The 72,089-nt window shown below is 35.2% G+C and overlaps 4 protein-coding genes across 7 annotated transcripts in view; all 4 read right to left on the reverse strand.

Moving 5' to 3' along the window:
* LOC141689339 (pentatricopeptide repeat-containing protein At2g22410, mitochondrial) overlaps positions 1-1,772 on the reverse strand; it is a 7,234-nt gene extending 5,462 nt beyond the window's left edge. For both annotated transcript variants that reach the window (XM_074493610.1, XM_074493609.1), the window contains exon 1: positions 1-1,772. This exon is cut by the window's left edge and continues 591 nt beyond it. In XM_074493610.1, the coding sequence (XP_074349711.1) occupies positions 1-1,493 (1,493 nt within the window). In that variant the 5' untranslated portion in view covers positions 1,494-1,772.
* A 118-nt stretch (positions 1,773-1,890) lies between these two features.
* On the reverse strand, positions 1,891-4,808 carry LOC141689340 (ADP,ATP carrier protein 1, mitochondrial-like). 2 transcript variants are annotated; one of them, XM_074493612.1, is made up of 4 exons: positions 4,606-4,808; positions 3,228-3,724; positions 2,774-3,145; positions 1,891-2,457 (listed from the first exon to the last, which is right to left on the reverse strand). In XM_074493612.1, the coding sequence occupies exons 2-4, from the start codon at positions 3,702-3,704 to the stop codon at positions 2,161-2,163; spliced, it is 1,146 nt and encodes a 381-aa protein (XP_074349713.1). In that variant the 5' UTR covers positions 3,705-3,724; positions 4,606-4,808; the 3' UTR covers positions 1,891-2,160. The 2 variants fall into 2 exon arrangements, with proteins under 2 accessions (XP_074349713.1, XP_074349712.1); XM_074493611.1 differs by having other exon boundaries at positions 4,650-4,807.
* Positions 4,809-17,588: 12,780 nt separating this feature from the next.
* On the reverse strand, positions 17,589-19,033 carry LOC141690285 (uncharacterized). Its single transcript, XM_074494991.1, has one exon. The coding sequence runs from the start codon at positions 18,947-18,949 to the stop codon at positions 17,804-17,806; it is 1,146 nt and encodes a 381-aa protein (XP_074351092.1). The 5' UTR covers positions 18,950-19,033; the 3' UTR covers positions 17,589-17,803.
* An 882-nt stretch (positions 19,034-19,915) lies between these two features.
* On the reverse strand, positions 19,916-29,210 carry LOC141693322 (1-acyl-sn-glycerol-3-phosphate acyltransferase 2-like). Of its 2 annotated transcripts, none has more exons than XM_074498385.1 (11): positions 29,045-29,210; positions 28,281-28,403; positions 25,860-25,899; positions 25,674-25,747; positions 25,306-25,365; positions 24,198-24,275; positions 23,948-24,106; positions 23,191-23,316; positions 21,390-21,482; positions 20,445-20,531; positions 19,916-20,367 (listed from the first exon to the last, which is right to left on the reverse strand). In XM_074498385.1, the coding sequence occupies exons 1-11, from the start codon at positions 29,117-29,119 to the stop codon at positions 20,152-20,154; spliced, it is 1,131 nt and encodes a 376-aa protein (XP_074354486.1). In that variant the 5' UTR covers positions 29,120-29,210; the 3' UTR covers positions 19,916-20,151. The 2 variants fall into 2 exon arrangements, with proteins under 2 accessions (XP_074354486.1, XP_074354487.1); XM_074498386.1 differs by having other exon boundaries at positions 20,260-20,372.
* Between the last annotated feature and the right edge of the window lie 42,879 nt (positions 29,211-72,089).

Here is a 72,089-nt window from a genome sequence, read left to right on the forward strand (position 1 = left end):
GACAAGAGCCCTAAAAAGGTGATTGCATCTGGCTCCAAGCCACAGTCAATCATCTGCAGGAAATAAGATATCGCATCATGTGCCTTACCATGATTTGCGAATCCACCAATAATAGAAGTCCAAGTCAAAGAGTTTTTATCAGGCATCTCACTGAAAACCTGGAGTGCCCTTTCCATATCACCACATTTTACATACATGTCAACTAAAGCTGTGCCTAAAGTAACATTAACACAAAGTTTTTGTTTTGCAATGTAATGCTGAATCCAAATTCCAACCTCAAGAGCTCCTAGTTGTGAGCATGCAGATAAACAGTTTACCATAGTCACCTCATCCGGCTTAAAATTCCTGGCTTGCATATCGTGAAACAAGTCCAACGCCTCTTTGCTACGATTAGCTTGAACGTAACCACCTATCATCGCATTCCACGGAACAACATCTTTCTCCGGCATTTCTTCAAAAATTCTCTTAGCTGTATCAAGAAAACCAAATTTAACATAACCCATAACCATAGTAGTCCAAGACACTACACTTCTCTTTTCCATCTTATCAAATACAACCTCCGCAGCACCAAGATCCCCACACTTCACATACATGTCCACTAGCGCATTAGCAAGTGGAACCGTCAACTTCACTTTCTTTTCCTCAATAACCCTATGAAACTCCATCCCACCGTTCAAATCCCCCAATTGAGCACACGACGAAACCACCCCAAGCATCGTAACATCATCAGGTTGAACGCCCAACAGCTCCATTTCCCTATAAATCCTCAACGCCTCACCACCCTTCCCATTCCTAACAAACCCATTAATCATCGAATTCCACGAAACCAAATCCCTCACACAACTCTCATCAAACACTTTACGCGCAACACCCAACTCCCCACACGAAACCAAAACATGAATCGCCGCATTCCTCACAAACAAATCCGACTCAAACCCTAACCTCAAAACCTGGCCCAAAACCCCGTAACCCAACCTCACCCAACCCAACCGCGCACAACACTTAAACAACAAAGGAAACGTATAATTATCCGGCCTCAACCCACTACATTGCATCAACTCCTTATACAACAACAACCCTTTTTCCACATTAGCCTTCTCTAAGTACCCTCTAATAGCCACATTCCAAGAAAAGACTTTCGATTGAGGCGTAAACAACAACAATTTCCGACAATAATCAAGACACCCATGATCAGAAATTGCGCAAAACGCAACTAAACGACTTGCAGCTAAGCCATCTGAGATCAAGCCAGTGATGATGATTTGGGCCTGGATAACTTTGAAATGGGGCATAGAATTGCATTTTTCTAAGCGGGAGAGTAAAGGGGTGGAGTGGATGAAAGAGTGGGTTGTGTTCCAGTAGGTGGGGTTTTCTTTGTGGGGTAAAAGTGAGCGAGAGCGTTGAGTGAATGAAGAGTAGAAGAGATAGAGATAGAGATTGTGTGAGTATTTTTTGTGAAGGGGTTTGAGATTGAGGTGCGAAAGTGTGGTCATTGAATTGGGTTATGGCGGGATCAAGTTTGAAGATGGGTTAGAGATTTTAGAGTGGTTTAACAAGGATGCTTAAAATGAGCTCATTTCGAGGGAAATTATATTTGATTAAGGCAATCGCTCTGCTCCCAATTTTATTTATTTCAAACAAACACCACATCTCTCATTATTGACTGAATAAATTTAATTTTCATAAAAAATACGTTATATTATTATTTTGTTGGCAGAAATGCATTATATTACATAGCTTACATACAATTTCTTTTAGTTGTACCAAATTATATTGTGCATTATATATGCATATTTGATGCTCTTATTCATCCCCGCCAATGATACAATTATGCAAAAGGATGCAGGGATAACTAGAAATAGAATTAATAAAAACATAAATAAGAAAAACTTACAAAAGATCAAGAAAAATGGCTTTCAAACTAGTATAAGATTTTGTGACAGATCCGTAGATCGAAATAGCTTCCGGAATTATCAGTTAATGAAACTAAAATGTCCTTTCAAAAAAGGCAACGTTTGAAACTAAACGCCAAATCTGGTTATTTAAATGCTAAATGCTCTGTTTGCATATTCTTAATTCAGACTATCAAAAGAAATAGATTTTCATCACCATCTAGGGCTATAAAATAAATTGAGAGAAAGAAGGCCTTCATCTCCTTGTTTAAGCTCCTCCAGAGCCAAATTTCTTTCCGAATACTATCACCTGAAGCTTGTCGTAACCTGCAAGCACACCAGCACCAGCAACTGCACGGAGGATGTTAGCACCAGCACCCTTGAACAGAGATTTAGCACCCTCATTCTTCAATATCTGAGTAAATGCATCTAGGGAACTCTTGTACTTCACAGCTTCTCCGGATGTCATCATCATTCTTCTGCGGACAGTGTCAATGGGGTAGGATGCAAGGCCAGCACCATTGGTGATTACCCACCCTAGTGCAAAACTAGCAAAGAAACTATCCTGAATTGTACACATAAGAACCAAAAGAGCATGTTAGCAACTAAAAAAAGTAAATGTCAGCATCGCACATGTACGTACCCATATCTCAGGAGTATTAAATATTTTAAATACTAGTGAAAACATAAATTTATAAATGTTCAGAATTCTTAAAAATACACATCAGCTAACTCAGTCGGGCAGGCAAGTTACTAGATGTTGCTATTTAGCAGTCAACTGGAATTTCTCTTTAGAAATAAGTAGACATCGAATAGATATACAAAGAACTTGTTACAAGATCATGCGGGCAAGCCAAGCATTTTCAACAAAATTTACTGACCTGCAACTTTCCAGTGAGGAGAACTGGTTTCAATGAGTCGTACATTCCGAAGTACAATCCACGGTACACAATGATGCCAACACATGAAATGTTGAATCCACGATATAGACCAGCAAGACCATCGGTAGCAAGAGTTTTCTTGTAAACATCAACCAATCCATTAAACTGCCTCTCTCCACCCTTCTTTGCAGCCTTAGCATCATTTGCAAGACGAGTTCGAGCATAATCCAAGGAGTAAACAAAGAGTAGCGAAGAGGCACCAGCAGCACCACCTGATCCCAGGTTACCAGCAAACCATTTCCAGTAACCATCACGGTCCTTCTTAAAGTTGAACAAGCTCTTAAAGTAATCCTTAAAAGCAAAGTTCAAAGCCTGTTTCCAGAACAAATATTAGTAAAGTAAATATTGTGGATCAAAATGTTTCAGTACATCAACTAAATATTAAATGACAAACCTGAGTGGGGAAGTAACGAATAACATTCGCGGTGTTTCCTCTCCATAAAGAACCAAAACCTTCGTCTTTGACAGTTCTACTGAAACATTCACCAATCCCTTTGTACGGTTCAGAAAGACGACCAGACTTGAGCATTTCATCTTGGTTTTGAATCAAAAGTTTTACACGCTCAATAGGAGCAGCAGCAGTCTTGGACACAGCGGCTGAGACACCACCCATAAGAAAATCAATGGCAAAGCCTGTAAATCCTTTTTCAGCAGGAGCTTGGACAAAAATAGGCGAAATGTTGGCCTGGGGTACAAATGTGTGTGGCATAGGATAGTTAAATCCGGCATTAGTGTAATTTCCATAGCCAAACTGGGTACGTTGTGTAGGGCCTCCATAGCGGCTCCGAATATCTTGCGAGAGACTTGAACTAATGTGGAACTGATCAGCAAAATTTTGAGCTACGGTTGGGAGCTGCTTCTGATCAGCCATCACTTAAAGCAAATAAATTCCTGCATTTAACAAACAAAATTACCCATAACAAGATTGACTGATTATGAAATCATTCACGCATCAGAAACGGAAAATTAAATTCTTCAATATAAACAAAAAATGGAAGGCACACCAACATTGCACAAAGTAACAAAGATTATGGACTAACGAAAATTAATGCGGTACGCTATGTAAACAGCAGCGCTGTAGGTATCTTAATTTGAATATGCATGTTCAATAAAAGTATATCTTATAATTAAAGAAAAAAGACAAGCAATATTCCTTTGAAAATGTATGGACGTAATTTTGCTTCGGAAAAGCTAGTGACAGGACAAAGGAATGAAGCATAAACTTAAAAGCTACTTGAGAGTTCTCACTAATTGATTCAGTTCACATACTTGAAAAAATATATACGCATTCCACTTGGAAAACTACGATAAATTATAAGGTGAAAGAAAAGCATCACATATCTAAAACAAACTACGAAGCCATTTGGATCATCGAATTCCAGGCCGGTTTTTAGGAATGAAATTTTTATACAAATATTTATTGAAATCTCATTCTAATTCCCATTAACCTGACTGAATCAGGCGATCCAACAGTAACCTATACGAATACTACAAACTAATGAGTAATAATTTCAACTTATTATGATTCAGATCTACTTAAAAACTACAATTAACTTTGACAGCTTAAACAGGCCATCAAGTATACAACACAGTAAAAATTCATACAACACAGTAAAAAAACTAAAAGATTTGTAAAAATCACTGAACAAAACAGTAAAAAAAAAACGATCAGTACGCATCATCACAATCATACTAGTATAAACAGATCTATTGAAACAGATTAAAAAACAAGGAAATGAAATGAGTAGAAAAACACAAAATTATATACATACATGCATAAAAATTATGAAATTGTTAGATAGAGTGATGTATGAACCTTTTTCACAGCCGAATGAAATGAGGGTTTTGAGAGGCAAATGTTTTGTGTGGGTTTTTAATATAATAATAATAATAGTCGTATATAATTGGGGGCGAGATTTTAGGGATATTTTATACACGCACGCGGCAGGGGAGGGGATGATTCATTGTTTTGTGGACTACTGTTATTTCTTCGAAGTTTCTTTTCTTTTGTGTACGATTTGAATTCTAATGGAATGTTCTTTTAAAAAAGAAAATTCAAATTAAATGGATTGTTTTGAATATAGAATTTTGTTTATACGAACAGCAACCTGGTGTGAGATCTAGAGGGAGAATGACATTTTGACTTAAATTTGGTCAAAATTTAATTTTGTATATTTATTCTCGGATATTACAGTTTGTATCTACCATTTTTGAAATCCCATTCAAATTATAACTTTTTGCCAAATTTTTAATTCTTGTCTTCAATGACATATTTAATCTATTCTTGAAGACAAAAGATGAGATATATTGTCGACACAACAATTATGATTAAATAATTAGGTAAAAATGGTGCATTTACAGATTTCAAATTAGGGGATGCGAACTGCAATTTCTGAAAGTATGTATACAAAATTGAGTTTTAGCCAAATTTAAGGGGTAAAAAGTGCAATTATCGAAAATTTTTATTATTAAAAAAGAACAATACTACTTTCCCCAAATGACATGACATGACACATAACAAATTTTAATTTGGAACACATATTTACACACGCGGGATCTTATTATTATTAAAAAATATTACTAAATATATATTAACACATCATCATTTGAAAAATTAATTTGGGATACTTAGCAATTCTCTTAAGAAAATATACTTAAGATTTATTTAAAAAGTTGAGAATCATTAATTGTGAAATATAATAAATTTTCTAAAATTTGTTTATAATACCTTTTTAATAATTAAATTTATATACCTTATAAATAAATTTATTATAATAATTTTAAAACAAACGTACCTAGATAAGATAATCCTGCTTAGCAATGTCCGATGGATATCTCCGGCTTAGTTCACAATAAAATAGTGTGTGATAAAAATAAATAATACTCGTCCCATTTTATGTGACATTTTAATTTTTTAACGCATTTTGATGTGCTTGGAAGAGAAATTTTTACAAAAATATCAACCTTATATTTTTTGACAATATAAAAAAAATCAAAAATATATTATGTAGAAGTATTTCTTTCGAACGCATCGAAATGCGTGAAAAAAATCAAAAGTCCGCATAAAGTGAAACGGAGGGTGTAGCAAATATGATAAAATATTGATACAAATAAAAGTTTGAAAAATAGAATAGACAAACCTGAGCCCAGGTTTTTATTTGATAGCTTTAGAGATATGATGCGAACGTAAAATTTTATTACAATCAATTTAGAATTTATAATACATGTCTGAACTTGTATAAAAAATCAATATAAACTAAATATCGAAAAAATCTAATATATATTATAATATATATATATATATATAACATCCCCGCTCAAACTCACGATACTGCAACAATGAGTATAGAGAGTTTGTCAGACAAGAAACAAAATCGCGAAATAGAGTGAGTATTTGTAAAAATATCAGCAATTTAAAGCGAAGAAGAAACAAAAGATAATGATATAGTGCCTTGCAGCAGATGATGGCGAGTAAGATGACAATTAATCTCAATATGTTTAGTGCCCTCATGAAATACTGAATTACGTGCAATATGAATTGCACTCCCTTATACCTCCTGTCAGTATTTAAAATAGCTTGGGACCTTAGAACAGGTCTTTCAGCTTCAGTTTGACCGAGTTCTTTGATCACTACTCCTTTGGTTGGTCTTTGTCCCGGAATATCAGCATATGGTGAGACAACTTCAGTATTTATTGGTCTCAAAGATTTGAATTCTTCCTCCATTAACCTCGGTTGCTCAAGATTAACTCTGGGATTTCTTTTTCAAAAATCCTTCTACTCACCTCAGAATCTGTTGTGCAAGACATGCCTGTATCATAACAAGACTAAGTCATATTGACAACCCTAAGATTAGTTGTATTGTAACCTTAATCTGTAATTCATACTTGTAACACTTAATGTCTATAAAATGTAAATGGAGCAGACTGGAGCATTTTTCCCTAAACAGTGTCAAGCCTAAGAATTCTATCCGGAAGAAGATCAAGAAGGTCATGCCTCAGAAGAATTATGAAGAAGCTTGGAGTTGAATAATTCTGTTTGGTGAAAAACATTCTAAGTCAAGATCTCTACAAGTCACATAATTAGTGTTATAGAGAAATCATTCGAGAACTCCAGAATGACTTATCGAGAAGTCATTTAAACTCCAGAGAGCACCGACGGATGAATAATATCTACTCGACGGATGAGCAATGTCTACCTGATGGATAAACAATGTCTACTCGACGGATAAGCCATCACTACTCGACGGATAAGAAACATCCACCGGGTGTAGAGAACTCATGAATTGTCTGTCGAGAACTCAGAGATATCGACAAGTACACATTCATTAGAGAACTCTGAGTTATCGATAAGTCAAAGTCCATTAGAGAACTCTGAGTTATCGATAAACCAAAATTCACTAGAGAACTCAGAGTTGTCGATAAGTCTAGGAAACAATGAAGTTTCAGAGATATCGACAAGGCAACATGCCTATCGAGATGTCGAGTTCTCTACAGCTTAACTGGAGATCTCGAAGTGAAGAAATTTCTCTAAGTACAGAATTGCAGAACAGTTTAATATCCAAGGTTGCAAATTAACAAACAATTCACATAGCTGGATTGACAAGTCTACAAAAAATAGCTTGAGAGATGTGCAAGATCAATGACAAAGATTAACTGACAGAGGAGATTAAAGTAATCACGGGATGCTAAAGATATGCTAAGCCAGAAATGGAAGATTTGCTATTCTATAAATAGAAATGACAAGTGACAGTTTAGAAAAGCTAATAGCATGTTTATTATCCACTGTGTAAACCAGCAGTTAACTGAGTTAGAAAGTTAACACTGAACATCTAGTTAAGTAGAACAATTTAGATAGAAAATTGTGTGTTCTCTCTCAAGAAAGAAGCTAAGTTCTAAAACAAGAACTTAGAGATTTTGTAGCAAAATACTGTTTGATTTTTAATATAAAATTAAGTGAGTTTTGAAAATCTTTGTTTTACATATTTGCACAGTTATTTATGTTTAACATCTATTCTACTAAATCTTTGATAACAACCAACTGCTAAAGCTTAAGTCGATCAAAAATCAAACATTTAAGCCAAAACACATTCACCCCCCCCCCTCTGTGTTGTATTCATACCTAACAGAATCAAAAGTTATAATTTTGAGATTCTTATAGAATAGAGTTGTCTTTCTTCCTTCATACTTTAGTGTTTGTAAACAACCTGAATGTCATAATAACCACGCATTCACTTCAATCCGCTTCGTTCCTTTATTAATAATTGAGGTCGTTAGTCAACAATAATCAACTATACATGATGTGTAAAATAACTGCAAGTGCACAGCGGTTGATTGTAGAAAATACAGATCGATCCACAGAGACTATGAATTTTCAAAACCCTAACAATTTAAATCAGGCGAACTAGACAATAAGATTTGAGAGGAGTTTGAATTAACCTAATTAGCAAATAGATCAAATAATATGGAAAACCTAGAAATCTGAATCATTAATCAATCACAATTAATATCAACTCGTCCTAAAATCAATTCTCTTTTCTTCAAAAAAAAATTAATTAACGAGACAAGCATATACTATGAAACTTATTATCTAACAATAACCCATCTAAACTTCATGGAGCAAGTATAGGCTATGAAAAATAAATCTGGTAACAATAATATATCAAAATCAATTTGTCAATTAAACAATTAAGCACCAAGAAAAATCATGGAAATCAAATAATAGGAACGCTAAGATATCAAAGCAATTAAATTAACTTCATCTTCATCCTACGGAACAAATTTAGCTACACATGATAAAAAGATGAACAAAACAAATAACTAATTGGGTGTTTTGGATGTGTTTTGGGTGTTGGATTTCTAAAATATAAGAGGAGGACTCATATATATAGGAAAAATATGAGGGTTTGGGTCTTGAAATACAAGTAGGTATCTTAAAGTATATCATTCTTCTTCTTCAATAAGTATTCTACTTATCTTCCAATTCCCCTGACTTCTGGAATAGTCCACCGCCTTCCTTATTTGCACCTTTTCCAACTCAAATTATGATTTTATTTATTTTCCTATAAAATAAAGTAAAACAATTTATTTATTAATAAAATTATGAAAACAGACATAAAATAGATATTAATAATATGCAATAACATAGACCTATCAAATGCCCCCATACCTATCTTTTGCTCGTCTTCGAGAAAAATCAAAAAGAAAAATATGCTAACTAAGAAAAGTCATATGCTCCTTTTCGTAGGCATGATGGGAAATTTTAGGTTTACCAACCCGTTAAACTCATATAAGATCTCTACAAGAGGAGTGTTGTCTCCTAAGGGTTTACAGAAGATATACCCATAAAATCTGTGAAATACTTTAGTAAGTGTCCAAACTCTATCAACAATAACATTCATCGGTGTCAACACAAGATTTTTTAGGAAAAATACATGCCTTTAAGACTCTTCTAATTATATGCAAGATGTAAGTATCAATAATTCACTTATATCGACTCTGAACGTTTACAAAAAATCCCAAGGTGTGTCGTGAAAATAGGTCTATGAAGAATCAATTGAGTTAGTACATTTCCTCTTTTTCAACCAATATTGAACGAACCCAATCTCTATCAAAACAAGTATCTAGCCAAAATTCATAATTTTTTTTTCTTTTTTTTAACTGACTTTGCAATGTTCGTTTACTTAGGCTTTTTATGTTACCCATGTAGCGAGCTTTGGGCCAATGACTCCCAAACCAGATGCTCTTAGGACACTAGGTTTTGAAATACCCCTACAGACTTAATTACTTGAGTAACAAATGCCACAAAACAAGACTAGTCAATTATACTACTTGTGCCCATCATCTCAAAAAAAATTTCTCTTTTTTTTATTTGTGAGGAATATTGGGTATTGAAGTATTTTATTCAAGCATCTCTTTTTTTTGCTTTTGCTTTTCTTTTTTTTTCCCCGCAAAAAATTGATTCGACATTGTTTCAACATGTGGGCTCCGTCTCAGATATCGAAAACTTCCCTAAACAATCTTTCCTACAAAGACCTTGTGCAAATGTGTCGTCTTGGACTCTTAAGCAAAAATTCATTCGACACAAGTTTCATGAAGACAACCTTACTCAACTACGTTCAAATCATTTCAAGGCATTATATATATATATAAGTTTTGAAAAACTGCTAACACCAACTAGTATTAAAGTACAAGAGTGGACTGGACAACTTAGCTAAAATATCTCTGAGTTTTTTTTTGGATTTTTTCATTTTTTAATTTTTTTTGGATTTTATATATATATAATTACTATTAAACCCCTCCCCCATAACTAAATCATGCATTGTCCTCAATGTATGCAAATGATAGAAAAATGATAAAGTAAAAGGACGAGAATACCTGATTAGGGCATGACGGAAAATCATAACTACTTATAACACACACACACATACATAATTACTCCCCCATACCTACACTTTATTATGGGAGACACACATAAAAAATATTTGTTAACCAATATCAGAGCATGGGAAAACTACCTTCGTAACATAATCAACACATGTGAAACTCACCCATAAGAACAACATTATCCACTAGAGAGATAAGATCATGGATCAAAATAAAACTCATAGCACTAACATCTTCCATAAACCAATTAGACGCTATTTTATGTTGTTTAAGCAAATTAATGACTTGAAATTCTTGGTTATGAACTTTGTTACTAGGAATAACAACATAATGAGTTTTATTATTTACTACCAAGGATTGTTCAAGAGTGGAAAACGAATGAACAGGATCGAGTGTGGGTGGCTCACTAACAGAAGTCTTAACAACAGTCTTAGGATCAAAATAACTATTCTCAAGTTGGGTTTCATGATTAGAACAAATGACATTCAACTCCTCTAACATCTCAGCACAAGTGAAATTCTTATATAACTCATGAAGTTCTCTATTGCTCTCGTACTCACACGAAACATCTTTCTCAAGAAGAGACTCAATTGCACTATCCTCAAGATTCGACCAAGACACAAACTTATTTATCAAGTTAACTCTTACAGGTTGTTCAAAAAGCTCATTAGATTGATTTCCTACATTAAAGATATTCAGATCTATCGTTATGTTTCCAAATGTGAGTTTCATCGAACAATTTCTATAGTTAATCAAAACATTAGAGGTGGCAAGAAAATGCCTTCCTAAAATGATGGGATTTGATTTTTGAGATTTTTGGCCGGTTCAGTTTCTAGAACAACGAAATTAACGGGAAAGACAAAATCACCAATTTTTATCAAAACATTTTTAACTATACCCTTTGGAGTTTTGACAGAACGGTCAGCTAACTGAAGAGTGATACTAGTCTTTTTAGGTTTACCTAAACCCAATGCTTGATTGATAGATAATGGAAGAAGATTCACACTAGCTCCTAAATCGAGTAAAGCTTTATCAATGAAGGAATTACCTATGACGCAAGAGATGGTAGGACAACCAGGATCCTTATACTTCACAGGGATTTGATTTGATAATATAGAACTAACATGAGAGGTTACGAAAGATTTCTTAGGAACATGAGTGGTTCTTTTATGAGTACACAAATCTTTTAGACACTTAGCATAAGAGGGAACTTGTTGAATTGCATCTAAAAGAGGAATGTTGATCTTGACTTGCTTAAAAACTTCTAAAAATCTTATCTAACTGAGCAGATTGTTTGTTTGAGATAAGTCTTTGAGGAAACGGAGCTTTTGGCTTAAAGACTTTTTCACTAGACGCGTCAGAGTGGGGTTTTGAAGGTGGTTCTTTGGATGGTGATGACTCATTAGATTCAGAAGTTTCAGGATTTGAAGATTGTGGAAGACTAGGATTCAAGAGTAGAGGATTTCGTTCAGATGTTAGTTTATCTTCCTGATGGGTATTAATAACAGCATGATTATTGAACTGATTGCCAGACTTAGAGAGATGACAGAGTTCACATTCTCATGAGACCTTTGGTTTGGATGAAATTTAGGATTAGCCTCGGGTTGACTAGGAAAACGATTTCTCTCTCTCTCTCTCACTGATTGTATTTTCCAATTGACTAACTTGGACCTCTAGCTTTGAAATGGCTTATGTGTTTGAATTTAACAACTTCCTATCTTGGGTCAGAGTTTGCATGAAAGATTGTTGAGATTGAGTTAGTTTAGCTTGAGATTTCAATAACGCCTCAATACTCTTCTTTAAGGAATTAAAACGCTTATCAGGTTCACTAAAACCAGAAGGATTCAAGAGGACTGAGTTAGGATAATGACCAAGGGTTTGAGGAGGATATGAATTGGGATTTTGAGCTGGGTGCTTTTGAAAAGCAGGTTAAGAATTTTGATTAAACTGATTGTATTGACCTTGGTTCCATGAAAAATTTGGGTGATTCTTCCAACCAGGATTGTATGTGGGTGCATATGGATCATTCATAACTCTAGGTTGAAACATGGCATTGACTTGTTCAATTTCAGGGCAATTGTCTGTCACATGATTAGGAGAACTACAGTTTGCACAAATAGAAAATTGAGAAGACAAATTGTTGGTTTCTAAGGATCCTAAACGTTTAGTGAGTGTAGCTAACTTAGCTTTGGTTGCAATAGAATTACCAATTACGTGTAAGCCCTTAGATCTTTCAGGTTCTGGATTAGGTTCCCTAGTTGACTCCCACAACATTATTTTTTTGGCTAACTCCTCAAAGAAATGCCAAGCTTCTTCCTCATTTTTATCCATAAATTTACCCTGGCACATAGACTCTAACAAAGCAGTAGTTTGACTGTCTAAGGCTTTATAAAGAATTTTACAAAGTCTCCATTTTTCTGTACCATGTTGAGGACACTTAGATAAAAACTTTTTAAATCTATCAAAATACTTATAAAAAGACTCATTTTGATTTTTTGAAATTGGTTGATTTCATTCCTAAGTCTGTTTGCCTTATGGATTGAAAAATATTTTTTAAGAAAGATAGACACAAATCCCCCCACGTGGAAATAGAATTAACGGGTAGACTATACAACCATTGTTTAGCCTCTTCTTTTAAAGCAAAGTTAATAAGTCTGAGCCTAATGGAGTCTTCACTAAGTTGTTGGAGTTTTTGTAAAGCACATACTTCCTCAAATTCTCTAATAAAAAGATATGGATCCTCTCCCTCTACCCCAGAAAATCTAGGTAACATGCTAATGTGGTGATGTTTAATTTCAAAATTATTCGCGGTTACTTCAGGTAGGACTATGCATGAGGTTCAGCGAAACGAGCTGGATAACAACGGTCTTTGAGTGAGACAACCATGACTACAGGTGGAATTTCTACTTCTTCTTTTGACTCAATTTTTGTGGGTGGATAGAAGTCGAGTTGCCTTACTACTTTAGGAGATGAAAGATTAGAGTGTCTTATTAATCTAGATGGATGGTCTCAAACCCAATTACTTTGCATATAAGACAAGTAATCACGTAGCAGACAAAAGCTATAAGTAAACATCCAAAAAATTGGAAAATCAAAAAGAAAATCTTATATCTATGGGTAATCTCAAAAAAAACTAGACAGCTCCTAACTTTTGGACCACCAAAAAGTCTATAAATCTAGATTTATTCAAACTAATTGGCCAGGTAAGCGGGGGCACTTCCTTGTAAACAAGGCGCCGAATTAGAGAACCACTTGCCTAGTCACCAATCCAAATTGGCCAGGTAAGTGATACACTTGCCTTGTCACCAAAAGTTCAAATAATTCCAAATTTACCTCCTCTTTTAGGTACCTTCCTAAGTGAGCTCGAAATCCTAGGGGCTGACATCTACTTAATTTTATTATGGTAGGTGAATGCAAGATGAATGAATTAGTGATGTGGGCCAAGGAAAGGGTGATGAAATCCCTCACCTTACCTTGTAATAGGGTGGCGCCCTTAAGATTGTTTAGATGATTCAGCACACAAAGAACGAGATAATAAACACTTATTGATGCATTACACTACGTGTATTATTCTAAATTGTATGTACCTCTTTCCTCCAACAATCACCACAATTGTATAAGATGGAAAGCAATAAATACAAAAAGAAAATCTAGATGATGCGATCCTATATGAAAGAATGAATGATGCAACAAATTGGTTTTTAACAATTAACTAACTAATATTTTTGGCATTTTCAAATATTTATTTTTTTTGGATTTTTCAATAATTAAAGTGAGAAAAAAATAGAGAGGTGATACGGAATACCGAAAAGCGCTTTCAAAAATTCCAAAAGAGACGGTGAGGCCTTCTAGCGGTCTTCTTGTCCAAGCTTTCTTCCGTTTTGCGATTCCTTATAAAACAAAGAGAGAACAAAAAAACTAGCCCGAAGAATTAAATATGAAGGATTGAAAATTAACAATAGTCCCCAACAGCGGCGCCAAAAACTTGATGTGTAAAATAACTGCAAGTGCATAACGGTTAATTGTAGCAAATACAGGTCGATCCACAGAGACTATGAATTTTCAAAACCCTAACAATTTAAATCAGGCGAACTAGACAATAAGATTTGAGAGGAGTTTGAATTAACCTAATTATCAAATAGATCAAATAATATGGAAAATTTAGGAATCCGGATCGTTAATTAATCACAATTAATATTAACTCGCCCTAAAATCAATTCTCTTTTATTCACAAATAAATTTTAATTAACGAGACAAGTATATACTATGAAACTTGTTATCGAACAGAAACCTATCAAAACTTCATGGAGCAAGTATAGATAGGAAAAATAAATCCGGTAATAATAATATATCAAAATCACCTTGTCAATTAAACAAATAATAGGAACGGAAGATATCAAAGCAATTAAAATAACTCCATTTTCATCCTAGGGAACAAATTTGGCTACACATGATAAAAAGATGAACAAAACAAATAACTAATTGGGTGTCTTGGATGTGTTTTGGGTGTTGGATGTCTAAAATACAAGAGGGGAAACCTACATATATAGGGAAAATATGAGGGCTTGGGATACAAGTAGGATTCTTAAAGTAAATCCTTCTTCTTCTCCGATAAGTATTCTATTTATCTTCCAATTCCCTTGACTTCTAGAATAGTCCACCTCCTTCCTTATATAGGGAAGTTTTGGGGTTCACCTTGGGAACCCGAGCAGCAATAAGATGAACATATTTTAATTCATGAGTGCATTCGAGATATGTTGTATAACTTCTGGGCATTCATATTGTTTGGAGGAAAAACACACACAAATATATGAGATTCAATTTACCAATACGAAGTACACATACAACATATATGACACGGAAAACCCGCGTCCCAACTTGTACTATTAATCTAAACAAATATCAATAATACATCATTACATAACACTTCAATGGTGTCCCAAAATGATACCTGATCCAACTAATGCTCAAGCATTTTCCAAACGATAACTAAAAGGACTACATCTCTTAAGCGTACATATATTGAAACATAATATGACTATGTGCATATAGTAATCACAAAACTTAGCTACGAAGATATAACTAATCTGATTATAATAATAATTATCTAACCATACAATTATTACACAATTCAATTATTATAATTGTCTACCCATACAATTATTATCTTGTCCATTTATGTCTTGTATTACTAAGCCCGTACCGCATATTGGGTTAAAACCCAACAATCCTCCCATTCAACCCAATACTTCATCAGATTGAACCATAACCATCAAAACATCAACGCCCGTTTGTTGATACCTCCCCTCGAACAAGAATCCCTTAATCTCGTTCTTTCAACTGTTAAGAATCACTAAACCCGTATAGTGACCTCCAAACTATCGTTATTTATCATAATGACATATCGATCCACATAATCACGTGCATCAACCATGAATCCTCCTTTCATCATTGAGTCAACCGATCCTTACTTTCACAATCCTTTGGCCTCTAGAGGAACATCATTAGTATCATCGAAAAGATTCACCTGGTTGATCAAGCCATTGAAACAATTGCGATGATCTCTTCCATCTTCTTCCATCTCAAATCCGAACAAATTGATCCATGTTGCAAGTCCACCGCCATACTGCATGTAACTTTGCCTATTCCCACGTTAGTAGGCTTCAAATCATCATCGTACTTCACCGTACTAATTGAATCTCGAACTTGTCTCCAATCCAATTGACCAGGAACCCGAAGCTAGACTCTCTATATCACTTGTTAGAAGGAACACCCACACATAGATACGAGATTTCATCTATTAATACGGAGTACACACATAACATATATGACACGAAAAACCCACGTTGTAATTTATATTATTAATCCAAACAATTATTTAATAATACATCAATACATAATTGAGTTTTCTATTAAATATCTACCAAACAATACCTAAAGCATACAATTTTTAGACAATTAAATTATGATAATAATAATTTACCCGATACAAATATTACTTGTATCACCAAGGTCGTAAATCAACAATGATGGGTACCAGCAGCTGCAGAATTGAACTTACAATGAACAGTTCAGTTCTAGATCTGTAAATGTAGCTCTTATATGTGTGTCTCTGGTAATTTACGGACACTCTGCTGCAGATGTATCCCATGTACCTTTTATCAATAAATTCAATTTTACTTGCCCTTAGATTTGGTCCTAAGAAAGTGAAGCATGTAAAGTGATCAATGAATTAAATTTTATAGTAGTTGGTTAAAGTTTATTCCTCATTTCAGCAATAAAATATATTATTATTAAGCACAAGTGGCATTGATCAAAGCTGACTATATACAACCTTCAATTCACCACACCGGCATAAATGTGAGCAACATTTTTGCATACAAGCCAGTCTCGGAGCAGAGATTGTAATTGCACGAGTTGTGCAATTCTGTACTGACTCAGGATCAAGCTTGGTGTTAACTTCAAGGACATGAGAACGTACACACTTCTTCAAGACGCAGAGGTCACTCCCATGGATGCTTAAAAGTGTGCTCCTGCAGATTAGTTCTCAGATTTGTGGCTGCATACTAACACAGGAACTGTATCACTCAGAGGGGATGTCTAGCTTCATTTCAAATGCAAACTGTGAACTAATCTCTAAAATAACAATCTTCAAATACATATATAGCTACCTACACATTACCTTTGATGATTATGTAAGAGTAAATGACTCCTTTTCATCCAACAGCAACGATAAGTATTGATATCATTACTTTCATCCATCAAGTTTCGAACGTTCCTGAATTTTCTTATCAATATCATATGCAAAGAGATCAAGGAAAAGGAGCGAGTATCTCTTTTCTTCTCTTTTGTTACATTACCTTAGTGTTCAATATACATTTCCTTAACCTTTGGGATCCTTGGGTATTTAAATGAGATTGAGAAAGTCTAGTACTTTATAATATATAAACATGGTTTAATATTTAGCAATTTTTATTGTATCACTAATTTTATCAATCAAAATGTCAGCGGGCTTCTGGAGAATACGAGCATTGAAGATATTCTTACAACAAGAAGTTCTATGATCATTATCCAGAAAGTCTGCAGCAGCAGAATCAAGTTTCCCCAACAAGAACGCCCCATGTAATTACCCTAGTAGAAGCCGCAAACAGAGTTGAAGACACAGAATTTGGTAAGTGTTAAAAGGTCTTCAGCGAATTAAAATGTACCTATCAACTCTATGTTATATTCAGGTGGGATGATTTACCCTTAGGCCTTATAATTTCAATATATAGCCTTTTGTTACATTCACATTTTTCTCTTCTTCTGGAGTTCTATACTTGGAAGTTGTGTGCATAAGTCATATTTAAACAACTGTGACATAATTCTACCATAATTAAGGCTCCGTTCAATGATTGTCATAAACTGACTTGATTAAGAAAAATAAATTTTTGGAAAATGATTTCGGGGAAATTTTAAGCAACATAATGGAATGTTAATCTCGTACATTTGTTGTGTCATGTCATAACAAGATTAAACTGTTTAGGCATCATGACTCCGTGTTGCAGAATTGTTCTTCAACCCAGTGGCAGTACTTAAGGTTTAGAGTTAAAGCGCGTTAGAAGGTATGGTGTAAAGGTGTGGAACAGAAGAAGATGGTGGCGGTGGTGATGCATATGAATAAGCTTTAGGAGGAGAAGGACATGGTGCATGAGGGTGATGCTGATGGTGGCGACGGTGATGTCTGTGGCGGTGATGGTGGCCATGGTGGTGGTTGTGATGGTGGGGCGGTGACGAAGGTGATGGAACTGAAGGAGGTGGTGGGGATGTGAAGGTGTAAGGGGCATTAGTTGGAGAAGGTGATGATGGCGTTGGGCATGAAATGACAGGAGGTGGTGGTGGTGGTGGTGTAAGGCATGCATTACTTGGAGGTGAAGCTGCTTGAGAAGGTGTTGGCGATGGAGAAGTTGATGGAGGGGACTTATAGATGGGAGGAGATGGAGGGGATGTCATGGGAGAGTTAGATGGTGAAGGTTGTGGCGAAGGAGAGGTGTTCATATGATGAGGCGGAGTAGGTGATGGAGAAGCTGATGGTGGAGAATTGTACACGTACGGGGAGGGAGAAGGAGATGGAGAAGCTGATGGTGGAGAATTGTACACGTACGGGGAAGGAGAAGGAGATGGAGAAGACGATGGAGGGGTTGGAGTATGTGGTGGAGGTGGTGATACATATGAATAAGGAGTTGGTGATGGTAAGTTATAAGGTGGAGGAGCACGTATTGGCAATTTTTTAGCAGGTGGTGGTGGAAAAGGGAATGGCAGAGGGGGTGAATATAGAGGAGGTGAAGGTGGTGGTGATAGTGGTGGAACCAAAGGTTGAGGAGCGAAAGGTGGAAATGAAAGTGTAGGTGGAGGGGGTACATATAATGGGGGAACACGAGCTCCTATTGGCGTTCCTGGCAATTCTTTAGTAGGAGGTGGTGAAAGAGATGGTGGCAGAGGAGGTAAGTATAATGGTGGACCGCCTATTGGTGATTCTTTAGTAGGTGGCGGTGAAAGAGGTGATACAGGAGGGGGGAAATATAATGGTGGTAGTAGTGGTGGAGGTGGTGTAGGTACGTAGTAGTAGGGTGGAGGAGATGCTGGTGGTGGTGGAGATACATAACCATAAGCTGGGGGAGCTGCAGCTGCATAACTAGATAACAGACATCCTGCAACTGCATAACATAGCAGAATTGCCCAAAATGTGGCCATTTTCTACTAGCTGTGTATGGTTTTCCTGTGTCAGAATTCACCAATTATATAGTGCTTATGGGTTAGGTGTGCACTAGTGCTACATCCCCGTAATATCAACCTAATGATTGTGAAAATACCCTAAAGAAATTAAACTCGAAATGCTTAAAACTTGTCAATCAATGATATCTGTTCCTTAAAATAAAATGCAGGTTCTGTAAATCTCCTATTAAGGCTTTTTTAATTTGTTTAACATGGATTTGAAATAGGTTGACATGAAACCAACAAACAAGTTTGTGGCCACAACTTTCCTTAGCACTCCAAATGGGAAATCATATCAATGGTGAGAAACCAGTCAAGAACTTGCATTTTCCAGGTTTTTATTGCCTTGTTAGGGTCCATTATCCAGTACGTTAAACACCAAATTACATATCATTTTAGAGGGATTACATGTGCTCTCAGAAAAGAAAATATCTATTTCAGCTGTGCATGTTTTCCCCCCTTTATAGCCAGCGCTGTGAGCAGAATCCAAAGTGACAAACATTAAGGAGGCGCTTGGATGCACCATGGGAATATGAATCGGGAATGAGAATGGAGGGTATGGGAATGGGAATCAAATGGAAACCAAGGGGTATGGTGGCTTTGATTTACCCACCAAGAGAAAATGGAGTTCCCATTCCCCACCACTAAATTGGTAATCCAAACACTATCATTTGGGTTTAAGGTTCCGATTCCCGATAACCGGACACATTAACCATCAACCAAACACCCCTAAAACCATTTTCAACCCAGCTTCGAAAATGTACCTCTGCACTAATTTATTTTGATGTGGAAGTTACCTAAAGATTTTGTAATCGATTGGAATTGCTCTTAAAAATCAACATTCTATTGCTTGCTGTTAAAATGTATGGTTTTCGGCATAGAGGTGGCGTATAAGTTCTAAAAGAATCTAATAAGTCAAGCATAAGTAACTTGAATGAATTAAGCATTGTACAGTACAATTTACTTGTTTGCCTTCTGGATCGACATTTTCTTTCATATTTTCACACATGTCATGGAAAATTAATTCTCTCCTTGTTCAAAACTTGAAATGTTTCTGATTTTTACAAAGGAAATAATCACTTGTGTCCGTGTCGTGCATTTCAAGGATCCTATAGATAAATTCTTTTGCCAATGGAATAATTTTTGAAGTTCTTGATTCCACTTAGCACCAGCAGAATGGCTCACTTGGGAAGAAGTGAAACTTTTAAAGAATTCGCTTGATTTACCATAGGAGGCGCAGAATATTCTGACCTGGTAGAATGAATGAGGATCTGCACTGAGAGCATAACGAGCGCTATAAAACCTACTAATAGTGCCAGTACTCCCCAAGAAAATGTACAGCATTGTACAAGTTTGACAGCACCAAATGTGAGAAGACAATACCAGAATATCACAACCTGTTCTTTACCTCAAGCGATTAGTGACATAGGGGCAAAACACAAGCTCACATAAATCATGACGTAAAAAAACTTACTAGCAAAGACTTTATTGGTCGGCCAATTTGTTGACGATCTTTGCCATTGAATGTATCCCTTCTAAGGTGTAGCTCCAATAAAGCATCCTGATAATTTGAAGAAAGTAAAAAAATGCAAATATTATGCTCAGTACCTGAATCAATCTTGCTGTAAGTTTACACTCATTCGCTGATGCAATGCTTAAATGACAAACTGAATCCAGCGTTTACACTCTCGAAGATAAGAAATCCAAAACATTCAATCTTTTACTTTTTTAAACATTAATCTATTTACCAATTTAAACTCTTAAACTGCCACCACTAAATCCCCCTCTTATTGAGTATTTAGCGACACAGCTTTATAATTTTCAATTTTGTAGAAATTTATTGGGTGAAAAACAACTGTCTAAATGTTGGATTCAATGTTTTATGCACATGTAGCATCTGGATCTAAAATGTAGCTTAGCCAAGGAAACAATTCAAGAAAACTTTCATATGCATGCATAATAATACTTGATTAACTATAATACGCAAAGCTCAAGTAATTTTGATATCTAATTTGTATTATATTACTTGATTAACTATATTTATATGCAAAGATTAAGGAATTTGGATATCAGTTTGTATTATTATGCTCAAGAATTTTTTTTTCACCTCCACCGTCTTCAATAAGCAAATAAAAGAATCGGGTTATGCACACTGTCCACAATTACATGCTACTCACTTTTTTAGGATAAAAGACCGTCCTATGGCCGTCATAACAGATCAGAAGGATTATAGTGAGGAGGAACTATCCTAATGAGCCATACTAGTCCTAGATCTACTCCAAATTACATCACTTACTTAAGAGTTGACCATGGCATCTATTTCATTCCTTGTTATATGTTAGAATATTTATCTGTTTTCAGTTTTAAGACATTAAAGCAAACAAAGGCTGTCCACAAATTAATGTTTAGTTGTTTGTACCTTTTCTACAAACATATCTTTGCACCATTGTGAAATGCCACCGTCAGTTACAGGTAATTCATCCATCAAATGTCGCTTAATGTGCACATGTACCTTAGAGCATCTTAAACACGTTAGAGTTAACGATCTAATTAAAAAGATAACCAAGTAGACATACACGTACAAATATAAACAAAAACCAAGTAGAGACTTGCAATAGTTTCCAGATATGCTGGTAGTCAAAAGGATAGGCAAAACATACTCATACAAATATTAAACAAAAAGAAACCAAGTAGCGTCTTGCAATAGTTTCCAGTTAGTAGCATGGTTTTACAAATAATCTTCTACACAAAACTATAAACTTATAAGCTTACTACTGGTGGCAGATTTTGTAGTAGGGCGCTTCATAAAAAGATCAGAATTTTTTCTAAATACACGTATATTTAAAAATTTTAAACAAAAATCATGATCTATAGATTGTAAAGTTTGAATAAAAAAATCATGATTTACTTTAAATAAGAGTTATCACCATTTCGACCCTCAAAATTTTCCCAAAAATACACGACAGCCCTCAGAGTAAACAAAATGTACTTCCACACCCTTAAAATTTGGCACTTGTACATTTCGATCCTTTTTCTTCTTTTTTTTCAATTTTTTTCCAAATTTTACCCTCGTACTTCCAATTTTGACCCTCAAAGTTTGCATGAAAATACTCATCAGCCTTCAAAATATTGTGTACTTATACATCAAGACCCTTATATCGATTTTTTCTCGTAGTGCTCACAAATTCAATTTGCCGATCTTTTGGATTAATATTAGATAATTAATACCAGAAAGGTAGTTATAGGTGGATGCATAATATTAATATAAAAAAAAATCATAGGACCACCACTGCAACAATCAATCAAGTAAATGAAGATATTTTCAAAACTCGTTATGCACTTGTCACCAAGGTAACCACTTCGAAATCGTACCCTAGATAATGGAGTCCATTACTGGTGCAAGCAGAGAAGAAAACAAAATTGAATCAAGTTCTTAATCATGTATTACAAACTTAGAGGTAAAATGGGGAAAAATATCTTGAAAGATAATGTCAAGGGTTGGGATGTACAACAGCCAAATTTTTGGGGCGTGGAAGTTTGTTTTTCTTACTTTGAGGGCTGATATGTATATTTGGAGAAATTTTGAGGGTTGAAATGTTAACCCTTTTAATAATCACAAAAATATAAATTTTAGATTTAGTTGAGTAATTTATAAATGATGTGCAACACTCTCTGCCAGTATTACCAAAGAGAATGTATCTTTGTACAGAAAACTATAGAACAAGCTGGATAGCATAGAGAATATTGCATCCTATCTAACAAAACAGGATGAAGAAATTTGATCTTGTTATGTTGATAATGCTTGCATAGATTTGTCATAGTAAAACAGCAGTTGTTTATGATTTATATTTTTTTTCAAGTTTCTGATAAAGGACAAAGGGAGCTTTTCGCTGGTCTGAGAAAGGACAAAGGGAGCTTTTCCACTGGTACACGTTATAGGAATTCGACTTCTACGGTTTATTATAGTTCATTTATGCATGCACCGACATGGAAATATAAAAAGGGCAAAGAACACAAAAAACTGAAGGTCAATTTGATGCTAGTACAAGAAAACCAAATTTATTGTGTCCAACAAACAGTACGCAAGTTATTGATTTAGCTGTGTGTGGGACATGGAGAAAGGAGCGCGGGGGGCAGGGGGGACGAAGAACCTTAAAATGTGAATTGCTAAGCTAAACGCAAATGCAGTGGCCAGTCACAAATATGTATTACTGGCTTACCACAAAAGATTGCCCACTAATAATTCTTGACATTGTAGGGCGTGGATCTCTTCTTGGAACAGCTATAGTGATATTATAAATTGCTGGGACAAATGAACGCAGGTTCTTCACTGCAGAGACAAAACCCTGAAATCAATACCACAATCAAAGTAAATATAGTAATGCTTAAACTGATGACAAAAACATGGCATTAGTATCAATTAGATAAATCTACTAATAGCATAAAATATGCTACTCCGAATCAATTGGAATGTACCAACCAAGTTTATTTCTAGTTGAATAAGGGAACACATGCCTTTTTAGGTCGAACAGAAAAGGTAAACTCCAGTTCTCAAGCATACTCCCTAAGAAAGCACTCTCTAGTTCACTTGGTCTTTTTAGTTTTAGAATTACAAAGAAGATGTAAAATTATGGTTTTAAAATTTACATTTAATGGTTAGTCAAGAAGTAAAGATCAGCAGTGCATGTCTCAGCACCCTTGTCTAAGACAAAAGCAAGCATAGGGATTCAAGTAAAAGTTATTGCGACTTCCAACTGGGGTATACTTTTTAAAAGGCAATCTTCATGAAGAACTTTAATTACCAAGTGAAGATATTTATTTAGAGCTAATAATGGCAGATATTGTAGCATACATAGAAATATCCCTCTAGTTTTAAAATAACCAGATTGAAACAAATTTAATAAATGCCCGTCTCTTTTTCTCTATAAATGCAAACAGATGCATGCAAGCAGAAAAGGTACACTTTAGGCAAACAACCTTTGTTCGAGGAATCAAAACATTCCTAGGTATAGGCAACCCTGCTGCAGAAGCATACTCTTGTGAGGCTTCAAGTTTGGCCTGTGTAAAGCGGGTTCCCTCAGGAAGAAGAGCCAGCCAAAAAGGCCTAGGAAAATGACGTAGTTGCCGGAGTCCTGACTGCAGTATGATAACCCCAAAAGAATATGATGTTTACCAATCAGTAAGTTCCATTCTACTTTTATGTAGGACAAGGGTTTTAACAGAACACCTTTAATATGTTCTCGTCACTGGCCCAATTTCTTTCCAGGAAAATATATTCAGAGAAGTACATTGACCAGCCCATAACCTGCATCACCGATACTAAATTATTCCCCTCTAAAATAAAATTTAAAAGCCCTCTTAACCCTATATATAACTAGGCGTGACTTTTAGTTTTTATTGAATGTACTAGTTTTGGAATAAGATAGTCCTCTATACTAAAATTTAAAGCCAGTAGAACCATGCACTATGACAGGCTGTTTTTGTGATTCAAACAATCTACACGAGTACAAGGGATATATATCTTTGATCCCGAATAAATCTGTTGGTGGATGTTAAAATTTTTCAAAACTTGGGGGGATCAGAAAATAGAACCACCAAAAACTCTATGTACACTGTACACAAACTAACTTTTCATAGCAAACAACCATTTTCTGAATTCTGAGTAATTTAACTTCATTTGGTATTCTTCTCATGATTAGGCCTTCGAGTACAATGATATTTGATACATTATCAAATTTCAATCGGACAGCATTACAACAACCAAAGTGAAAATTCAGTCAAAAAATTTAACTAAATACCATTTTTTACCGTTTCTTGTATTCATCCTTACCTAATGCTTGGACACTCATGAGGGATTTGGCTTTTTTTTAGTTTTTCACACACTTGACATGTAATTAACTACGTCAATGCAACCCTATATAGAATCATTTCTAGTTTCTTAAAATGAAATGCAAACACGTCACTTGGACTTCATATGGTAACAATTTGTACAAACATTTATATAGGGTTGGTGTAGCTATGTCCCCAACTCTGACATCATCCCTGGATATTGGGGGTAGATACTATAATTTACTCTTCCATCCCCTTCAAATCAAATGTATTTAGGCCTAAACTATTCAGTCATTAGTTAGTCCTTCGAAATAGTATATGGTTGCACGACAACATCAAAGAGTGTAAGAATATAATGTTACCAAAACTGAGAGATATATTACAGAAACTACATTTATATCTGGCTGTAGCTTCCTGTGATATTTCTCCTTTTTCTATTTTATTGATAATGATAAAAAAAATGTTGTTCAACTATCCTGATTAATTTTGAGAAAAGGGAAACTCACCGGGAGGTATTTTGATGATTTCTTGGCTACAGCCAATGCACTACCTAGGCAACCTGACCGCTGTCAGAAAAATCAGTATAAGTTTGTGAAGAAAGTATATATGAACAAGAAACACATTCACCGAAACTCTGATACTAAACTATCGATGCTGTAAATTTTTGCAATTCAGTATAAATTATCAACCAACTCGGGGAGAAGCAAGTCAGGTGATAATCAAACAGTTCACACGTAGCACCTCTTTTTGTTTTATGTTAGGGTAATGTCAAAGCATTTAAATTGAGCCTCATCTACACCACAATATTTTATTGCAATTTTCAAGTCCTAATTCACACAAACATAATGAAAACAATATCAAGAAAGATGTGCACCTGAGCTAGAATCCATCCAACCAGCCAGTCAATGTCGCTCCTATGATTAGAAATAACAAGTGCATGTTCTTTACCTAAAGATAATAATTATAAGTTCATATGAAAAATGATGTAGCAAGGTAATGCAATAAAATAAATATTTAAGTTCTTAATTAACCAACTAGAAAAACAACTAGGCATGCTCACCCATAAATTGTAAAGATTCAGAGTCCATAAACAGCTCAACCTGCAAGTTATAAGATATAGTTAGAAAGATGAACATTAGTCCAATAAAATTCCAATTCAGTAGGATCACAAGTCATCTATAGATCTCTAACATCTGTATTTCCAATCAAATGCGTTAGAAAGATTAAAAGTTGACACAACATTAAACCGTCAGATATCTTCTCTTTTAATAATAGTGGGACAAATCAACCCCTTTTTATTCTTCTTCATTTAAACTTCCCATGAAGTTTATTTTTCCATCAAATTTATTGTTCCTAGAACTACATCAGTATTTTAAATTAAAAAGTATCAGGATGAGAGCCTTCATATAAATCGAAGTATCAATTATCAATGGTTGGCCTCCCAATAATAGCCTGAACAATAAGCAATTGCTATTTGCATGATTTGGATTTTTCTGCTTGCAATCAGATCATTAGGTTTTATCAAATGAAGCAGCTGGTTGGAAAGAGATTCTAGTCTTGTGTGGTCTCTTCTTAAACACTGGTTAGGATGTATTTAAGTCCTAGAGCCCCCTATTTTCCTACTATTTGGTTTAGCATGAGCTCAGAAACAGCAAGCTTAGTCATATACTTTATTAATCTAATAAAAGCTTTAGTATTCTGGGAATTTATTAGTTCTGTCTTGTAATTTTTTTTGGCAACTTATCAAATATAACAAGCTAAAAGTGGTGATATAGTTTATATAGTTTATTTAATATCTTGGTGCAAACCGATAGAGGGGCAATGTAGCCATTCACACCGTATAGAATGTTGCTATAAACCCGTAACAACAAAACAGATATATAATCCTGCCAACTAAACACAAGCTAAAACTGACAGATAATGTAGGAGAACTAAAGACTGTCTTTTACTTTGACACTGTTTTATTATTATGTGAAAGAGAGGAGGTCCCAAAAAGCTGTGTTATATTAGTTTAAGGTTCTCGAATGAAATTCATGGTTTCGGTACTAACCTTTTAGCACTTATAACTTGCTAAAGTGTAGAATGCTAAATTATTCAATCATAAAGAGGTCGCCACTTTATGCAGAACCTTACAAGTGCTTGCTGGTCTTTTGCGTCCCTTCAGACATCAATGGTTTTCTTCTGATTCAGGTATATTTTGGAGTTACTTTCCTTTATTGAAAGGGATTTCCTGTCATGTAAGCCTCAAACCTTCTAACAGAAGGAACAAAATGATGCTTAAAAGCTGAAATCTGTTACATAAGTTCCCAATTGTTAAACCCTCACTCACAAATCCTTGCCTATATACCAATATGCCATTCAAAAATGTATAGTTATATACAAGCTATTCGCTGATTCCTGAAAATGTGAAGAATTCTCAAATATTGCCCCTACAACTGTGAAGTAAAAAAAACTCTATGGTTTTCCTGAGCGTAAATTTCAGCCAACCTAGGAAAAAGATTTTCCTTTAGGACAGCATAGCATTTCTTCTCAATTTCAAGAAACCAGGAATCCTAATAAACTGGTTTCTGTTATTATAACCAACAATCCCCTTTACTTTTACATTCAATAGTAACATAACATCTTTCACATACTACCTTACTATTGATATCATTAATATACAGGATCATGCACTTGACTTAGATCAACAAGCATTCCTTATAAATAACCCTAAGAATGGACTTAGTTGGATAAAATGATATAAGAGACAATGGAAGTGCACACTGTACTGAATACAGGTATTAAACCTAAAGCAAGAGAGTAACAACATCTGTTGGCAGCTTGGAGTATCCTTTAGCCTGAATCTTATATATGTATATGAAACATCTAAATATTACTACTGTTGAGGTAATCATATCCAGTAGGCAGTAACAGGGGTTTCAACAAAAGCAGGACATAAAGTATTCTCGGGCACAAGTAACTAAACATTGGATGCTGAGCAGATTGGATTACTGAAGCAGGGAACAAGGAAGTTCTGGTCCTTCATGTGTAGTAACAAGCAAGTACTTGTTCTAATAAAGAAGTTAAATTTTAACTTCATCACTGCTAGAATCTATCTACATATTAAACCAAGTCAAATCTGTTTTAAAAGATGTCCAAACACTCCACCATTTGTGTATCAGACAGTCATCAAGGGCCATAAAGCAGCCATTGGACCATAGACATAATTTTTAAATTTTCTACAACAATATCATTATTTGCTGAAAGACAATCCAAACGTTAAAAAAGTTATAAGTCCATTCTCTTCAGACCATTATTATGGAGCAAATAATATAAATTGAGTGCTGGAATTTCGAATGTGTTTGAAAAATCTTCAACTTCAAAGAAGAATGCAGAAAGACCATATGCATTGTGAAGCAACTTCCTTTAAATTGAGTGCCGATGTTTGCAATTTGTTTACAAATTTGATTCAATACAGATAGTGAAGCTAATAAACCAATACCTTCACATTTGCCCACCAGTCTGCAAGCCATATGACTTCCAACCACAACATCTCTGTGACGTATCTGTTCATTACTCTGTACAATCTCGTTGAGAATGGTCGAACAAGAATGAAGAATACTGCCTGAAAGGAAAAGTAAAGATACACACACATTAGTATGTTAACCAACTTAAGTACATGATCAAAAGTGCATCTGTCACTACCTCAATTAAGTTTAGAGTTATTTTAATGATCTAAGAAATCAATCTATAGGTCCTGAAAATATGATGTGTTCGAATTGTTCATCATAGCAAATCAAAAAGACATTACCAACTATATAATAACCTGTAAAGGTTAGTATATCAATATTTATAAATGGCAGACCGCTTGCAACATGTTAAATTGTTCTCCGACCGTCCCTATACCATTTACGATTTTAACTTGCGCAACAATTCATACATATACATTTATCGATCATTGTTTAATTCAACAAGTACATTATCCTGTTATCAAAACAATACCAACGAAATTTTTACAACTTGTCACTATTTTTTGTTTGACAACATCAATATAAAAAATTAGACTAGTTTTGTTGTTTTGAAGGTATATATTCTCCTGTTATTGGATTCTCAAAATCAAGAGTCTTTCGGAAATAGCCTAGTGTAACGAAACCAACAAAAACAAAAAGTAACTTTGTACAACATGAAAGACAATCACAAATTAAAGATATCGAATGGTGCATGTAATTTTAAACGAAAACAACATGAAAAACGACATGTGAATACCTGGATTAAGTTAACAATGAGGCCGGAAATAAGGAGCAGAAGTCCGAGAGGAAGAGCCATAAGAACGGGGGCCATAATCTATTTACACAAAATGATTGTGTAGAAAAAGATTTGTGAAGAAGAAGAAGAAAAAGAAGAAGAAGAGAAACTTAAATCATTGGAACAATATAAGTAGATTCATTTTTGTATATGAAATATTGAAATGTAAATAAAGTTATTTTTTATAAACTTGCCGCGCTTTGTGGTGGTTTGAGTTGGCGATTGGTTTTTGAGAAATATGTGGAAACCTATAGCTTTGAAGAAAATTATCTAGATTAGCACGTGCCCGGTTATATTATATTTTTTATATAAAAATATATTTTAAAATAGTTTAATCTCAATATATATTATATTTATATCATGTTATGATGCTGAGAAATAGAATAAAATTATAAATATAAACGCTTAAAAAAAGTATGACAAAAATAATACTCCCCTCGTCCCTTTCGATGGTTTACATTTTTTAGAGAGTATCCGACACACATTTTAAGGTGCATATAAAGTATAGTTCTGTAATTTTTTTTACAATTTTATTTTTATGTATAACAATTAAAACATTCGATTTTTATTCAAAAAAGAAAGTTGAAAAAATAAGTTACATAACTATATTTTTTATACAACTTAAAATGCGTGATGGACACTTTCTCAGAAATGTAAACAATTGAAAGAGACTGAGGGAGTAATATTTTTTATTACAATTTTTTAATTATTTATAAAAAAATATAATAAATTGATGAATATTTAATTAGTGGAAGAGAGAATTAGTGGAGATTTAAAAAACGAGGAGGGAGAAATGAGAAAAGGAGAGAGAGTGGATGTTATAAATGAAAGGGATACAATGAAAGTATAATTAACGGTCTTTCTAATGTGTGTCATTGGGCATACATTAATCACTAACTTCAATAAAAATGGACTTTTTTTATTGGTGGAATTGATGTGAATGCAGGGGGCCATTAATATTTATGATGTCAGGTATTTAATGAGAGTTTGACACATCAACAGGGATTACATGTACTCTCTTTTAATATATTGTTTCACCACAAGAAACGTGGACATTTCGATCAACTTAATTCTGACGAACAAAGTATGGTCGGAAAAGAGAGTTTTTAACCGATCATCGAAATTGGTCATAAATAATATTATAACCAACTGACAATGATAGCTTATGATACGAACCAACAGTGTTACCACATGATTTAATCATCAGAAATTATTTTTACATAAATTAAAATATTAATTCGGGACTGAACACTAGTTAGAATTATTGGCCAAATAATCGGTTGACTGCTAAAATCTCAAACCAAATAAATTTATTTTTTTTCTAAAAATTTTGCAATGTCATTAAAATATATAAATTTTGACGTCTATACGTTTGGATTGTTGAGGACTATTTTTAAAAAATAGAGAATAACAACTCGGGATGAAACATTAGCTAGAAGTATTGGTCAATTCAATACTTAAACGTTTAATTCTCAAACCAAATACAAATCAACTCTTTTATGAAACTTTTGGATATCTTTAAAATAAATAGATCTTGACATTTATACGACTGAATCTTCAAGAAGGATTATTTAAAAAATTGAAATAACATATTTTGACATTCTTAGGATCAGATCATCAAGAAATATTATTTCAAAAATTGAAATATCAATCCCAAATAAAACATTAGCTTGAAGTATCAGTTAAATCACTAGTTCGTTGTCAAAAAAATTAATAAAATGCAGTTATTGTTTTATGAAATTTTTAGAACATCACTAAAATACATAAATCTTGACATTTATATGGTCGGATCATTTAAAAATATTTTAAAAAAACTGAAATATTAATCGGAGACAAATCACTAGTTTGGTCCACTAGTTGATTACCAAAATCTCAAATCATATTAAATTTTATTTATTTTCGAAACTTTTTAAATATCATTAAAATATATATATCTTAACATATAGGAACACATTGAGAATTTAAGATTCCAACCTTTGTGAAATACGCTATGGCTAAGAGTATGTCCAATTGTATGTTATATTTTGTACTATAGCTCTAATGTAAGATAAAAATAAAAATAAAATTCATTTCAACGACGTTCTAGACTGTGTGCTAAAATAGCACATTTCCATAGTTTGTGAATATTTAGAACAAAATATAGTACTGTTCTATAATTGTCAACTCATCAAGAAGTGAAAATGGGGAAAATGAATAAATAGGTAATTAAAAGTGCGGAGTTCTTGAAATGTAGTTAAATTTGTATTTAAAACCGTAGTGTATTTGGAAATTATTTAAATTTGAAATAAAATAAAAAACAAATCAGCGCAGAGATTGTACTATTTTAATACAAAATATATTTTTTGTGCTAAATTGTAGCCATAGTTGCAATTATTTTTAACTCGGCTTTGCTCTAGGGTTTTAACTCAAATTTTTCATCTGATTAAATATTAATTGGCAAGCCCAGTAGTTCAGAAGATTTTAAATCGATTTTTCCAGGGTAATTTACGATAAGATATACAAAAGGGTAGGTTCTTATTTGGTTATTTCTCCACCTAAAGAGATAAGACCCATGGGAATTATAAAGTTTTTTGGTGGTGCTTTCATTAGTGCTGTTCATGAAGTCTCTTGCAGGTTTTAATTTTATCCCCATTTGGATTATTTGTATTTCTTCAATTTTAATTGATATATTCACTTCTTATGTGTTAATGCGCTAGTAAATTTCATGTTTTATTCAATTAGGCTATGGTTGATTGATTTGATATCATCCCCTAGGGATGACAATCAGGTCGGATCGGGTCGGGTATTGCAGAATCCATATCCAAACCCGAAAATATTATCCATACCTGAACCCGACCCGAACCCGAAAAATACCCGAAAATGGATACCCGAACCCGATCCATCGGATTTCAGATCGGATTCGGGTATACCCGAAACCCGAATTTTTTTGAATTGGATATTCATACCCGAACCCGAAACCCGAACCCGAAATCTGAAAATTTATATAATTATTAATATTGCAAGTGATTGGGATCGAACACGAGACTTGTAGAGAAAGAGTTTTAATGTGTCATCTTGAACCACTCGGCATCATTAATTGTGTTATTATATGTTTTATAGGTAATATTTAAAAAATCAACTACATTGATACCCATTTTTTAGATTTATTACTAAAACATATTTTGTTAACCTTATAAACCTTATCACCCATTTAAATGATTGAATAATTACATTTCATTAAATTTTATTATTAGTTAATTTTTAACATAAATATAAAAATATATGTTCTAAAAGGTAAATTATATAATATATATATATTATATAATATTATAATGTATAATATATAAAATTCTAATATTTTTTATAATATATATATATATATATATTTAATAATTCGGGTTTTTTCGGATTTCGGGTTCGGATCGGATTCAGATAGCGTTTCGGATTTCGGATCTGGTTTCAGATCGGTATACCTAATATCCAAATCCAAATCCAAAAAATTTCGGGTTTAAAAATGAAATCTATATCCAAATCCAAATCCAAAAAATCAGGTTCGGTATATCCAAAATTTCGGGTTTCAGATCGGATATCCGTCGGATCGGATTATTTTGCCATCCCTTCCTCGAGATTTTTTGCTACTTGTTCTACTTGCAGCTAATTGTTTGGCCTCCTCGCTAATGAAGGCTATCTTTTGAATTCCCTGCCATATAATGTGACGTTTGATCACTCTTGAGCTATTTATGCCATATAATGTTATAGATGAGAGTGTCAGTTTTCCTATCTTTATTTGAGTGTAAGATAGGCACCTTGGCCATGCATGCTGATAACTATGGTATGTGGGTCGTAATTCTGATGCCGTGCTTGTACACTTCTTGTGGTTATGGAGTAGCTGTCGTTGGATATCTGCAAAATAGAAGGTTTGAGTCCCGCGGCACCTCCGGTGTGAAAGTAAGAATTCATTTTAAGAAGATGAAGATAGATAGAAATGCAAGCTGATTGTGTGGGTAGATATGTGTGTAGTAGAGTGTAACCCCTGAATCATTTCTCCTGTGGGTATATGTAGACCAATGGTAGGATTTAGGGGTTGGTATCTTTAGATAGGACCGTTCGTTGCTGGGGCGGAGGACGCATGGCTTAAATGAATTTCATACACGGGTCTAGGCAAGAACCGTCTTTGAGTGTACCAAAGGTGTACTGACGCGTGTCCTGATTGTCTCAAGTGTTGGTTGTTGATAGCTGTCATTGTCACGTACTCAGGTTCGTACTCCACGTGCCCCTCCTAGGTGGGCTATGAGATTAGGTTGCGCCTGGGTTGGGATGGACCCAACACCTCCCCTGAGCCCGGCTCACCCTAAGGTGGGGTTGGATTATAGCTGGGGCGCCATCTTGCTCCTGGGTCGGGCCTGAACCCGGCTATCAATGTGAGGCTGACTCGTCCGGTTGGCTTGTTCCTAGATTGAAAGGGGTCCCGACTTCCCTACTGAGCCTGGCTCACCCTAGAGCATGGTAGAACATTAGTCGGTATGCATATAACCTATTAGAGATCATGCATATCTTCATGATGGTGACGAGCAAGCTTATGCTATTGCAAAAATCATGCTAAGGTTAAGCTATCTCAGCGTAGTTGGAAACTGTATGACCTACACAGGGTTACTCTCTATTCTCTAAGGTTGTCGATACCTAGAGAATCACTTGACCTTCGTGATTGCTATAATCTACGCTATGAACTTGATAAGCATCCTGAAATTAAAGCCATGATTGAGCATCAAATTAAACAAGTCAGGTTTCTCTCAGATCATCACGAAAATGAAGATGGATTGGACTACTACTAAGATCAAGATGGTGTGACCAGCTAGAAACTTGAGTGATGAAGTAAGAAATAGCTTGGAAGTTGAGTGATAAAGCCCTTACATAAGACAAAAGACAATTAGTTTTAGCTCAGTATAGGAGTATATGTATACTATGATTCTACTACGTGCTACTGATTAATTATTTATTTTTTCATTGTACATAATCTATAAGTTAAGCCTCTTTTATTAAAAGCATAATTTTCATGTGAAGCAACAATCTACATACCAACAATAGTGTATTGGAAAATTAGACAAACGGGAAATGGTTGGTTAAGATATACCAACAGCAGATGTTCTCTATTGAAAGAGGCAAACAATAGACAATGGTCCTACAATATCAGAAGTCCATGTAAATCAAACTACAACAAATTTTGCACTAGCACTCACTCCATCCTGCATAAAAGAGCTAGTAAATCTGCACTTTCTAAAAGCTTTAACTGACTATTTAAAAGACTTGAACATGATTCCCTTTTCATGGTTACTAGTTTTAAGTTATTTTACCATATATCTGGACTGCTTATACAAGGACCTGCCATTCACTAACTTAAGCACTTTCTGAAAATATATTTTTTATATATTCAATGGATGAATCTCTACTATCTACTTAAGGAGCCTGATGAATTAATAAACAGGATAAGATACGTGAATGTCAAGCGGGACATGCCGGTAGTATCAGGAGATTCAATTGTTTTGATTTTGTTTTAACATTGAAATTTAGTGGTGGTAATGCTAAGAGCAAATCAGTAATGCCCAAGACAAACGCACAGAAGAACAATATCAGTTCATGTATACATAAGATATAATAGGTGGACTGGCGGGGTAGCACAACAGAGGCTCATCTTGATTTATTGGCAGTGTTGGTTTTATTGTTTATGCAATTTTTTTAACTTATTAATTATGAATCTTCACTTTGTCATGTTCTTTTAATTAGACTTTTATATATGAACCTCATAAATATAAGCACTGTTGTTTTTAATTACACAGCCTTTTGAATGTTCATTATTCTCCTTGTGTAGTTCTAGTGGTGTCTTGCTCCACTCTGTGATAGTGCTGTTACATTTGATGCTGCAAGTGGAAAATGGAAGTTTTTCTACTGAAGTTTCTTTAAAAAGCCTATTCCAAAACAACATTTTAATATTGTAGTAATCACTCAGATTCCATTTTAAATGAAATTAATTGCTTCATGTTAAAATTATGATTTATTGTTATTTAGTTGATTATATATCTAGTTCTATTCTATTTCTAACTCATGTTATCTGGATAATAAGTAGATAGAGAATACTTTCTTGGTAACATATGCGCTTAACTCATTGCTTTGAAACTAAGCAAATTTGTTGCTTTTAAAAAATAAATATGCTAAGCTTATTCTGATAATCACGTATACGCTACCTGGAGTATTTTTTGTACACGAATACTTTTTGATCTTTTGTTAATCACCTTGCAAAGTTGGATGATTTTCCTCAAGGATCATCTTTGAAGCTCTGATATAGCCCCCGGGGTTTATCTTTCAAGCTCATATAGTGATGACGACAGATGCTGGTTCTATTCATATCAAGGGGGTTAAGAAGTTTCTAGTGGTTATATCATTGGTATTAACAGGATTAAACAACTAGTTCCATTGCATATATTAGGAAGAATTAGCCTAGTCTTTTTGTTTTGGAATATTGTAAATTAGTGATGAATTTTTATTGTAACTTTTGCAAAACTTCAAAATATATGATATTTTCAATTTATTTATATATTATATGTGTATTTAGTCTTTGATTATTTGTTTAATTATTGGAATGATATAGTTTATATTTGGATGTGTTTGTGTAATAGACATGGTCACTACAATTAGGTCTCTTTGCCCTAAATTGTGCCCAGAAAAGTGACCATATCCAAGCTACTATTAGTGACCAGTTCATTAGTAGACCTGTACCCAGATTTTGATTGTATTAATTTAGTAGTCGTTGGTTATTACTGGTCAAAAAAAGTGTTAGGAATATGTTGTGTACTTGATGATAACTTGAACAAAACACTAAGTAGATTTTTATTTAAGTGAATTTGTAGCTTTCAATGGATGATCATTTCAAGATCTGTTGAAAGAGTAGCTTATGTACAATAAGACTAGTAGCACATTTCTGCATACTTAAATGGCTTGATGAACTAGGTGTTGTAGAATGTTTAAGTCATGTTGACTACTAGATTGATATGCAAGATAGGATGCTAAATTGTAAAAATTAGATGCCCTGTAATCTTGTATAAATGAAATAGAGTTAACTGCCAAAAAGACAGTCTCAATGGATGATTGACAAAGCTTCAATGGATGATCAATATAAGTCTCGACGGATGATCAGACAGAGTTTCAACGAATGATCAATCTAAGTTTCACCGGATGATCAGACAAAATTCCAACGGACGATCAATCTGAGTTTCAACGGATGTTCAAATTCAAAAGAGTAGTTGACAGTGACTTGATAGTCATATGCATTGGTTGTATGCAAAGGGAATGTGACAGCCTGTTTGAAGGATTTAGAGAACAAAGAAGCATTTCCATTTTCATGCTAAACAGATGATATTCAAAGTTGCTGGAAAGAGAAGTATAGCAGCATGAAGATTAGACTAGATATAGCTTGTCTTTTTATCATGTCACTTGGCGATATATAAATCAAGGGTAGCAAGTTGAATAGTATCCAAGTAAGTAAGCAATTACCTGAGAAATAGAAAAAGCAAAATCTGTAAAGAATTTCTCAGTTCTTGTATTTTAACTTGTAAGCAGTTGTGAACAATTTTGTTACACAGAGTTCTCAACTTAATATATATCTCTGGTGGAAAAGTTCAATCCACCAGAAAGTTTTTAAATACTTGTATTTGATTACTTTGTGATTTGATTTCTTTACTACTTTCATTCCGCACCATTGCTAAATCAAACACAGTTATAAATTTTTAGTAGAATTGTTCTTAAAATTAAAAAGGAACCAAAATTACATTCAACCCCCTTTTATAATTCTTGTTTAGATTGTTTGAGAATAACAATTGATATCAGAATAAGCACTTGAAGAACGAAGAGTTTAAAGATCACAACAACTAACAAGATGAGCAAAAAGGATGTTGGAATAAAGATTCCATTTCTGGACAAAGACAACTATCACCATTGGAAGGTGAAGATGCACCTGCATCTCCTATCTCAAGATGAAGCATATGTAGACTGTATAGAGAAAGGTCCACATGTCCTATGAGAGCTGCTACAGGAAATAAAGCATTTGTCCCAAAGCCTAGAGCAAAATGGTCTGATCCAGACATTGAACAAGTTCAAAAAGATAAAAAGGCCATGAACATTTTGTTTAATGGTATTGATGGTGACATGTTTGACAACATCATAAACTGCAAAACTGCTAAGAATGTTTGGGAAACTATTCAAGTCATATGTGATGGAACTGAGCAGGTACGGGAAAACAAAATGCACATCTTGATTCAATAATATGAGCATTTTCACAGTGAAGAAAGTGAGTCACTCACTGACATATTTAGTAGATTTCAAAAGCTACTAAATGCTCTAAAATTGCATGGAAGAGTCTATCAAACTAAGGACTCAAACCTCAAATTTCTTAGGTCTTTACCAAAGGACTGGAAACCCATGACAGTCTCATTAAAAAAACTCTCAAGATTACAAGGAATTCACCTTGGATAGACTGTTAGGTCCAAATAAACATACAAAGGGGGGGGGTAAATGTATGTTCTTCGTTTTCTAAAATTAATTGTAGCGGAAACTAAATCTCGAAAATAAAATAAACAAACATAAAGAGATTCATGGAATAATTCTTATTATTAAGAAATTAAACCATAAAGGTTTTCTTACAACTCCGAATATAAATAATTTGAAGTAACAAATATAGAGAGAACCAAAATTATAACTATCAATCTAGGGTTCTATCTATCACTCTAAGAATTCAAAGCTTCTATCAAAAGATATTAAATACAATCAAGAGAGCTTTAAATAATGAGTGTTACAAGTTTGTAAGGCTTTAATTGATGTGAAATAAATTGGGCAGTACTTCTCTCCTTAATTTCAATAAATAAAATCAACTAACTCTACAAGAAAAATTCTGCAGAGCTTCGATAGTGTTTTTGCTGAGAAGTGTTGTTATCTGCTGCAATTCTTTGGTTTTGTGGGAGTAGAATTGTAGGAGAGATAGAATTAGACTACGTGGCTGCCTTATGTCCATTTGTTTTAATATGCCATCTTGAAGTTTTAATTCTATGGCGACCAGAGATAGTGTCTGAGGCGACTAACTGTAATTCAGCGCCGTCTTTTGCCTTTGAGACTCATTTGCCTATGGCGACCTTGAGGAGTAGAATGTAGTAATTTGTAATTTCTGTTTGTTTTGCTAGATTTGATTTCTTTTCTTGACACACAACAAGCAGACAGGGAGGGATATAATTGTGTTGTACGCGGAAACTCAAGAGGAGGTCGCCACACGTGCGCGCCACGCGTGAGACGAACGAGAAACAAGCAAGACAACCGCAGCTGACATTTCCTTTGTATTTCACTTGAATCATTTGTGTGTTCACAGAATGCTGGGTCCCACCATGTGCATGAATTTGCAATCTATTTCTTTATTTGTTTTTTTGTTCAATCCCTTGCACTACAGCTGAGTGAACTTTGGTTTCTTTTTGTGTAATAGCCAAGAAAACGCCGAATGCATGCAAAATATATTAAACAAAAAAACTGCCACTTGCTCTCTTTCTTGCAAAGAACCAAATGCATACTCCTATGGGTCCCACGTGAATGAAGTTTACCAGCATTTCTTTTGCACACCGAGTGTTTCTTTTATTTATCAAATAAACCAACAACTTCACTGCATGCATGCAAAGAGGTTGGTAAAATTTAATAAACAAACAAACATTTGATGTTTAAAAATTAAATAAATAAATTAAATATTAGTTTTCATTTATTTATTTAAATTAAAAATCAAATATTAATTTTAATTTACCAAAATTAAATATTGATATTAGATTAAATAGATGTTTTGAGATTCATTTATTCATTTAATGAATAATCAATTTTTAATTTATTTATTTTAAAATCAATAGTGATAGAGTATTAAATAAATAAATCAATGAATTTCCATTTATTTATTTAATAAGAAATCAGTCTTTAATTAAAAATAAATCCAGTAAATCCTCGGGTTGTACTCCTCTGTATCTTCAAGCCTTCTAATCTCCGTGTTTTCGTACCTCAAAATATTTTCAGACTCCTCGAGTACAAAAACCACTTAACAGTGTTCCTAAAAATAATACTCTGTTTCCTTTCACGGATCACTGACGTCTTGTGCACGGGTCTGGTTCACAGATGACTAGTTCCGCTCTCAGGCCTTTGTATTATACCCGTACAAACCACTGTTAAGTCTTCTACCAAATATAACCAACTACACTAGGAATCCTTGAGGTCTTCACACTGATTCTGACAACTGGTTCGAATGACTCCAACCTTATTCCTCCGATGCCTGAACATATTAATGAACTTCATACGGATCACTGTTGACGTCTTCTTCACTGCAGCTAACAAAACCTTTTGTGCATATACCCAATTAAACAATCTGTACTGATCCTAGTGGTACATAAAATATTTCAAAGTCCTTGTTCTATGTTGAGTTATCCAAACCAGTATTGTTGAGTTATACATACAGCTTCAATCTTGCTCAACAATCTCCCCCTATTTGGCCATTACACCTGACGGTCAAATAATAATGGAGAAGCAACAGTTTGGAGGATAACTCAACTAACCTTATCCAAAAATCTTCAATCAGTTTTCAACTTTAAACCCTGGACTTGGAAATAATACTATCTTATATCTACCGTATCTTCTATACACAATCAGCTATAGCAGAGAACAGATTCTTCTCTCCCTTATGTAAAGTTACAGATAGATACATTTTCCAAATATTGTCTTCAGATCTTCATATAAAGCACATAGACAATATTTTGGAACTTGTAACTGAAGCCCAATAATCCCCCCCCTATGATGAAGAATCCCTTCCTTAGTACAATAAAGTTAGAAATCCCTCTTCTTAGTTATAGAATGACTATCAGTTCATAATCTCTTTATAATCTCTCCCCCTTAGTTGAGTAATCCTTCAAAATGGATTCAGAGTAAACCTTAGGATCACCCAACCAAGTGAAGAGACTATCTGGTAACCATTTCTCACAGTGCAAGTTTGTGATTTCTGTTTAGTGATCTCACATTGTGTTTCACTCCACTCTACACTCAAGTGTTTGTCACTCAGTCTCACAGTGTGTCACTCACTCAAAGCTCCAAACATCCAAGTGTACCTGCGAGAAAATCCTTTTCATAGAAAAGTTACCTTCCACCTTCAAGAATGGAAACTCTCAGTCAAGAGATTCAGAAATGTTCCTTCTGAGAGGGGAAATTAGGATTCTTTTAAGTGGCAGAATTCCTGATATCCCTCAACTTCCATGAAGAAGTATACCTTATAAACTCGTCAGTTGATATCCGAGTCCTCATTTATAAGTTGTTATTTTGACTAAGTCAAAATCATTTCCAGATTTGAATTCTGGGAAGATAATCAATAATCAATGATACGCCATTAGGGATCAAATATTTCTTCTAAAGTTTGTGAGGACTTATCAAAGTAACCAACTAGGATCATATGTTCTTATTCAAGATCAGAGATAAAGATTAGAACATGATCCAGGATTTCAACCTATTACCATTGACCTTGATATGGTTTGACAATGATTGCTGCGTCAGTACCTTCCTTGTGTGTGTGAATCTCACATGTGCATTGAAAACATTCTAATCAAGGGGTAGTGACTCTTATACAGATGCCCTGGCTGACATGCGAATTTTTAATAGAGGACATTCTGTTGGGAGAATGCACCTAGTAACCGTTTATATGCCTTTTTCAGCTCTATATCCTATTGAGAGAATACAGATGGGCTTACAGATGTCTCAGGTTATAGATACTCCACTTCTTTGTCAGAGACAGAGCTGTAGGGTTAACCTTTCCTTCCTTATATGGTGCTTCTTGGCACTATCTCCCTCATTCTCAACACAACTCCAAAACCAAATTGTAATTTTGTCTGATCACTGAGTTGATATTTCAAGAAAATTAAGTGAATCAGAACAAAATATGGGGAATATATCATAGAAAGGTAATGGAATACTGTTTGAGAAGTGTTTGGTTCTAATGACTTGGGATAGAACGTATGAGGTGTGATAGGCTCTTAGTCAGTTCCTAAAACCACGGGTGTTGAAGATCACAAACATCCGAAGTACAATATCAGAGAGTTTGATGATAAAAAACAAAGTGATTTCAGAATCAGAGATTTATTACCTTTGCTTACCACAATATGGATTCATGAAGGATGTCTCAGATAATCATGCTTTCTGATTCTTTTGACAGTACTACTCAATCAAATCTCATTAGCTCAAAACAGTTCAAAGTTAGTCCAATACAGATCAATACTATAGAAGAAAGAGATGAACATTATTTTAAAGCTTATAAGACATGCATAAGGTAATCAGAGTATAAGAAATATATCAGGATCAAATATCCAGAACAAAATATAAGCATAGCAAGATCATCAGAATTACACACAGAGTCAACACATAAGTCATATAAGCCATTAATTATGTCAGGAGTGTATCCAAAAAGTATGCACTAATTGATTAGTAAACACAAGACTTAACCAATTAAAAACTAATCCTAACATAATCATGTCACAACTATCACTAGTTATGCTGCATATTTATTCTAGCACAAAACAGACAGAGTTATTCTTGCATGACCAGAGAATTAGATTGATCAAGGAATCTGTTGTCAGATCTGCCTAGGGTCTAAAACTCAACAATCATACAGAATCACTCAGAAAACATGATACAACCACACAGAATATAAACAGAGTAATCAATCTAGTTGCACAGAATCTTAAGTAGGATCTAAGCCTATAAATCAGAATTATGATAGAATTACAAAAGAGGTTACAGAATCTTAAATCAGAGTGCAACGATATTGAGATGTGTGTGTGTGCTAAAATAAATATCAATATCAAGAGTGTTTGCATCAGAGATAACATATAGCATGTAAACATTCAAACAACTCATATATTGCATCAAAAACTCTAACTTTTTTTTTTTGCTAAATAAAAAAAAAAAATTACCACTAACATATAACATATAGAGCACGATAATCAGTTAGCTTCAAAACAAGTTTAAAAATATGGGTATATATAATGAATAGATATTTAAACTTACTTTCCCCTCAAAGCATCATTATTGGGGTGGTAAAGTTTACCCGCACCAAATTACATTTGTTGATTTCCAATTAATTGGACAAATTCAACATGCCAAGTTCACTAACCAACTTGTTGAAGGTAGCTTCATCAAATGGCTTCGTGAAAATGTCTGCAATTTGATCCGTTGTGGGAACAAAATGAAGTTCCACAATTCCATTCGTTATATGCTCTCGAATGAAATGATAGCTTATATCAATATATTTGGTCCTTGAATGCTGAACATGGTTGTTTGAGATTGCTATGGCACTTGTGTTGTCACAGTAGATAGGAATATTCTTCAAATCAAGTCCATAGTCTCGGAGTTGGTTTCTCATCCAAAGAATTTGAGAACAGCAGCTACCAGCAGTAATGTATTCAGCTTTAGCAGTAGATGTAGAAACTGAATGTTGCTTCTTACTAAACCAAGAAACCAATCTTCTTCCAAGAAACTGACAGCTTCCTGAAGTACTTTTCCAATCAATCTTACAACCAGCGTAATCAGAATCTGTATAGCCGATGAGATCAAAGCCCGTATCTTTAGGATACCAAATACCTAGATTAGGTGTACCCTTCAGATATCTGAAAATTCTTTTGACAGCTATCGGATGAGATTCTTTCGGATCAGCTTGGAACCGTGTACACAAGCATGTTGCAAACATGATATCTGGATGACTTGTAGTCAGGTAGAGTAATGATCCAATCATGCCTCGATAATGAGTAATGTCCACCATCTTACCAGACGTGTCTTGATCAAGTTTTGTGGCAGTTTCCATCGGAGTTTTTGCAGGTGTTGAGTCTTCCAACTGATATTTCTTCAGTAGATCTCTGATGTACTTCATTTGATAAATGAAGATACCATCTGATTTCTGACTCACTTGTAATCCAAGGAAGTAGCTCAACTCACCCATCATACTCATCTCAAACTTACTCTGTATAAGCTTAGCAAACCTTGCACAAAGCGCATCATTCGTAGACCCATATATAATTTCGTCAACATAGACTTGCACAAATATGGTATCATCTTTATGATTATTATGAAACAGAGTCTTATCAGTGATACCTCTAGTGAAACCATTTTCAAGAAGAAATTATGAGAGAGTGTCATACCATGTTCTCGGCGCTTGCTTTAGACCATAAAGAGCCTTGAAGAGAAAATAGAAAAAATCTTCAAACTCGGGATCTATGAAACCAGGGGGTTGCTCCACATAGACCTCTTCTTCAAGCTCACCATTCAGGAAAGCACTTTTCACATCCATCTGATATACCTTGAAGTTTGAATGTGCTGCAAATGCTAAAAACATCATGATGGCTTGAAGTCTAGCAACTAGTGCAAAGGTCTCATCGTAGTCAATCCCTTCTTCTTGAGAGTATCCCTTAGCAACCAATATCGCCTTGTTTCTTGTTACAATTCCATCTTCATCAAGCTTATTTCTAAAAACCCATTTTGTACCAATTACTAATTTGTCTTTAGGTCTGGGTACAAGCTTCCACACTTTCTGTCGTTCGAACTGATTGAGTTCCTCTTGCATAGCAATCACCCAATCAGGATCTCCAAGAGATTCATCTACTTTCTTTGGCTCCATTTGAGATAGAAACCCAGAATAGAAACATTCATTTACTGTAGCTCTTCTAGTCTTAACTCCACTGTCAGGATTACTAAGTATCAAGTTCTGAGGGTGGTTTTTACTCCATACTCTATGTCTTGGTAGACTATCCCTTGATGACTCAACATTTCTAGAATTGTGTTGTGTCTGACTACCGGATCCTTGTTCTTCTCCTTGTTCTGCTCCCCCTGAGTTGTTGCCAGCTTGATCTCCAGAATCTGAAGCTTGAGGACTAGTCCCTGAGATAGTGTGACTTGTCTCATGACCATTGTCTTCAGAATCTGTATCAGAATTATGATCATCGGGATCATTTCCATTGTCATTGTTGACCGGAACAACTTCAGTTTCATCTTCTCCTTCAGAAAGATCTTCAATATCAAGATTATCACTATCATCTTCCTTCTGAATAATTGGGAGCTTGGCATCATCAAATATTATATTAAGGCTTTCCACAACCTTTTGATCACTAATCACATACACCCTGTAAGCCTTTGACTCCAGAGAATAGCGATACATTCTTCAGATTTAGCATCAAACTTTCTAAGATGCTCATTGTCCTTAAGCACAAAGCACTTTCCTCCAAACACGTGAAAGTATTTCACTGTTGGTTTCTTGTTGGCCATTAACTCATAAGGGGTCTTCTCATATACCTTGTTGATTAGGGTTCTGTTTTGAGTATAGCATGCAATGTTAACTGCTTCAGCCCAAAAGTAGGTAGGAAGATTGGCTTCATTAAGCATAGTCCTTGCAGCTTCAACCAATGTTCCATTCTTCCTCTCAACCACTCCATTTTGTTGTGGAGTCCTTGGTGCTGGAAACTGTCTTGAGATGCCCTTCTCGACATAAAAATCATTCAGCTTTGCATTTCTGAATTTTGTTCCGTTATCTGATCTGATTGTTCGCACAAGCACTCCAACTTCTAACTCAATCTTTTTGATGTGATCAATAATCATATCAGGTGTTTTATCCTTTGAATGTAAGAATAACACCCACGTGTATCTGGAATAGTCATCAACAATCACTAAGCCATATTTCTTTCTTGACATAGACATGACGTTGACAGGACCAAACAAATCCATGTGAAGGAGTTGTAGTGGTTCAGTGATGTCAGTCATTGTCTTCTTCTTGTGTGATGCTCTCTTTGACTTTCCCTTCTCACATGATTCACAAAGTCCATCAAGATTGAATTCCATCTCGGGAAATCCTCTCACTAATTGTAACACCCCCAGATCCGGGGTCGGGGATCCGGGTCGTCACGGTCTTTCTTTCCACAATATCACTTCACTTAATCAATAATAAATAACCTTATGCTGTGACCCCACACTAACACACACCACAACCCGTTATAGTCTCAGAGATGAAATTTAAATAAGTACAAGTCTTTGAATCCACAATTTAAAAGTTATTACAACCCAAAATGATTACTTGATAAATTTACAGTTAATTGCCATTATCTGCCACAAGTTATAATTATACATAATTGATTCTCAAAAGTAGATGGTCTGATCTATAATAGGTCTACCTCTGCAGCTATAGCAGCTACAACATCAACGGGAAGACGCGGAACGCTTTCCACGTGCTTGCGCTGGGTCTGCTGGAGTCTGGCCATCTTTCCTAACTGTTGTTGTGTGATGAAAGAAGAAAGCAAGGGTGAGCAGCAAGCCCACCAAAATAATATGTATAAAGATTAACAATATATGAGCCTTCTCATAGCACTCATGAAAGTCTTGGTCAAAAGAAATGAACCAAGTTGATATCTTAATGCGATGAAGTCGCAAAATATTCAGTATATATATATACATATATACTTTTCAAAATATGGGAAGTCCTCTTCCATGCATAATATACACAGAGTTCCAGTGTATAACTGTATAAAAATATCGTTGCAAGGTGATCTCATATATCTAACCTTGTCTCAACGTTTTTTCTGAAAATCCTTGTCATGCATAAGATAATCATTTACTAGACATAAGTTTAAAAGATGAAGTTATAAGGTACTCCAATATACTTATATCTTTCCCAAATACTACTTGAACTACCCCCGTTCAAGTTATAATTAGTTTCAAAGGTTCATCACATAGATGAGACTACAAGACAAGATTTGAATAGATTCAATCTTTGAAATATTATTGAATGAAAAAGTTATGAGATACTTTATTTAGTCCCGATATATATATATATATATCCACATATATATCTCTTTAAACATTTCCTGGAACCTCTGTTATGTAAAGTATGAACAGAGTTTGAAACATCCAATAAATTTTGGAAAGGAAAAGAATTTTGGCATAAACCTGATATCTTGCTGATCAGGCAAAGATACCAATAAGTAACCTTTTCTACTAGTAGATGGATGAATCCCCCACCGGTCATCACCCTGGGCTCATAAGGACCTTGTGCTGGACCGCCACCCGGCCTCTTACGCGTTGATGGACTGCCACCCAGCCACTTACACAATAATAGACCGTACCCCGGCCTGTCGCTTATGCCGACTCAATTAGATGGGCTTACTTCCCGAACATTGGGCAAGTAATCAATTCATTTACCAAAACTGCAACCTCGTTGCGAATATAAAATACACCACAGAGCCGGATTCCCCAGGTTTTGAGCGAGTATTTAAATCCCCTTAAAAAAAGAAGATCTTAAATATAAAAATGAGTTTTGGGATCCGCTCTAACTTTAAAAATCATTTTGAAGACTCGAAAACACTTTATAGAGTGTTTGGAGTAAAGCTGATTTAATGAAGTAAATCAGTCCCCAGAATATTTAGAAAATGACTGAATATTATTATTTAAATAATATTCCCATAAAGAATAATCTTTATAAAAATAATTGAAGTAGAAGTATTAAAACTTATACTTGAAACGAGTATTAAATAACCAAAGATATACTTATATGAAAGTATTATTTTTATTTGAATAATCAAAAATAAGTTTGATTATTAACACCTTATTCTTTAATAAAATAAAGAATATATTTCAGTAATAAGCGGAGTCATAATACCTCGAATGAATATTATAAATAATATTCATAAAATAAAGGAGTCATACATCCTCGATTGAATATCCAAGTAATATTCAATAATAATATAAAGGAGTCATAAGCCCTCGAATAATATTCGAAATAATATTCATTTAATAAAATAAAGAAGTCATAAGCCCTCGAATGACTATTCATAATAATATTCATTAAATAAAATAAAGTTAAAGTTATCGAATAAACCTTATTCGATTAATAGTTTGGAAAACTATAACCATATATATATATATAAATATATATATATATATATCCATATCCATATATACAAAATCTACTCGGGATCCTCGACTCCCGGTTTTAGAAAATATTTTCACCTTTGGGTCCCTATACTAAGGGTATATGCAAGTTACCGCTATCCTCTAGCATAGGTATTATCAACTGAACCAACAGATATATATTTCAAGAATATGAAACAGGCATGCATATATACCATATCACATGCTACAATATATCGCAAGAATTTGCTAAATAACCAATATGCATTTATCGCAAGATCATGCATATACAAATGTATACATCACAACAACAGTATAACGGATAGAATACTTGCCTGAGCGACTGGGGGTTACGAATGGCTCGGGACGAGTCTGGTAACCTATAAACAACAAGTAAGTTGGAATTAAACCAAAGTCACTTGTAAATCTATACTTTAACTAACTTAGACTCTAACGCTTGTTTTGCGCTTACTGATTCTCTTAAGTCACTCGAGTACCCTCGGCTCCACCATTTTTAATAATTTAACCTTTACGAGTTTTAAAGCGATTCCTTCGCGAGTGTCTTACCAACTGCCTAACACACTTACCATAAATGTTTCATACATTAATTAACCCTTTTTGGTCTTTAACCTATGTTTCAAAGTAAGGCGAGGGGAAAAGTTTCGTTCGCGAAACGCCGTTACTTGAAACGGTCGTTTCTCCTAAACCGTGCATCGGAATCGAATGAACTACATATCAAAACGAAGCTCGTAACATGAGCTATCTAAACATGGCAGTGGTCATAATCTAGCAGGGGGTTCTCGGGTCCTAATGTTATGCACAAAAACAGTCTACAGAAAATCGGACGTTACGACGGCTATGTTTACGCGATTTCCCAAATTTAAACCAATTCAAACAACCACAATTTCAACTCCAATTCACAACCCAATCAAACCTCCATCTAAACTACATTACAACAGCCCCCAATCAACTCAATATTACCAATTTATTCATCTAAACCAAGTCAAAAAAAGTGACCAAGAACTTCAAATCTAACAAGCATCACTCCTAACTCCAAAATCAACAAAACCACTTACTAAACAAAGCTCTATCATGAGTACACACTCATTACACTAACCCATCATCTAACATTATAAAATCCAAACCAACAAAACTTAATACTAAGGGTTTGAGAAGTTATACCTTCCTTGGAGAGTGGAGAATCAAGAGAATGGCTTGGAATCACCTTTAAAGTCCTTATCCAAGCTTAATCTAAACAAAACTTCAAGAACACAAATTTTAGTTCTTGAAAACACTATTCACCATCTTCTTTCATGATTTATAGAAAAAGATTGGCTTGGAATTAGAAGCTTAAACTTATAGGAAGTATGTAACTATCCATGGGGAAGCTTAGATAATTACCTTGCTAAATAGTAAGTGGAGGAGCTTGGACTTTCATTTTTTAAGAAAAGCACCCGAGAGCATGAAGAAGAAGAAGAGAGATTTTTTGTGTTTTGGCTTGATTTGCTTTTGGTTGGTTGATTTTTGTTGTTTGCTTTAGTGAATTACCTAGTTGCCCTTGGTTTTGTGTGGTTAAAAAGTCACCACATCCCCTTCCTTCCCATGTCATGCTTGTGTCATCCTCATGATGTCATCCTCCCCTCCTTGTCCTCTTCTCATTGGTTGGGTGACATCATCCTCTCTAATCCCTTTGATTAACTTCCTAATTGTTTGCCTAATGACCGCTGATCTGTTATACGGTTCGCTTAACTTTCGTTTTTGTTTATCGTTTGAGGGATCATACCCGGGATCTTATTACTTAGGTTCCCTTATCCTTTCTCAATACATTATATTCCTTCTATGATCCTCTCTTATAATCCTTTAATTTAAATCCTTTTTATCCTGTTACCTTATACTCAATTCTCTCCGTATCTTGTGGATTTCCGGGAAAAATCAAAGTGTTCGGAATTGGATTCTGACGATCTTTACATACACTTATATACCACATAGAGTACTAATAATATCCCATAAGATCAATAACAGAACCCCTACATAGCGTGGCATGAAAAGTTTTCTCGTTCAGCAAAATACTATTCATAAGGGTTTCAAAATTTCTCAAAAATTGGGGTTATTACAGTCTCCCCTCCTTAAAAGGATTCCGTCCCGGAATCAGATAGAAAATGAATAGGGATACTTTCTTAGCATTACACTTTCTAACTCTCAAGTAAATTTTCCCACATTGTGGTTCTACCACCAAACTCTGCCTAGTTTGATAATCCTTCTCCTAAGCACTTGTTCCTTTTCACTCCATAACCCTTCCTGGTTGCTCCATATAGGTTACGTCGGGTTGCATGTCTATGTGCTCCTATGCCCCTATTTATATGGCATCCGAATTACACTTTCTTAACATTGATACGTGAAACACGTTATGGCTCGCTACATGTTCTGGGTTAGGGCTAGCTCATATGCTAACTTCCCAAACGTCTTAATATATCCAAGGGTCCAACAAATTGTAGACTTAGCTTTCCTTTCTTTCCGAACCTCATCAATCCTTTCCAAGGGATACCTATAACATTACTAGGTCCCCTATTTCATACTCTTTATCCTTTCGTGTCAAATCAACATACTTATCATGTCCATCTTGGGCTACTACCAGCCGTCCTCTGATTAGATCTATCATATCCTTGGTCCTTTGGACTACTGCGGGTCCGAGCATCTTGCGCTCTACAACTTCATCCTAACATAAGGGAGATCGACATTATCTTCCCTCAAGGATCTCATAAGGCGACATCTCGATAATGACATATGATCTATTGTCGTAAGATAACTCAATCCGAATTAAGTGATCATTCCAAATTCTTTCAAGTCTATTGCACAGACTCTCATTATTGCTTTTAGCATTAGAGCTTCTGCTTCTCAATACCCATTCTTTTCCAGTTCGTAATCGCTACTACCTTCCGTTCCTAATATTATACTGGTTATACTTTTGCTCGTTAGCGTTCTATAACCTTTTAATAACCACGTCAACCTTAGTATCATGAATGTGTTCCCATTCCGCATACTACCACCACTTTATTACTCCTTTTTCAGTTGTTTCTATTTTCCAAAATTTGATCAATCAAATAGAAGTAAAGGAATTTGTTGAGAGATCACTATGATCATGAACACTTGTTATATCGCATAGTTAGTACAGAAGCCTTCGGTACTTGACAAGCAATTAAACAATAGCTGGTATCCTACTCGGCTTCTATCACACAGATAGATAGTCATTCGGCAATACCTCCCCTTTTGGAAGGGTTGTTCTTCTCAGCTTACATGAAATGAAAAGAAGAGAAAAGAACGAACTGAAGAGAATTGTATATATGAAAAAAATATACTGCCACAAAATATCTGGCTTGGAACCTACCTCTGAACTATAGAGGTTTGTCATAGGAGAACAAAACATATACGTATTTATATCAGCATCAAGTATTATAGCATCGCATTTCACGTGCCTAAATATTTTCGCTATCCCGTCCATCATTCTATGGACCCATGCTCTTCCTTGAGCTTATACACAATCACCTTTGAAACTCCCTCGACATCGAAAATCGAATCTGGGATCTCATTCTATACATCATCGTTACTAGAATTCTATGCTTGCACCGCAACCTTCCTCGTATAATAATACGACTCTCTATTGATAAGAAAGAATAATTATTCACTAGGTAGATACTCTACTAATTAGTCTATCAATGATAACTTATACACTACCACGACCCGATTAGTGGTACTCAATCTCAACACCCATTCCAATACAACTCTCACGGTTGTAATCAGCTCAATACTCGCAGAATCATTGCTGCCTTACTATGGTCCACCACTGACCTACTGTCGTCATTCATTTTCCCATAAAATCTTAATATCTAACCATACGGAGTCTATCCATGTCGTATCAAATCATTCTAAGGAGGTAACATAATCACCATTCCTGATTCATGAAGAACACTCCTGATCCTGACATACATACATGACATGAAGCAGATAAAAGTGCAGAAGAGTTTCAATCAAAGCAACGATAACAGGTTAATACCATTCTTAATCATACGCCCTAAATAGAAGAATTAACTCAAGGGTTCATCTAGTCCTTTTTGAAACATGGTCCTGGCTTATCTCAAGATAGGACCTTCTAAGATAGATAGCCCGTTCATGGCGATTACACGAATTAAACCTTTACCAACTACTATTACGGTTGGGTATTGCACAGTCATCAGAAGGAATGTCAATCTTCCAAACCATAATTCAACCTTCACATTTTTAACCATCATCACTGTATTCTTTTGGCACACGCGCCTATAATTATCCACTTACCTTTAAAGTGTCGGCCACCTCTTTGGCCTTTCCTGATAGTAAAATTTCCTTACAGTCAATGTCATTTTAACCACCTCCAAATAAATTTTCTACCTTATTTCAATCACTGCTTTTGTGAAGATGTATTCCTTAAAATCTGATGAGTAGTAAAAAAAATATCACCATTTTTCCATAAGTTATTGCCTCAGTCTTTAGAGGTTAATCACTGTCACGACTGACTCTCAATCATACTTAGAACATCTTTTATCTTAAGTCCTAATTGCCCTGAACAATTTCGACCTTTACTGGTTCGATCCATACTTTCTCGTGGTTTAACACGTGCCCCACTTGGCATCATTATAATTATGTCATATTTCCTTTATCAACATTTTTTTTATTCTTGAGAATTTCGACTATTTCCTTTTTCCTGGTAAAACCTCTAAGGTTATCCTTCAATCGTTCCTCCTGTATTCCCTATATACAGGGCATATCAAAATACCATTTACTAATACTAGAACCATTGTCTATATACTTCTGAAAAATTTCTCCACTGATCCTTAAAGGTTATTATTACCTTAATCCTTTCCAATTCATACTGTCAAAACTCATACTATCCCTATTAAGGGTGAAATGCCAACCTTTATGCATTCCCCTAGGATTCGTTTTAAGTTATCGATGTTCTATCCTTAATTCCACCTTTAAAAAGGTACAAGCATCCTTCCATGGATAAATCAAGTCATATATCCCTGATAAGGGTGTCTTATTCAATCATTCCCACCTCGATAGTATATGCCTAATTTCACAATAACATCTGTATACAATATGAGGTCAATCAATATGGCCTCCCAAAAGATAACAACGGTTATCCGCTTTTCTTGCCTAATTTGGTAACGATAACAAGGATGTTCTGGAAGATATTGGTCGTGTTCAACGTGAACTTCTTCTTAATAATTCCGTGTTTACTTTTGTTGTTTATCTCAACAGTCACCTCAATGTTGGGATATCTTTCATACCTGGCGTCTCCCTTTCTGGGTATCAAGCCACCGGTCTTACACTTCACATTCTTGAAGGTCACTTCCTTCATCCAATTTTCCTACCTTCTTACTTTCTTGTCTCCTTAGTCTATCCGCGTCTTATTATTTATCCTTTGAACTATCTCAAGGTTTCCTTGAATCCTCCCAACTTACTAGGGATAAAATATATGTATCTCTTATGCCTTCACCCAGCAATTTTAACTCATGGTGAATCACCCTCATCCTGACGATTACATACTTTTCTATTTCTATTGCTACGAGTCTTTAGGGTTTCCTCATACCCAATTCCTTTATCATTCCTCAAACTCTATTGCCTTTATATTCCTTTCCACTTCAGTTTCTTTTTATTTTCCTTTCTCTTATCGTTATTTCATGAACCAACACAATATAAGCATTGATTTCAAACATCCCGTCATTCTGGATTCGTGTCCTCAGAACGAATCTTGACAACTTTTACAACTTAGATTCATAATTTATCATACTCGTCTGCCTTTGTTCTGGCTCTAAAGCTTTTACACTATCTCCTTATCTTTGGGAATTACTTTCCCGAAAACAATTGACTGGACTTAAATCAGTTTATTATAATCTCTTGCTCCGTGCCTTTCTTGGTCTTTCACCAGCGGGTGGTCTCTCTCTTAGGAGGGTAAGTGACAAAAACAGTCCTTTTGAGATTCGTCAATCATTTAGAATCTCAAATGATTCCTCTATTTCCTTTAGCCAGGCTCTTGCCTCGGCTGGGTCAGCTTGTTCCATGGAACTCTGAGAGCTTAGCGACTTAAAGGTCCTGAAAGAATTTCTCACCGCACTGTCTCCTCAGGGTGGTGGTTGGGGATAATAGTCTAAGTTCTTTTTAGACAGGTCCATGAATTGCCGTATAGGAGTACCGTCTCGGGTCTCCTTTCCTTACTCGACTTTCTGTTTCCTTAGTATGAAATGTTTCATCCTACTCCCCATAATTGGGGTCATCTTTTAATTTAAAATCCTCATTTTCCACTCCATTATGTCATGGGTTCCTTCTATCTTGATGGCGACCTCCCTGACTATCACGTTCAGGGTTTGCTCTAAATCTTATTCCTCAAACTATGGCTCTCATCTAAGTTCTCATCCTTACGCTCTTGAACTTTCGGAACCCAAATTCTATAGGAATACCTCATTATTCCCTTATCATCTTTCTCGATATTAATCTTTTATCTAATTGTTGGCTCTCTGCCTTTATTCATAACTTTTTCTGGCACAATATGATCTTTTCCAATAATTCGGGCTGTATTGCAATCTCAAACAGCTTTTCGGTACCGGCTCCGGTTACCTTCACTTCTATTTCCATTTTCTCAAAATCTCTTATAAACTCTCCAAAAGACATTATCATCTTGAGTCTCTCCTTTTTACTAAGGGCATCAGCCACCATATTGGCTTTCCCCGAATGATAAAGAATCTCCCAATCATTATTCTTGATTAGCTCTAACTGCCTCCTCTGGCATATGTTGAGCTCTTTCTGCGTGAAAATGTACTAGAGCACTTATGGCTTAGGTAATTCTCGCACTTCTCTCCATACAAGTAGTGCCTCCAATCCTTAGGGTAAAACTATTGCCACGAGCCTAAGCTCATGAGCGGGGATATCGAATTTCATATTACCTTAATTGTCTTGACATGTACGCGATTACCTTACCATGCTGCATGAGCACGCACCCTAAGTCCTTGTGCGAAGCGTCACTACACTTCACAAAATCTCATTTTCCATCCGGCAATGCCAGCATAAGGGCCATCACCAACCTCTGCTTCAGTTCTTGAAAGCTGTTCTCGCATTTCTCTGTCCATTCGAACTTCTCAGTCTTACGAGTAAGCCGCGTTAAAGGGGCTACTATCTTTACAACTTGAACGAACCTCCGGTAGTGACCGGCCAATCCTACCTCTGGTAGTCGACCAAACCATGGTCATCAATTCATCAGTGGTCCTTTATCCAATCCTGTCAGGATCCTCCATGGGATCCTCCTCAACAACTATCCCTTCTAGGACAACATCCTCAACCGCTACATCCTCAATATCAATATCATCCGGTCCTGCATTAGGACACTCTATCGGATCCACAATCCGATCTCCAATTAGTAATAAAATATCATCGCGATGTTGTTCCTCAACTTCAGGGTTCGGAGTCCCGCTACCATATACGATAACGAACTACGCTTCTATCGCTACATTTATAAGGGTTCCCATAAGGGTTTTAACTGTCAGTACTACGTTAGGTAGTCCGACTATGAACTTGGCAAGAGTTCTTATTATCTTAGTGAACTTATTATCTTAACGTCCCATCATCTCTGAGGTTTATAATGCTTAGCTCTGATACCATTTCTGTAACACCCCCAGATCCGGGGTCGGGGATCCGGGTCGTCACGGTCTTTCTTTCCACAATATCACTTCACTTAATCAATAATAAATAACCTTATGCTGTGACCCCACACTAACACACACCACAACCCGTTATAGTCTCAGAGATGAAATTTAAATAAGTACAAGTCTTTGAATCCACAATTTAAAAGTTATTACAACCCAAAATGATTACTTGATAAATTTACAGTTAATTGCCATTATCTGCCACAAGTTATAATTATACATAATTGATTCTCAAAAGTAGATGGTCTGATCTACAATAGGTCTACCTCTGCAGCTATAGCAGCTACAACATCAACGGGAAGACGCGGAACGCTTCCCACGCGCTTGCGCTGGGTCTGCTGGAGTCTGGCCATCTTTCCTAACTGTTGTTGTGTGATGAAAGAAGAAAGCAAGGGTGAGCAGCAAGCCCACCAAAATAATATGTATAAAGATTAACAATATATGAGCCTTCTCATAGCACTCATGAAAGTCTTGGTCAAAAGAAATGAACCAAGTTGATATCTTAATGCGATGAAGTCGCAAAATATTCAGTATATATATATACATATATACTTTTCAAAATATGGGAAGTCCTCTTCCATGCATAATATACACAGAGTTCCAGTGTATAACTGTATAAAAATATCGTTGCAAGGTGATCTCATATATCTAACCTTGTCTCAACGTTTTTTCTGAAAATCCTTGTCATGCATAAGATAATCATTTACTAGACATAAGTTTAAAAGATGAAGTTATAAGGTACTCCAATATACTTATATCTTTCCCAAATACTACTTGAACTACCCCCGTTCAAGTTATAATTAGTTTCAAAGGTTCATCACATAGATGAGACTACAAGACAAGATTTGAATAGATTCAATCTTTGAAATATTATTGAATGAAAAAGTTATGAGATACTTTATTTAGTCCCGATATATATATATATATCCACATATATATCTCTTTAAACATTTCCTGGAACCTCTGTTATGTAAAGTATGAACAGAGTTTGAAACATCCAATAAATTTTGGAAAGGAAAAGAATTTTGGCATAAACCTGATATCTTGCTGATCAGGCAAAGATACCAATAAGTAACCTTTTCTACTAGTAGATGGATGAATCCCCCACCGGTCATCACCCTGGGCTCATAAGGACCTTGTGCTGGACCGCCACCCGGCCTCTTACGCGTTGATGGACTGCCACCCAGCCACTTACACAATAATAGACCGTACCCCGGCCTGTCGCTTATGCCGACTCAATTAGATGGGCTTACTTCCCGAACATTGGGCAAGTAATCAATTCATTTACCAAAACTGCAACCTCGTTGCGAATATAAAATACACCACAGAGCCGGATTCCCCAGGTTTTGAGCGAGTATTTAAATCCCCTTAAAAAAAGAAGATCTTAAATATAAAAATGAGTTTTGGGATCCGCTCTAACTTTAAAAATCATTTTGAAGACTCGAAAACACTTTATAGAGTGTTTGGAGTAAAGCTGATTTAATGAAGTAAATCAGTCCCCAGAATATTTAGAAAATGACTGAATATTATTATTTAAATAATATTCCCATAAAGAATAATCTTTATAAAAATAATTGAAGTAGAAGTATTAAAACTTATACTTGAAACGAGTATTAAATAACCAAAGATATACTTATATGAAAGTATTATTTTTATTTGAATAATCAAAAATAAGTTTGATTATTAACACCTTATTCTTTAATAAAATAAAGAATATATTTCAGTAATAAGCGGAGTCATAATACCTCGAATGAATATTATAAATAATATTCATAAAATAAAGGAGTCATACATCCTCGATTGAATATCCAAGTAATATTCAATAATAATATAAAGGAGTCATAAGCCCTCGAATAATATTCGAAATAATATTCATTTAATAAAATAAAGAAGTCATAAGCCCTCGAATGACTATTCATAATAATATTCATTAAATAAAATAAAGTTAAAGTTATCGAATAAACCTTATTCGATTAATAGTTTGGAAAACTATAACCATATATATATATATAAATATATATATATATATATCCATATCCATATATACAAAATCTACTCGGGATCCTCGACTCCCGGTTTTAGAAAATATTTTCACCTTTGGGTCCCTATACTAAGGGTATATGCAAGTTACCGCTATCCTCTAGCATAGGTATTATCAACTGAACCAACAGATATATATTTCAAGAATATGAAACAGGCATGCATATATACCATATCACATGCTACAATATATCGCAAGAATTTGCTAAATAACCAATATGCATTTATCGCAAGATCATGCATATACAAATGTATACATCACAACAACAGTATAACGGATAGAATACTTGCCTGAGCGACTGGGGGTTACGAATGGCTCGGGACGAGTCTGGTAACCTATAAACAACAAGTAAGTTGGAATTAAACCAAAGTCACTTGTAAATCTATACTTTAACTAACTTAGACTCTAACGCTTGTTTTGCGCTTACTGATTCTCTTAAGTCACTCGAGTACCCTCGGCTCCACCATTTTTAATAATTTAACCTTTACGAGTTTTAAAGCGATTCCTTCGCGAGTGTCTTACCAACTGCCTAACACACTTACCATAAATGTTTCATACATTAATTAACCCTTTTTGGTCTTTAACCTATGTTTCAAAGTAAGGCGAGGGGAAAAGTTTCGTTCGCGAAACGCCGTTACTTGAAACGGTCGTTTCTCCTAAACCGTGCATCGGAATCGAATGAACTACATATCAAAACGAAGCTCGTAACATGAGATATCTAAACATGGCAGTGGTCATAATCTAGCAGGGGGTTCTCGGGTCCTAATGTTATGCACAAAAACAGTCTACAGAAAATCGGACGTTACGACGGCTATGTTTACGCGATTTCCCAAATTTAAACCAATTCAAACAACCACAATTTCAACTCCAATTCATAACCCAATCAAACCTCCATCTAAACTACATTACAACAGCCCCCAATCAACTCAATATTACCAATTTATTCATCTAAACCAAGTCAAAAAAAGTGACCAAGAACTTCAAATCTAACAAGCATCACTCCTAACTCCAAAATCAACAAAACCACTTACTAAACAAAGCTCTATCATGAGTACACACTCATTACACTAACCCATCATCTAACATTATAAAATCCAAACCAACAAAACTTAATACTAAGGGTTTGAGAAGTTATACCTTCCTTGGAGAGTGGAGAATCAAGAGAATGGCTTGGAATCACTTTTAAAGTCCTTATCCAAGCTTAATCTAAACAAAACTTCAAGAACACAAATTTTAGTTCTTGAAAACACTATTCACCATCTTCTTTCATGATTTATAGAAAAAGATTGGCTTGGAATTAGAAGCTTAAACTTATAGGAAGTATGTAACTATCCATGGGGAAGCTTAGATAATTACCTTGCTAAATAGTAAGTGGAGGAGCTTGGACTTTCATTTTTTAAGAAAAGCACCCGAGAGCATGAAGAAGAAGAAGAGAGATTTTTTGTGTTTTGGCTTGATTTGCTTTTGGTTGGTTGATTTTTGTTGTTTGCTTTAGTGAATTACCTAGTTGCCCTTGGTTTTGTGTGGTTAAAAAGTCACCACATCCCCTTCCTTCCCATGTCATGCTTGTGTCATCCTCATGATGTCATCCTCCCCTCCTTGTCCTCTTCTCATTGGTTGGGTGACATCATCCTCTCTAATCCCTTTGATTAACTTCCTAATTGTTTGCCTAATGACCGCTGATCTGTTATACGGTTCGCTTAACTTTCATTTTTGTTTATCGTTTGAGGGATCATACCCGGGATCTTATTACTTAGGTTCCTTTATCCTTTCTCAATACATTATATTCCTTCTATGATCCTCTCTTATAATCCTTTAATTTAAATCCTTTTTATCCTGTTACCTTATACTCAATTCTCTCCGTATCTTGTGGATTTCCGGGAAAAATCAAAGTGTTCGGAATTGGATTCTGACGATCTTTACATACACTTATATACCACATAGAGTACTAATAATATCCCATAAGATCAATAACAGAACCCCTACATAGCGTGGCATGAAAAGTTTTCTCGTTCAGCAAAACACTATTCATAAGGGTTTCAAAATTTCTCAAAAATTGGGGTTATTACACTAATTCCCTCTTAACCAAAGAATTCATGGTCTTGAAGTTCAAGTGGGAGAGCTTCTTATGCCATAACCAACTTTCATCTGGAGAGGCTTTATTGTAGAAGCACATTACTTGACCATCTGCAGAATTCCAGTCAGCTACAAACAAATCACCCTTTCTAACTCCATTGAGAGTTAGCTTCTCATTCTTATGATTAAAAATTAAACACTTCTCCTTCTTGAACAACACTTCACATCCTTTGTCACGGAATTGACTGATACTGAGAAGATTGTGCATAAGACCTTCAACCAGAGAGATTTCTTCAATGATGACATTGCCAATTTCTAAACAGCCATATCCCGTAATATAACCTTTGTTGTTATCTCCAAAAGTAACCACTGGGCCAGCTTTCTTAACCACCTTTGATAGCGGGGCTCTACCTCCAGTCATATGCCTTGAACATCCACTGTCCAGAATTCACATGACCTTCTTCTGCTTAATGCCCTGAAAACAAAAGTGATTAAGTTTTCTTTGGTACCCAAACTAAGTTGGGTCCAGAAGACTTAGAAGCATTTGAATATATAAATTTCTCTTAATAGAATTGACAGGCTTAACAGTTTTTGCTTTATCATTGACTGTTTCCTTATCACTTTCAGAAGCACCGACAGACTTGCTCTTGGGCTTGGTGACAGGTGCCACTTTCCTAGCTTTAGGAGGGCTTACAATCTTTGATCTACTAGTGTTATTACTAACATGCTTATCATGATCATGAGATGTATTATGTGAGTGTGTGGAATCAAGAAAAGTGTGCATGAAAGATACCACATATGGCATGCAAACAGATTTATCGCACTTAGAAACTTTAGCCATGTTAGGCATGTTATGTACATAAGTATTCTTAACATTGTCTACTTTAACCTTTCTACAAGCATGAGTAAGGTGACCAGCAGGACCATAGTTATTACATAACTTCCTAGGGCCATTAGTTCCTATCCTGCCATTTCTACTTCTATTCTTCTTATTCTTGGAAGTAAAACCTAGTCCAGCAAAAGATAAGTCAGAGTCACTAGCAACAGATGTAGGTTTCTTTGCCTTTTGTCTCCTTAAGAGCTCGAGATCCTTAACAAGCATCTCATGATGAATATAAAGATTATCTTCATCAAAGGGCTCAACAGTAGCTTTCTTAAATAGAGGCTTCTTAGCTTCCTTAAGAACATGAGGTGTACTAGAGGGATTAACAACTTTCTCTACAAGCTCATTTTCAACTACTCGTTTCTTAGAAGCTTTTCTAAGTTCGTCGTAGTCTAAGCCTATCCCAACCTTTCCACCTACTACTTGATCAGCTATGAGCTTCTTAGCAAGATTTGCAGAATCAGTAAAAGCATGCAATTTAGTTTCTAATTCTGCATTCTTGTTCCTTAGCTCTTCCTTTGTCTCAAGGTGCTTAGTAATCTTAAGCTCTAAATATTTATTGGTTTGCTTAAGATTCTCAACACTGACCCTATCTAGAACTAACTTATCATTTTCATCTTTAACTTTCTTCAAGTCTACTTTAAGGTCTTCGGCATCAAGCAGAGTACATCTTAGTGTAATACTAATATTTCCATACACTTCTTTTACAACATCATGTTGTTCAATGCATTCCTTTGTATTGCATCGTGCCTTAAGATAGTGATGAGAAACAGTATTTCCATACACTAGGACAGTCTGCCTAAAGGTGACACAATGTTCACTCTCACACAAGTTATCTGGAGGTAAAGCACGAATAGTTGGAAATGTTACCTGAGAAGAAGATTCTGCTATCAATGCTAGATTTCCATATTGCTCTTCTTCATCATCAGTGTCATCCCAACTTTTCCCATCAACTATGTATGATTTCACTAGATACTTCCTTGAGCTACCGAAGTCCTTCTTCTGATGAGCTTTGCCTTTATCCTTTCCTTGCTGAGACTTTCTGCACTCAGTGGCAAAGTGCCCAACCTCATCACAATTATAGCACTTGAACTTACTTCTGTCTACCATCCCTATCTTGTAACCTGATCCAGAAGATGAACTTGACCTCTGATAACGGTTGTTGCTTCCAGAACCCCTAAAGCCTTGCTTTCTTCTAAACCTGATATTACTGAACATCCCTGCTAGATTGGCCATAGTAGGATCTTCCATGCTTTGCAGCTCCTCAGTGGTGTAGTAGTCACTTGGACTCCCAGAGAGGTTTCCATCATCCATCTCAGCCTCAAAGAGCGTTTTAGCTTTAGACTTAGGCTTTTCAGTAGTAATGTCAAGCTCTTTGATTCCACTGGCTACAAGAGCAGTTGTCTTGAGTAGCTCAGCATTCTTTCTATCAACTGTACCTCCACCATAGATTATTTTCCTTTGTTCTTGCTCCATTTCATGAGTCTTCAGCTTACCATACAACTTCTCAAGTGTCATGGTTTCAAAGTCAACAGGCTCACGAACAGATGAAGCCTTGTTCTCTAGATGGTGAGGTAGGACAAGCATAAACTTCCTGTTGACTTCTCTCTGAGGATAAGTCTTGCCATGAATACTTAATTCATTTAGCAGCTTGTTCAGTCTTTCAAAGACCTGAGTTATACTTTCTCCAGGCAAGGACTTAAATGCCTCATATTGCGAAGTCAATATATCCAATCAATTCTGCTTGAAATCTTCAGTTCCTTCCATAAGCAATTCTATGGTTTCCCACATGTGTTTTGCACTCTCACATACCATAATTTGGTGACTCATATCATCATCCATCGAATCCACCAAAATAAGCTGCAGGCCTTCATCCAGAGCTATCAGTTCTTTGTCACGTGCACTCCATTCAGCTTCAGGACATGACATTCTCATATTTGGCAACTCCGAATGATCCTTCATTGGCACATGTCTTCCTTCTCTCAATACTCTCATATACTCCGGATTCGACGCCCGAATATACAATAGCATTTTCTTTTTCCGTAGATTATATCTCGATTTATCAAACTGAGGAACCTTGATACTACTAAATTTCTGAGAACTCATCTTTTCAGATCTGAGAAGAATTTGCAATAAACCGTCTCAAAATACGATAACCCAATCAGTCAACAATACCAAACCAGTCAAGTCAAAACCAACAAACCCAAATCAGATCTACATACCGAAAGCACTCCCAAACTCTGTGTAACCAAAATCAAAAACAAAACTTGCTAATCTAACAGATCAGATTTGTATATCGATCAACAAGCTCTGATACCAATTATTAGGTCCAAATGTACATACAGGGGGGGTGAATATATGTTCTTCATTTTCTAAAATTAATTGCAGCGGAAACTTAATCTCGAAAACGAAATAAACAAACACATAGAGATTCACGGAATAATTCTTATTATTAAGAAATTAAATCGTAAAGGTTTGCTTACAAATCCGAATATAAATAATTCGAAGCAACAAATATATTGAGAACCAAAATAATAACTATCAATCTAGGGTTCTATCTATCACTCTAAGAATTCAAAGCTGTAAGTCATATGTCATAGACCTATTTGTATATTCGAGGATTCAACTCAACTCAAATAAGAATGTAATAAGTAAATAGTGGATCGACCGTCAGAGAGATCTCGCAAAGTAATATCTGTCAAAGGATTCAGAAACAAGGTTCATCTACAGACTTGATGAGTTAATTCACTGGAAGAAGTTCAAGAAGTTGATCATGCCTCAGTGATATAAATCAAGATCGTGGATTTAATCAAGTGACAGAGATCTCGTCAGAGTATCATTAATTACAAGGATTTAATCTGAAGAAAATCAAAGTGTCAAAGTCAAGACATGAAGAAACGTCACGGAAGTTAGTCACTCATGAACCAGACAGTACATCGAGTGTCAACATTGAAGTGGTGGAATTGATTCATAATTCTCAGTGATTTTCAGAAGATTGTCAGAAGAATGGATGTTGCTCAGGGTTAGTATTAATTTTCTATTAATTAATTAAGTCATATAATTTAATTAAGAAAATAAATTATATATGCAAAGATTAATTTATTGATTAATTGAATTAATTGATTAATTAATTCAGAATTAATATTAAGGTTTTCAGAATTTTTATTTGGTTAAAATCTGTTTTAATTCTAAAAAGACAACTGATTGTACTAGTATGACAATCGGTATGACAATTGATAGTCATACCGAAAGTCATGCTAATTCAGTTGAGTGTCTTGATAGAATTATTATTTAGATTAAAATCACTTATTAATTCAGCAAGACAATTCATTTGAATTAATATGACAATCGGTATGACAATCAATAGTCATACCGAAAGTCTTGCTAGTTCATTTTGATTGTCTTGCTAGCTCTAAAGATTGTCACACCGAAAGTCTTACTGAGCAAAGGATTGTCATACCAGATCAATTTTCCATTCGGCTGTTTGATAAAAGAAGCAGAAGACCAAGTCATTCAAATATACACAGAAAACATCCAAGAACAAAAAGAAAGCAGCCGCCTTGAAACATTTTATTCTTCATCTGCAAATCATCAAGATTAAATTCTAGTTTGTTAATGTTAAATTCAACCACTAGAATTATTTATCTTGTTCTTGTGTGACAATCTAGCGGATCAAAATCCCTAGAACTTAATCTCAAATCGCGTTTAGCATTTGATTCTAATTATTGCAAAAATAGAAAAAGTTCATGTCGAATTTATTCTAGATTTGTGATAATTGATTTGAGATTAATACCTTGTAATCGATACAGTTGTTGTAACACCTTTCAAGTTTAATAATATTTTTATTTAACTTGAATTTTGTTTCACATTTTTTTATTCCGCATTTAATTCGATTATTCGGTGCTGTTTGTATTCAACCCCCCCTTCTACAAACAAATTGGGACCCAACAATTGGTATCAGAGCCTTCTGATTAACGAACAAATCAAGATCCTAGACTTTTGTGATTTTTCAACTCCTTGAATTTTTATTTATTCAAAAATTCATAATGACTTCACATAAAGTTGGAACCGTTAAAATTCCACAATTTGATAAAGAGAATTATATCATGTGGAAGAAGAAGATGCTATTATTTTTACAAGTTGCAAATCCCAAATATTCAAACTTGTTAAAGAAGGGTATAAAAACTCCGATGGTTATTGAACCGGAGGTAATAATAGATGGTGTGGTGACTACTAAAGCTAGAACCTATCCAAAAGATCCTGAAGATTTTACTCCTGTTGAGAAGGAAGAAGCCTCCTTGGATGCCAGCCTTCAATTAATATTAATTGATTCCCTTGATCCCTTGATGAACAGACATGTGATGAACTGTAAAAATTCCAAACACATTTGGGAAACTATTGAGGTTATTAATGAAGGCACAGAGGAAGTTAGGGAGAACAAGTTGGAAATCCTAACCTCTGAATATGAACATTTCAAATCAAATCCAGGAGAAGGAATTACTGAAGTGTTTGAGAGGTACAATGCGTTGATCAACAACCTGAACATCAATGGAAAGTATTATTCAATCAGGGAGGTCAACAAAAAGTTCCTTTTAACACTGCCAGCTCATCTTGAACATAGAATCACTGCCATTAGAGAAGCTAGAGATCTGAGTGAGATTTCTTTGGACAGGCTCTATGGAGTGTTAAAAACCTATGAGTTGGAGCAGATTTAACAGAAGGAAGTCTACGGGAAGGATAGAATGGTCAACACATCTACTGCACTTGTAGCTGAAGGTCAACAACAACAACAATCTCAACAATTAGAAAGAATGGTACAGTTTTCCAAGGGTGAGGAAAATGAGTTAGTAGCAGAATATGATCCTCCTACTACAAATCAATCTAGTGATGATTTTTATTCCTTGGAAGAGCTGGAGCAATTGGAAGACGAGTAAATGGCCCAAATTGTCAAGAGATTCTCCCATGTCAGATTCAAGAAGAATCCCAAGCTTAAGTACAAGTCCAACTACAACAAATTCCAGAAAGGTGGATCTTCATCCTCTAACACCAGCAGTGGTGGATACAAAACAGGGATGGTTGATCGGAGCACCATTAGATGCTATAACTGCAATGAGTTGGGACACTTTGCCACAGAATGTAGGAAGCCAAAGCAAGTAAGAAAGAACTCTGAAAGGGCTTATCTGGCAAAGAGAAGAAGCTGGGATGATACTGACAGTGAAGATGAAGATGAAGGAAATCTTGCTCTTATGGCTGTTGATGGAAAAGCTTCATCATCAAGAATAGAGGTAAAACTTTCTGATGCTGAAATGGTTTATCATCTAAGAGGTAACTTAGATTGTGCACGTCGTGATAATGAACTGTTAAGTTTACAGATCACAGACCTTGAGAAAGAGGTCAATGAATTAAGACTTGTGCACATTAATCAAGACAAATTAAAAGAACAGGTATCTTTTCTAGAGAATAGAGTTGACTGTTATAGAAAACTCGAAACTATTCTCAAAGACAAGATCACCGGTCTTGAGACTAAGGTTAGAGCCTACTTCAATTCTTGTTCGAAGGCTAAAGAGTTCTACAGTAAGCAAGCTGTTAATCAAACATCTGGAATAGGTTATGATTACAATGCTGCTATTGGAGAATTAGGCATAAACTCCCTTCCTCATGTCTGTGCTAAAGGGAGGGAAGTACCACATGTGCTTAAGGGTGTTGATGAACCCCTCTATAAAGCATCAATTGCTGAACCATTTGATGCGACCTCTTCTGTTATTCAAGAAGAAATACGTGCTGAGGATCATGCTAATGAGAAGATTGTTTCCAAGTCAAGTGAGTCGAAAGTTCCAGTCAAAGTTGTGAAAGCAACTGAGACTAACTCAGACACACATGAGTTGGATTACAATAATGCCATGTCTACCATGCATAAATTGCCTGCTGTTAATCACTCTCATAAAGCATGTGGTGTTTCTAATTGTATGTCTTGTGCTTTTAATATGATGTATGCTTATTTTAATGGTAAGCATGTGTCTAATGATAAGACTACTCCTCGTCAACATGTGAATAACAAGAAGCATGATAGGTCTAAGACTGCTAGTCCTTCTAAGGCTAGAAAGGAGACATTTGTGCCTAAGCTTAAACAGAAATTTGTTAAGGCTGTTTACAAGGTCAAATGTTCAGTCATTGAGAAAGTTGAGACAATTAAAATTAAAAATGTTGTTTTGCCTGACAAAGGACAGTTCTACAAGTATGCCGGGCCCAACCAAGTTTGGGTTCCGAAGAAGGTCTAATCCATTTGAAGTGCAGGGCATTAAACAGGTGTAACCGGTAGTGTGGATTCTTGACAGTGGATCATCAAGACATATGACCGGAGATAGAGCCCTGCTATCAAATGAGGATTGAGAAAGCTGGCCCCCTGGTTACCTTTGGAGATAACAGCAAAGGTTTATCTGAGGGATATGGCTGTTTGCAAGCTGGGAATGTTATCATTGTAATTTTGTATATTGTGCTAGGTTATTATCAGGAAGCAGTATCTAACATATAGCACCAGTGACGAGACTTGAGAATATTACGACATATCAAGCACCTGCTGCACATTACACTTGGAATTGGACTCTAGTAAGATGTGTACAAGTGTACTCCTGGTTGGTGAGTCACAAGAGGAAGTCAGTGCACCACAGTTCATGGACTTTGCAGCTGCAGATCTATTGGACTATGCAATCTCTTCTTCACAATCTCATTTCAGGTTGGTATGAACTAGTATACTGCTCAAGCAATCGTCAAGGACATGGTATGGCACTCTAACAGAAGTTATAATTTTATATGAATAAGTAGAGTCGTCATATTAATAACTATCTTATCACTAAGCACAATCATATTGTTTTATATGTGCAGTGGTATATTGATTATGCAACATAACAATTAGTATCTAAAGTACTTGACAAGTATCGGTCAATGATATGTTGTTAACATTATGTTGCAGATATTTGTAAGCTTTTGACATGAATGAGAATTACTTAGACTTTACCCTAAGTGATCAATGTTTTATCAAAAAAAACTCATTCATATTGAAAAACAAAATCAAACTTCTTTCTACATTAGTGATTTCTTATTTCATGTAAAATCTTTTGAAATCACTATTGTAAATCATTTTCTCTCTATTACCATATGTTCTGTGTTACAGGTTCAGTCTCCAATGACTTTCTTTCATTGACAGTCATGAGGTTGAAAACCCACAACGTCTATCCCAGACTGTAAAGACAATCACAAAAACAGAACCAACCAACACTCTCTTACCACTAAATATAGTATGAATGAGCGTGAGGGAGATAGTGCCTAGTGCACCACATAAGGAAGGTTCTGTAGTCAACCCAGTAGCTCTGTCTCCTACATAGATGAGTAGTATTTAAACCGAGACAACTGCTAGCCCCCATACATCTTCTCAAAAAGATGTAATGGCTGAAAAGGCACAAAAACAGTTACTAGATTCATTCTCTCAACAGGGTGAGTCTATTGAATTTTGCCTGTCGGCCAAGGTATCCGATGTAGTGTCACCACTTCAAACATAAACAATTCTTGATGCACAAGGAGAGGTTACACACACAAAGGATGAGTTGACGGAAATAAGAGTTTCGACCATTTTAAGGTCAGATTCGATTATTCAAGGTTCGTTAGTGGACCAATTGCCTTTACAGGTGTTAGGAGAGGATACTGATCCAAAAGCCATATGTCAGTGGTCAGTGTCTACCTCCCCAGGCTTAAATCCCCTGGATGCATCTGCAGATAGTGGATCTGACATAGGCGCAGATCGGCAACTTGTTGACAATGATTCAGATATTACCTGATGAGTCACAAGGAAATGTCTTCACAGGCATTAGAAGGGAACTGTGATCTTTATGCTAAATTCTTTGGATCATTGTTTACCTTCCCAGAATTCAAATCTGGAACCCTAAAAGGGAAACTAGCAACTTGTAAATTATGACTCAGATTCATCTGACGAGTTTAACAAGGATGGGGATTTGTGAACTCCCATTGCACCACCTGTGACCTCCTTAAGGATGGCTAAGGTGATTTTCCTTGCAGGTACAGCTGGATTATGGAGCTATGAGAGAAGAGTGATACACTTGTGAGAATGAGTGTAAACACGAGTGGAGAGAAGAGTGAAACACATGTGAGGTACACTAAACAGAATCACACACTCACAGTGAGGAAGAAAGAGAAACTTCTTGTTATTTCTTTTCCAACCAAGTGAAATATGAGAACTCCTTCAGACGACGACATACATTCCTTCTTTAAGGGGGAGATAAAAGCTTAAGTAATAGTTTGGAGGATTCCTCAACTAAGGGGGAGAAATAGCAGGGAGGAAGAAAAAGATCCTAAAAATGTACACTACACCACACCATTGTTGTTTCTAACTACGGATCCTATTGTACGGGAGAGGTGGTAAACACAAGGTGATTTCCTAGTAAGGGAAGAAGCTGTTAGGGGAGTACCATTGGTTTTTATCTGCGGATCCTATTGTACGGGAGAGGTGGTAAAACGAAGGTGATCTTCTTTAATCAGTTGATTCTCATAGGGGGAGAAGCAAGAGAGATATGTGCTTCTCAACAGGAAATGTGGTTGTACAAAAGAAGATGAAACTACTTGAAGATATGTTCAGTCTAGAGGAACATCTATTTGGAATCTGGAAAATGTTAAATCTAGTCCAGAACTTTTCTACTATTTACTTTGCATGTATATTTATATCTTTTTCTTATTTGTTAGTTGAGTTATCCTCTAGGTATTTGTGTGTTATTGTCTAACAAACAAATAGGGGGAGATTGTAAGTCATATGTCATAGACCTATTTGTATATTCGAGGATTCAACTCAACTCAAATAAGAATGTAATAAGTAAATAGTGGATCGACCGTCAGAGAGATCTCGCAAAGTAATATCTGTCAAAGGATTCAGAAACAAGGTTCATCTACAGACTTGAGGAGTTAATTCACTGGAAGAAGTTCAAGAAGTTGATCATGCCTCAATGATATAAATCAAGATCGTGGATTTAATCAAGTGACAGAGATCTCGTCAGAGTATCATTAATTACAAGGATTTAATCTGAAGAAAATCAAAGTGTCAAAGTCAAGACATGAAGAAACGTCACGGAAGTTAGTCACTCATGAACCAGACAGTACATCGAGTGTCAACATTGAAGTGGTGGAATTGATTCATAATTCTCAGTGATTTTCAGAAGATTGTCAGAAGAATGGATGTTGCTCAGGGTTAGTATTAATTTTCTATTAATTAATTAAGTCATATAATTTAATTAAGAAAATAAATTATATATGCAAAGATTAATTTATTGATTAATTGAATTAATTGATTAATTAATTCAGAATTAATATTAAGGTTTTCAGAATTTTTATTTGGTTAAAATCTGTTTTAATTCTAAAAAGACAACTGATTGTACTAGTATGACAATCGGTATGACAATTGATAGTCATACCGAAAGTCATGCTAATTCAGTTGAGTGTCTTGATAGAATTATTATTTAGATTAAAATCACTTATTAATTCAGCAAGACAATTCATTTGAATTAATATGACAATCGGTATGACAATCAATAGTCATACCGAAAGTCTTGCTAGTTCATTTTGATTGTCTTGCTAGCTCTAAAGATTGTCACACCGAAAGTCTTACTGAGCAAAGGATTGTCGTACCAGATCAATTTTCCATTCGGCTGTTTGATAAAAGAAGCAGAAGACCAAGTCATTCAAATATACACAGAAAACATCCAAGAACAAAAAGAAAGCAGCCGCCTTGAAACATTTTATTCCTCATCTGCAAATCATCAAGATTAAATTCTAGTTTGTTAATGTTAAATTCAACCACTAGAATTATTTATCTTGTTCTTGTGTGACAATCTAGCGGATCAAAATCCCTAGAACTTAATCTCAAATCGCGTTTAGCATTTGATTCTAATTATTGCAAAAATAGAAAAAGTTCATGTCGAATTTATTCTAGATTTGTGATAATTGATTTGAGATTAATACCTTGTAATCGATACAGTTGTTGTAACACCTTTCAAGTTTAATAATATTTTTATTTAACTTGAATTTTGTTTCACATTTTTTTATTCCGCATTTAATTCGATTATTCGGTGCTGTTTGTATTCAACCCCCCCTTCTACAAACAAATTGGGACCCAACAAAAGCTTCTATCAAAAGATATTAAATAAAATCAAGAGAGCTTTAAATAATGAGTGTTACAAGTTTGTAAGGCTTTAATTGATGTGAAATAAATTGGGCAGCACTTTTCTCTTTAACATCAATAAATGAAATCAACTAACTCTACAAGAAAAATTCTGCAAAGCGTCGATAGTGTTTTTGCTGAGAAGTGTTGTTATCTGCTGCAATTCTTTGGTTTTGTGGTAGTAGAATTGTAGGAGAGATAGAATTAGACTATGTGGCTGCCTTATGTCCATTTGTTTTAATGTGCCAGCTTACAGTTTTAATTCTATGGCGACCAGATATAGTGTCTGAGGCGACTAACTGTAATTCAGCGCCATCTTTTGCCTTTGAGACTCATTTGCCTATGGCGACCTTGAGGTGTAGAAGATAGTAATTTGCAATTTCTCTTTGTTTTGCTACATTTGATTTCTTTTCTCGACACACAGCAAGCAAACAGGGAGGGATATAATTTTGTTGCACGTGGAAACTCAAGAGGAGGTCACCACACGTGCACGTCACGCATGAGACGAGCGAGAAACAAGCAAGATAACCGCAGCTGACATTTCCTTTGTATTTCACTTGAATCATTTATGTGTTCACAGAATGCTGGGTCCCACCATGAGCATGAATTTGCAATCTGTTTCTTTATTTGTTTTTTTGTTCAATCCCTTGCACTACAGCTGAGTGAACTTTGGTTTCTTTTTGTTTAATAGCCAAGAAAACGCCGAATGCATGCAAAATATATTAAACAAAAAAACTGCCACGTGCTCTCTTTCTTGCAAAGCTTTATTTCTTTGTTTTCGCTTGGTGAATTAGCAAATGGAAACCAAATGCATACTCTTGTGGGTCCCGCGTGAATGAAGTTTACCAGCATTTCTTTTGCATACCGAGTGTATCTTTTGTTTATCAAATAAACCAACAACTTCACTGCATGCATGGAAAGAGGCTGGTAAAATTAAATAAACAAACAAACATTTGATGTTTAAAAATTAAATAAACAAATGAAATATTAGTTTTCATTTATTTATTTAAATTAAAAATCAAATATTAATTTTAATTTACCAAAATTAAATATTGATATTAGATTAAATAAATATATGTTTTGAGATTCATTTATTCATTTAATGAAAAATCAATTTTTAATTTATTCATTTTAAAATCAATTGTGATATAATATTAAATAAATAAATGAATGAATTTCCATTTATCCATTTAATAAAAAATCAGTCCTTGATTAAAAATAAATCCAGTAAATCCTCGGGTTGTACTCCTCTGTATCTTCAAGCCTTCTAATCTCCGTGTTTTCGTACCTCAAACTATTTCCTGACTCCTCGAGTACAAAAACCACTTAACAGTGTTCCTAAAGATAATACTCCGTTTCCTTTCAAGGATCACTGACGTCTTGTGCACGGTCTGGTTCACAGACGACTAGATCCGCTCTCAGGCCTTTGTATTATACCCGTACAAACCACTGTTAAGTCTTCTACCAAATATAACCAACTACACTAGGAATCCTTGAGGTCTTCACACTGATTCTGACAACTTCTTCGAATGACTCCAACCTCATTCCTCCGATGCCTGAACAAATTAATGAACTTCATACAGATCACTGTGGACGTCTTCTTCACTGCAGCTAACAAAACCTTTTGTGTGTATACCCAATTAAACAATCTGTACTGATCCTAGTGGTACATAGATTATTTCAAAGTCCTTGTTCTATGTTGATTTATCCAAACCAGTATTGTTGAGTTATACATACAGCTTTAATCTTGCTCAACATAGACTGTATGAAATTCTAAAGACCTATGAGCTTGAAATAGAGCAAGATGAAAAGCTAGAGAAAGGAAGAAAGAAGGGAGGATCCATTGCACTAGTTGTTGAGCAAGAAAAGGAGAAGGAGACAAAGGTTGAAGCCGTTGAATCTGTACCAACCCCTAAAGTTTGTGAAGGCAAAGGAAAAGGGCTAGTAGCTGAACATGAAGACCAGCTTAGTCAAGATTACATGGATGACATAGATGAACATCTTGCTTTTCTATCCAGGAGGTTTACCAAGCTCAAATTTAAGAATAATTTTGGAGCAACCAAGTCCAACATAAACATGGTTGATAAGTC

This window comes from Apium graveolens, chromosome 10 (genome assembly GCF_009905375.1).
Source record: "Apium graveolens cultivar Ventura chromosome 10, ASM990537v1, whole genome shotgun sequence".
Taxonomy (NCBI): Eukaryota; Viridiplantae; Streptophyta; class Magnoliopsida; order Apiales; family Apiaceae; genus Apium; species Apium graveolens.

Coding starts and splice junctions, on each gene's coding strand:
- LOC141689340 (XM_074493612.1), bottom strand. CDS start 3,704: ATGGCTGATCAGAAGCAGCTCCCAACCGTAGCTCAAAATTTTGCTGAT. Junction 3,146..3,227: donor TTCGTTACTTCCCCACTCAG/GTTTGTCATTTA, acceptor TTCTGGAAACAG/GCTTTGAACTTTGCTTTTAA. Junction 2,458..2,773: donor TCCTCACTGGAAAGTTGCAG/GTCAGTAAATTT, acceptor TGTACAATTCAG/GATAGTTTCTTTGCTAGTTT.
- LOC141690285 (XM_074494991.1), bottom strand. CDS start 18,949: ATGGCCACATTTTGGGCAATTCTGCTATGTTATGCAGTTGCAGGATGT.
- LOC141693322 (XM_074498385.1), bottom strand. CDS start 29,119: ATGGCCCCCGTTCTTATGGCTCTTCCTCTCGGACTTCTGCTCCTTATT. Junction 25,900..28,280: donor ACTGGTGGGCAAATGTGAAG/GTATTGGTTTAT, acceptor TATAACTTGCAG/GTTGAGCTGTTTATGGACTC. Junction 24,107..24,197: donor GTGACGAGAACATATTAAAG/GTGTTCTGTTAA, acceptor ATCATACTGCAG/TCAGGACTCCGGCAACTACG.